The following is a 72089-nucleotide window of genomic DNA, read 5'->3' as shown; positions in this document are numbered from 1 at the left end:
TTGATCCAATTGGGTTTAGTTGATCCAATTGAAAACAGATGGCGATAATTTGGAGAAGCCAACATGAATAGAAAGAGGGCAGAGGGGTCAACATTGATCATACAGCATTTATCTTCTTTATGACTTCGTTGCGGTTGACGACGGGCCTTAACAATAATTTTCAAAAGCACCAGATCTCCACACCCAAAAAACACCCTCATATCGGACATATTTACCGACCATGGCAGTATGAATCTTAAATGATAGGACTTTGGAAATAGATCACGAAATTGACTTCCACTTTTAAGGCCTTAAACAGGACTTTTACATATTGGGGTTTAAATAAGAGTAGAAACATCTACAGGAAAATTGAAATACATTTTATGCTGAAGTTAAGCAGAAATTTCCAAATTAAGAGTTTTTCTCCAAAAAGGCATTATTGGGCGCAGTAGAGCGGGCCAGGCTCATCTAGTCTATAAATATAACAAGTAAAAGCGTGCTAAGTTCGGCCGGGCCGAATCTTATATACCCTCCACCATGGATCGCATTTGTCGAGTTCTTTTCCCGGCATCTCTTCTTAGGCAAAAAAGGATGTAAGAAAAGAGTTGCTCTGCTATTAAAATATGGTCCGGTTCGGACCACAGTTAAATTATATGTTGGAGACCTGTGTAAAATTTCAGCCAATTCGTATAAGAATTGCGCCCATTGGGGCTCACGAAGTAAAATAGAGAGAACGATTTTTATGGGATCTGTATCGGGCTATAGACCGATTCAGACCACAATAAACACGTTTGTTGATGGTCATGAGAGGATCCGTCGTACAAAATTTCAGGCATATCGGATAATAATTGCGACTTCTAGGGGTCAAGAAGTCAAGATCCCAGATCGGTTTATATAGCAGCTATATCAGGTTATGAACCGATTTGAAGCTTATTTGACACAGTTGTTGAAAGTAAAAATAAAATACGTCATGCAAAATTTCAGCCAAATCGGATAGGAATTGTGCCCTCTAGAAGCACAAGAAGTCAAATCCCCAGATCTGTTTATATAACAGCTATATCAGGTTATGAACCGACTTGAACCATACTTGGCACAGTATTTGGATATCGTAACAAAATACTACGTGCCAAAATTAATTCAAATTGGGTAAGAATTGCGCACTCTAGAGGCTCAAGAAGTCAAGACCCAAGATCGGTTTATATGGCAGCTATATCAGGTTGTGGACCGATTTAAACCATACTAGGCAAAGTTGTTGAATATCATAACAAAACATGTCGTGCAAAATTTCATTCTGATCGGATAAGAATTGCGCACTCTAGAGGCTCAAGAAGTCAAGACCCAAAATCCGTTTATATGGCAGCTATATCAGGTTATGGACCGATTTGAATCATACTTGGCACAGTTGTTGGATATCATAACAAAACACGTCGTGCAAAATTTCATTCTAATCGGATAAGAATTGCGCACTCTAGGGGCTCAAGAAGTCAAGACCCAAAATCCGTTTATATGGCAGCTATATCAGGTTATGAACCGATTTGAATCATACTTGGCACAGTTGTTGGATATCATAACAAACCACGTCGTGCAAAATTTCATTCTAATCGGATAAGAATTGCGCACGCAAGAGGCTCAAGAAGTCAAGACCCAAGATCGGTTTATATGGCAGCTATATCAGGTTATGGACCGATTTGAACTATACTTGGCACAGTTTTTGAATATCATAACAAAACACGTCGTGCAAAATTTCATTTGAATCGGATAAGAATTGCGCACTCTAGAGGCTCAAGAAGTCAAGACCCAAGATCGGTTTATATGGCAGCTATATCAAAACATGGACCGATATGGCCCATTTACAATACCAACCGACCTACACTAATAAGAAGTATTTGTGCAAAATTTCAAGCGGCTAGCTTTACTCCTTCGGAAGTTAGCGTGCTTTCGACAGACAGACGGACGGACGGACAGACGGACGGACATGGCTAGATCGACATAAAATGTCATGACGATCAAGAATATATATACTTTATGGGGTCTCAGACGAATATTTCGAGTAGTTACAAACAGAATGACGAAATTAGTATACCCCCCATCTTATGGTGGAGGGAATAAAAATGAATTTGTGTTTGCTTGTTTGTTTGTATATTTGGAAAGTAGAATATGAATATAGTATTAATAGCTGCCCCAAACAGACATTTTTGACGTACATATAAATATAGGACTCAATGAAAGGTATTCGGGAGTAGACTACGAAAATAACACAAACAAGTAAAAAGGCGTTAAGTTCGGCCGGGCCGAACTTTGGATACCCACCACCTCGGGTATATATGTAAACCACCTTCCATCATATCGAAATATTTTCCGATTTGGACCAAATACACAATTAAACAATGACTTGTACCATTGTGTATAATAAAATATTGGTCTTTTTAGTAGCTATATCTTAAAATAAACCGATCTGAAACATATACGACACAGATGTCGAAAAGCCTAACATAAGTCACTGTGTCAAATTTCAGTGAAATCGGATTATAAATGCCCCTTTTATGGGTCCAAGACTTTAAATCGAGAGATCGGTCTACATGGCAGCTATATCCAAATCTGTACCGATTTGGGCCAAGTTGCAGAAAAATCTCAAAAAGTCTAACACGACGCACTGTCCCAAATTTCGGCGACATTGGGCAATAAATGCGCCTTTCATGGGCCCAAAACCCTAAATCGGATTATCGGTATATATGGCAGCTATATCCAAATCTAGACCGATCGAGGCCAAATTAACGAAGAATGTCGAAGGGCCTAACACAACTCACTGTCCCAAATTCCAGCAAAATTGGATAATAAATGTGGCTTTTTAGGCCTAAGACCCTAAATCGGCGGATCTGTCTATATGGCAGCTATATCCAAATTTGGACCGATCAAAACCAAATTGACGGAGGATGTCGAAGGGCCTAACGCAACTCACTGTCTCAAATTTCAGCAAAATCGGAAAATAAATGTGGCTTTCATGGGCCTAAGACCCTAAATCGGAGGATCGGTCAATATGGGGGCTATATCAAGATATAGTCCGATATAGCCCATCTTCGAACTTAACCTGCTTATGGACAAAAAAAGAGTCTGTGCAAAATTCAGCTCAATATCTCTTTTTTTAAAGACTGTAGCGTGATTTCAACAGACAGACGGACAGACGGACGGACATGTCTAGATCGTCTTAGTTTTGTACGCTGATCAAAAATATATATACTTTATAGGGTCGGAAATGGATATTTTGATGAGTTGCAAACGGAATGACAAAATGAATATACCCTCATCCCTCAGTGGTGGGTATAATAAATTGGTATCAAAAAGATACAGCATCTGGGAGACCTATAAACATAAACATTTAGTTTCACCCTCTTTACTCACCAAATTGTCTTGGTCAGTAAATACGTCCTATTTGGGGGTTGTTATGGTGGTGGGACGTCCGCTAGACAGTTGGCCCCTAATCTTGATATCAGATACGTGGTCTACTCCCACATACCATAGATTTGAGCCCCATATTTCCATAGTCGGCAAACATGACCGGCTTGGTGGGTATTTTGTTTTGTTCCACTTTAAAAACCCTCTTATTTGAGCCTCATGTTGCAAAAGTCAGCAAATACTTCCTGTTTGGGTGGTGTTGTGGCGGTGTGGTGGCCCCATAGACACATTTCCCGAATATTGATATCAAATTCGTGCTTTACCTCCAAAGACCTTTTATTTGAGCCCCATATGGCTATGGTCGTAAATTTGTCCCCTTTGGGGGATGTTTTCGGTAGAGGCGGCCCCAAACACTTGGTCCCATATTTGGATATCAGATTCGTATTATACATTCAAATACCTTCTATTTGAGTCCCATACTGCCATGGTCGGTAAACATGTCCGATCTAGGGGTGTCTTGGGGCTTGGGGTGGTCCCCCTAGCAGTTCGTCCGACAATTGGATATCAGATACGTTTTCTTAACCTAAATACCTTTCTTTTGAGTCCCATATTGTCGTGATTGGTCTAAATATATGTTTGGCAGGTTTTAGGGTGGGGCAGTCCCCCTAGGTACCCCATCCGAAATTTGGATACCAAATTTTTATTTTTAGGGTACAATATGAGAGCACACTAAATTTCGCTTAAATCGCACCTCCCATCTCCCGCCCCCACTTCAGATATCAAAAAATTTAGTACCCTATTTTCAATATGCACCATCTGTGAAAATTTCAAGAAAATCGGTTCAGCCGTTTCTGAGTCTATAAGGAACACACAAACAAACAAACCCAAATTGATTTTTATATATAAGATTATAGGTCTGATAACTGCAGTATATATCCAATGAATGACATGCGGTCAAAACCCCTAACTTTTGTCAATGGCTCTCTTGCAGGTGTATAGGGCAAGCATGGTCTTTCTTGCTCTTTCCATAATGTTGGACTTGAAGTTAAATGTTCTGTCCAGCAAAACATCCAGGTATTTTGCGCTTTGTCTCCTCCACCCAAGGAGACAGGTTCCACTGTAGGCAACTTCTATTTACTGCTGAAAAGAACAACTGCTGTCTTGCACAAATTTATGCGTTGACCACTTTCGGTAGCCCACTTTGCTGTTAAAGGTAGAACTTCCTGAAATACATCTTTTGGAGTGCTGGGAAACTTTCCCCTAACCACAATTGCCGACGTCATGTACACCTCCTAGAGGTGTTCCTCTGCTGACACATCTTTTTAGATCCACAGATGCCAAGGCTGCCTTAATGCATCTTTAAGTAAGTAATTTACTAATTAACTTTCTTACGGTAGAGTTGATGCCTAGAAACTCCAACTCCTTCATGATTGACGTCGGAGTAACATTATTGAAAGCAACTTCAAAGTCAAGAAATGCTATCACTGAATATTCCTTGACAGCGAGAGAACTCTCTATGCAGCCGACTAGGTCGTGAAGTGCTCTTTCAGTTGATTTGCCTTTACTATATACATGCTGCTGCCGCTACAGGCGATCTCCAGGGTATGTTTCTATAAACCTCTTAGAGTCTTCAGCATAAAAGATGACAGACTAATAGAACGAAAATCTTTCGCCTTTGTGTGGTAGGGTTTTCCTGCTTTCGGAATGAAAATTACCTTCGTGTCCCTCCAGACACAGCTTGTAATTCAGCCGGAGCCTGGCGACTAAAAGGAGTTGAAACTTTCATCGCCCAAAGGATTTTCGGCTCAGATTACCCCGACGAATGCATACCAGTGACAACCTCTTCTGGCGCCACTTTGTCCATTGGAGAATTTTCCGGAAAATGTGAATAAACGAGTAGTTCTAGTGTTTCCTCACTAAACATTGTCCATATATTCTCTGACTTCTGAGTATACCCCACCGTAACAGGTCTCGAGGATAGAATCTTCCTCAGCCTAGAGGCCTCAAATGTATCCTCCACGGAGCTGCAGAAATCTACCCAGGATTTGTTCTGAGCCCTTTTAAGCTCGCCCTTATATTTTCGTGTGTGGACATCTTAAAGATGTCCCAATCGTGTGGTGCTCTTGTGGCTTTTGCTATGTTGAAGAGTTTCCTGCAGTCCTTCCTTAGACCAACCAGCTATGGGGTCCACCATGGCGGTCGTTGTTTGCCCCTTGGCTTGTTACTAGGGCGTGCTGACACGAGAGAGTTATTCAGAGCCTTCGTGATCCGCTTGACCACTATGTCTATATCCTCCGTAGTTTCCACTTCCTTTTCTGGTCTAGAAGGGATATACGTGCAAAATTTGTCCCGAAATTTATCCCAATCCGCCTTTCTTCTGTTTAGCCGAGGGACCACTACTGCAGTATTTTCTCCAAGGCTAAAACTAATATAACGATGATCAGAGAAGCTGTGGTCATCCAACACATCCCAGTGGCATATCCTTCCACTTATATCTTCCGATACAAAGGTAATATCTAGTACCTCCTGCCTGTTCCTGGTAATAAAAGTCGTTTTTTTACATTTATTACAAATCGCCAGATTGCAACTAATAATATGTTCAATAAGCAGCTCACTCCTTTCGTTGACATCCGAACTTCCCCATATCTGGGGATGTGCATTAGCATCACTTCCTATAATGAGGCTTTTCTTCCCTACAGAAGCGGCGACAACCAGCGACTTAAGGTTTAAAGGCGGCATCTCTGAATTGTGTGCCATATATAGGGAAGCCAGCCAGTAATGAGACTTGTTTATTTCAAGGCAGGCTACTACTAAATCTTCAGTGCTTAGCGACGGAAGAAGAAAAGCATTTAAACTATTCTTGGCAAGAATACAGACTCTGTGTCTCCCATTCCCAGTACCCTTGAGAAGTTTAAATCCCGGAATTCTTAGTCCACGGAGCATTCCTCCACACTCCCATGGTTCCTTGATAAGAACCACGTCAACCCCCTAGCCATTAAGAGGACCTTTAGTGCCGCCGAAGCGGCCTTACAAACATTTTCTGCTGTTTTCCAATTTTAAAAATTTAAAATTATATTAAAAAAAGCGTGCTAAGTTCGGCCGGGCCGAATCTTATATACCCTCCACCATGGATCGCATTTGTCGAGGTCTTTTCCCGGCATCTCTTCTTAGGCAAAAAAGGATATAAGAAAAGAGTTGCTCTGCTATTAAAATATGGTCCAGTTCGGACGACAATTAAATTATATGTTGGAGACCTGTGTAAAATTTCAGCCAATTCGTATAAGAATTGCGCCCATTGGGGCTCACGAAGTAAAATAGAGAGAACGATTTTTATGGGATCTGTATCGGGCTATAGACCGATTCAGACCATAATAAACACGTTTGTTGATGGTCATGAGAGGATCCGTCGTACAAAATTTCAGGCATATCGGATAATAATTGCGACTTCTAGGGGTCAAGAAGTCAAGATCCCAGATCGGTTTATATAGCAGCTATATCAGGTTATGAACCGATTTGAACCTTATTTGACACAGTTGTTGAAAGTAAAAATAAAATACGTCATGCAAAATTTCAGCCAAATCGGATAGGAATTGTGCCCTCTAGAAGCACAAGAAGTCAAATCCCCAGATCTGTTTATATGACAGCTATATCAGGTTATGAACCGACTTGATCCATACTTGGCACAGTATTTGGATATCGTAACAAAATACTACGTGCCAAAATAAATTCAAATTGGGTAAGAATTACGCACTCTAGAGGCTCAAGAAGTCAAGAAGTCAAGACCCAAGATCGGTTTATATGGCAGCTATATCAGGTTATGGACCGATTTAAACCATACTAGGCAAAGTTGTTGAATATCATAACAAAACATGTCGTGCGAAATTCCATTGCATTCGGATAAGAATTGCGCACTCTAGAGGCTCAAGAAGTCAAGACCCAAAATCCGTTTATATGGCAGCTATATCAGGTTATGGACCGATTTGAATCATACTTGGCACAGTTGTTGGATATCATAACAAAACACGTCGTGCAAAATTTCATTCTGATCGGATAAGAATTGCGTACTCTAGAGGCTCAAGAAGTCAAGACCCAAAATCCGTTTATATGGCAGCTATATCAGGTTATGAACCGATTTGAATCATACTTGGCACAGTTATTGGATATCATAACAAAACACGTCGTGCAAAATTTCATTCCAATCGGATAAGAATTGCGCACGCTAGAGGCTCAAGAAGTCAAGACCCAAGATCGGTTTATATGGCAGCTATATCAGGTTATGAACCGATTTGAACTATACTTGGCACAGTTGTTGGATATCATAACAAAACACGTCGTGCAAAATTTCATTCCAATCGGATAAGAATTGCGCACTCTAGAGGCTCAAGAAGTCAAGACCCAAGATCGGTTTATATGGCAGCTATATCAAAACATGGACCGATATGGCCCATTTACAATACCAACCGACCTACACTAATAAGAAGTATTTGTGCAAAATTTCAAGCGGCTAGCTTTACTCCTTCGGAAGTTAGCGTGCTTTCGACAGACAGACGGACGGACGGACGGACGGACAGACGGACGGACGGACAGACGGACGGACGGACGGACGGACAGACGGACGGACATGGCTAGATCGACATAAAATGTCATGACGACCAAGAATATATATACTTTATGGGGTCTCAGACGAATATTTCGAGTAGTTACAAACAGAATGACGAAATTAGTATACCCCCCATCTTATGGTGGAGGGTATAAAAAGTTCAAAAATGTAATAAATATTTAAAAAGCTTTTATATTCCATCTTATTTTGCAATTTTACAAGCACATAACTTAAAATGTTTTCAAATTTCTACAATTTGCTAATTTTTTATCGAATTAAAATAACAGCAGCCATGACTGTTGCTTCAGCAAAAATAGAGCTGCTGTAAACATTACTAACTGCCATTTTAACTAACAAAATCAGCTGTGATCAGCAGAAGCGTGTTAAGTTTGGCCAGGCCGAATTTTGGGTACCCACCACCATGGATTCCGCTAAAAATTTACACTTGTTAACTGAGTTTGTATTAGAATTATTTTGGTCTCCGGAAGACATATCAGGATATATGTACTAAGATTGGGTATTGGGCCAAATTTCAATCATATCAGGTGAAAGTTCCGAAGAAATCAAATGCGGGGATCGGTTTATATGGAGGCTATATCTGTTTATCGACCGATCCGGATCATACCTGGTATAAATGTTGGAGGTCATAACTCAAGTCTTTTTTCCAAATATCAGCCAAATTGGATGAAAATTTAGGCTTCCGGTGATCGGTAAATGGGGGCTACGTCTATTTATAGACCGAAGAGGCTAGCTTAACGCGTTCGGCCGCAATCGTGATTCCGATAGACGGACGGACGAATGGACATGGCTAGATAGACTTAGAATGTCGAGACGATCCAGAATATATTTATATACTTTGTGGGGTCGAGTATCAATATTTCGAGATGTTGCAAACGGAATGACTAGATTAGTATACCCCCATTCTATGGTGGTGGGTGTAAAAAGTGTAATTTGCAGGCCTTCGAAACTTATTTTAGGTATCATCGATATGTGCCGATGAAGACCTATCACGATTTATATGAACTCAAGTGAGAGCTATTTTTAAATATAGGGTGAGCGCTCCAACCCATACAAGCTATTGGTCGATGAAGAAAGAACACCTCACCATAGGATGGAGGGTATACTTATTTCTTCATTCCGTTTGTAACATCTCGAAATGTACGTCTAAGACCCCATAAAGTATATATATTCTTGATCGTCATGATCTAGCCATGTCCATCCGTCTGTCGAAAGCACTCTAACTTTCGAAGCAGTAGAGCTAGGAGTTTGCTATTTTGCACAAATACTTGTTATTAGTGTAGGTCGGTTGGGATTGTACATAGGCCAAATCTTTCCATGTTTTGGTATAGCTGCCATATAAACCGATCTTGGGTCTTGACTTCTTGAGTTGCTAGAGGGCGCAATACTTATCCGATTCGGCCGAAAATTTGCATGAAGTGTTTAATTTTGACTTCCAACAACTGTGTTAAGTATGATCTAAATCAGTCTATATCTTGATATAGCCGCCATATAATCCGATCTGGCGATTATACTTCTTGGGATTCTAGAGGGCGAAATTCTTATCTAATATGGTTAAAATTTTGCATATGTCGTTTTGGTATGACTTTTAACAACTGTTCTAAGTATGTTCTAAATCGGTATATAACCGGCTATAGCTGCCATTAAAACCGATCTTGGCTCTTGACTTCTTGAGCCTCTAGAGAGCGCAATTCTTATCCGAATGGAATGAAATTTTGCATGACGTGCTTCGTTATGACTTCCTACAACTGTGCCAAATTAGATTTAAATCGGTCAATAACCTGATATAGCTGCCGTATAAACCGATCTTTAATCTTGACATTTTGAGACATTAGAGGGCGCAATCCTTATGAATGAAATTTTGCACGAAGTATTTTGTTATGATATGCAACAACTGTGTCAAGTATGGTTTAAATCGGTCCATAACATGATATAGCAGCTATATAAATCGATTTTGGGTTTTGACTTCTTGAGCCTCTAGAGGGCGCAATTCTTATCCGATTGGAATGAAATTTTGCATGACGTGCTTCGTTATGACTTCCTACACCTGTGTCAAGTTAGATTTAAATCGGTCAATAACCTGATATAACTGCCGTAAAAACCGATCTTGAATCTTGACTTTTTGGGACACTAGAGGGCGCAATCCTTATCCGATTGGAATGAAATTTTGCACGAAGTATTTTGTTATGATATCTAACAACTGTGCCAAGTATGGTTCAAATTGGCTCATAACCTGATATAGCTGTCATATAAACCGATCTGGGATTTTGACTTATTGAGCTTCTAGAGGGCGCAATTGCTATCCGATTTGGCTGAAATTGCACGACCTATTCATTTCAGCAAACAACAGCCGTAATCTTGTTACTCTGAAATTGCAGTTCTACTGCTGTAATAGCAGCAAATCTAACTAATAATATTCAGCAGACAGTGTTTACAATTTTCAGTTAACTTTTTTCTATAAGTGTACTAAGTTCGGCAGGGCCGAATGTTATATGCCCTCCAGCATTGATCGCATTTGTCAAGTTTTTTTGTCCGATATCTGTTTGTATCAAGAAGTAAAATCGGGAGATCTGTTTATATGGGAGCTATATTAGGTCCGATTCAGACAATATTTGGCACGTATGTGGAAGGTCATAGGAGAAGTCGTTGAAAAATATGTTCGACAAATTGGATAAGAATCGCGCCCTTCAGAGGCTCAAAAATTCAAATCAGGAGATCGGTTTATGTGGGAGCTACATCAAGTTTTGAACCTATTTGGACCATACTTGGCGCAGTTGTTGCTAGTCGAAACAAAAACTTCATGCTAAATTTCAGCCAAATCGGATAATAATTGCGCATTCTAGACACTCAAGAAGTTTTTTGTCCGATATCTGTTTGTAGGCAAACAAAGGATAATGAATAAAATTGCCTTGCTATTGGAGCTATTTGAGGTTATCGATTCGGACCATACTTGGATTGGATAGTAGTCATCGTGCAAAATTTCAGCCAAATTGAATTAGGATTGAACCCTTTAGGGGCTCAAGAAGTAAAATCGGGAGATCTGTTTATATGGGAGCTACATCAGGTTATGGACCGGTCATAAGAGAAGTCGTTGAAAAAAAGGTTCGTCAAATTGGATAAGAATCGCGCCCTTCAGAGGCTCAAAAATTCAAATCAGAAGATCGGTTTATGTGGGAGTTATATCAAGTTTTGAACCTGTTTGGACCATACTTGGCGCAGTTGTTGCTAGTCGAAATAAAAACTTCATGCAAAATTTCAGCCAAATCGAATAATAATTGCGCATTCTAGACACTCAAGATGTATCCATTTATATGGCAGCTATATCAAGTTTTAAAACGATTTGGACTATATTTGTTGTCAGTTGTCGGAAGTCATAACAAAACGCTTGATTCAAAATTTCAGCCAAATCGGATAAGACTTGCGCCCTCTGGAGGCTCAAGAAATGGAAATTCGATTCGGTTTATATGGCAGCCATATCAAAATATGGACCTATTTAACCCATTCATAATCCCAACCGACCTACACTAATAGGCAGCATTTGTGCAAAATTTCAAGCGCCTAGGATTATTCCTTCGAATGTTACCGTGCTTTCGACAGACGGACGGACATGGCTAAATCGACTTAGAATGTAAAGACGATCAAGAATACATATACAATACTTTGTTGTTTCTCAGATGAATATCTTTATATTTTACGAACGGAAAGGCGAAATTAAAATAACCTTGCATCCTATGATGGAGGGTATAAAAACACCAAAAATTCATTAAACAGTCACATATGTCCCATATATTTTATTGGGTACTTCAGAAAGAATTTATAAATTTATAAAACGGTAGACGCATCCCTTGACAAACTTGTAGAAGTTACGAGGTATTCCGTTTGGAAGCTCAATTTTAAAAGCCATATGGCCCATCTATTAGAGTGTTTTGAAGCGCTGTTATCAGGCTTGATTTGAGCACGCCTTATTAGTTTTCCCTCTTGGGAGTAATTATACCCTGTACCTTAATGGTGGTGTAGGGTAAAATAATATAAATGAATCCTTGGTATTTCATACAGGTTACAAAACATAATATTTTTTTTATGTATTGGTGAAATTAGACATTTTGTCACTAAATCAAAACGTATGGAAATTGCCCGTATGATGCTACCTTCTATTTAAGTACTTAGGAGTGTATTCGAATTTCTGATTTGCGTCATTATTAAGTTCATGAATTAAGAACAATTTTTTGCAACAAATCTAATCTTAAACTTAAAGCAGGGGTGCACAAAACTAAAATTGTCAATTCACACATGTTCTTATTGTCTTGGCTTAAGTTGATGTTGAGACTTTTTATACCCTCCACCATATGCTGGGGTTATGCTAATTTCGCCATTTCGTTTGTGACACCCCTTAGAACCCTTAACATTTGCCGCGTTGGCGGCAAATGTAAGTGTTCATATATAAAAGTCTGCTGAGTAATATCACTCTTATTACACACTAGCTGACCCGGGCCCGCTCCGCTGCGCCTTCTTTTACTTTATATGGGCCAAAAATTTCCTTGGAATATTTATTTTCGACAATTAAAGATCTTTTAGTGAAATACCATGCTACGAAAATAGTAAAGGGTGATTTTTTTGAGGTTAGGATTTTCATGCATTAGTATTTGACAGATCACGTGGGATTTCAGACATGGTGTCAAAGAGAAAGATGCTCAGTATGCTTTGACATTTCATCATGAATAGACTTACTAACGAGCAACGCTTGCAAATCATTGAATTTTATTACCAAAATCAGTGTTCGGTTCGAAATGTGTTCATTCACCGTAACGTTGCGTCCAACAGCATCTTTGAAAAAATACGGTCCAATGATTCCACCAGCGTACAAACCACACCAAACAGTGCATTTTTCGGGATGCATGGGCAGTTTTTGAACGGCTTCTGGTTGCTCTTCACTCCAAATGCGGCAATTTTGCTTATTTACGTAGCCATTCAACCAGAAATGAGCCTCATCGCTGAACAAAATTTGTCGATAAAAAAGCGGACTTTCTGCCAACTTTTCTAGGGCCCATTCACTGAAAATGATTTGCAAGCGTTGCTCGTTAGTAAGTCTATTCATGATGAAATGTCAAAGCATACTGAGCATCTTTCTCTTTGACACCATGTCTGAAATCCCACGTGATCTGTCAAATACTAATGCATGAAAATCCTAACCTCAAAAAAATCACCCTTTATATCGCTTGACTAACAGTTTAACAATATAAGTGCCTTTATCTGAACCCAAATGATTTTTATTGGTCTACGAATTTAAGTTTGTTTGTAAGGTGTAATCCATTCTTAAAATACTTAATTTCAGCCCGATATTCTCATGTTTTCTATGATTTAGGGGTGTTTTCGGGGGAGAGGTTGTTCCCCAGATACTTGGCCCCGGAAAAATTTCAGCATCGTGCTCTTCTCTCAAATACAATTTATTTAAACCCCATATTGCCATTGGGTTAAGAGGAGTTTACAGGATGAGGCGTCCCCCAAACACATGGCCCCAAAAAGGTTATCAAATTCGTTGTCTAATCTCAAATACCATTCATTTGAGCGACATATTGGCATGGTCGAAATTTTTTTCCTTTGGGCGTGTTTTGGGAAAGAGGTGATGCCCTAAATACATGGTCCTACATTTGGAAATCAAATTCATATTCTACTCCCAAATACCTTTATTTGAGCCCCATATTGCGATGATCACTAAAAAAATTGCTGTTTGTGGGGAATTTTGGGAAAGGGGTAGACCCCCAGAAAATTGGTTCCGAAAATGGGTATCAATTCTTGCTCTACACCCCAATACCTTTCATTTAAGCTCCACATTGACATGGTCGGTAAATATGCCCGATTAAGGGTTGTTTTGGGCATTGGGGTGGTCCCCCAAACACTACGCCCGGAAAATATATCAACAACGTATTCTATTCCCATATATCTATATATCATTTATTTGAACCCCATATTGCCATTGGCCTCAAAATTGGATATCAAATTCGTTTCATAATCTCATTTAAACACCTTTTTGCAAAAGTCAGCAAATATGTCAGGTTCGGCGTATTGGCCCTAAAAACTATGAATATTTAGTTCCAATCTCTTTAAGACCCAATTTGTCTTGGTGAGCAAATACGTCCTATTTGGGGGTTGTTATGGTGGTGGGACGTCCGCTAGACAGTTGGCCCCTAATTTTGATATCAGATACGTGGTCAACTCCCACATACCTTTAATTTGAGCCCCATATTTCCTTAGTCGGCAAACATGACCGGCTTGGGGGTGTTTTGTTTAAGTCGGCCACTCAGTGAGTTGGCCTTGAATATATTGTATATATCGGATTCGTGTTCCACTTTAAAAACCCTCTTATTTGAGCCTCATATTGCAATAGTCAGCAAATACTTCCTTTTTGGGTGGTGTTGTGGCGGTGTGGTGGCCCTATAGACGCTTTTCCCGAATATTGATATCACATTCGTGCTTTACTCCCAGAGACCTTTCATTTGAGCCCCATATGGCTATGGTCGTAAATTTGTCCCCTTTGGGGGATGTTTTTGGTGAGAGCCGGCCTCCCAAACACTTCGTCCCATATTTGGATATCAGATTCGTATTTTACATTCAAATACCTTTTATTTAAACCCCATATTCCCATGATCAGCACATAAGTCCTGCTTGGGGGGTGTTTTGGGAAAGGGGTGGACCCCCAGAAACGTGGTCCCACATTTGGATATCAGATTCGTATTCTACTAGCAAATACCTTTCATTTGAGTCCCATATTGCCATGGTCGGTAAATATGTCCGATTTAGTGGTGTTTTGGGGCTTGGGGTGGTCCCCCTAGCACTTGGTCCGACAATTGGATATCAGATACGTTTTCTTATGCTGAATACCTTTCATTTGAGTCCCATGTTGTCGTGATTGGTCTTAATATATATTTTTGGTAGGTTTAAGGGTGGGGCAACCCCCCTAGGTACCCCATCCAAAATTTGAATACAAAATTTTTATTTTTAGGGTACTATATGAGAGCACACACAATTTCGCTTAAATCGCAGCACCATCTCCGACATCTGGCGTTTCTGAAAATTAGGGTAAGGGGAAGGGTCCTCCGCCACTTTAGATATCAAAATATGTAGTAGTCTATTTTCACCAGGGGGTCATTATTCACGATCTGTGAAAATTTCAAGAAAATCGGTTCAGCCGTTTCTGAGTCTATAAGGAAGACACAAACATACAAACAGACCTATAAACAAACACAAAATGATTTTTAAACCCTCCACCATAAGAGGGGGGTATACTAATTTCGTCATTCTGATTGTAACTACTCGAAATATTCGTCTGAGACCCCATAAAGTATATATATTCTTGATCGTCGTGAAATTTTATGTCGACCTAGCCATGTCCGTCCGTCTGTCTGTCGAAAGCACGCTAACTTCCGAAGGAGTAAAGCTAGCCGCTTGAAATTTTGCACAAATACTTCTTATTAGTGTAGGTCGGTTGGTATTGTAAATGGACCATATCGGTCTATGTTTTGATATAGCTGCCATATAAACCGATCTTGTGTCTTGACTTCTTGAGCCTCTAGAGTGCGCAATTCTTATCCGATTGGAATGAAATTTTGCACAACATGTTTTGCTATGATATCCAACAATTGTGCCAAGTATGGTTCAAATCGGTTCATAACCTGATATAGCTTAAATATAAACCGATCTGGGGTCTTGACTTCTTGAGCCTCTAGAGTGCGCAATTCTTACCCGATTGGAATGACATTTTGCACGACGTGTTTTGTTATGATATCCAACAACTGTGCCAAGTATGGTTCAAATCGGTCCATAACCTTATATAGCTGTCATATAAACCGATCTTGGGTCTTGACTTCTTGAGCCTCCAGAGGGCGCAATTCTTATCCAATTTGAATGAATTTTGGCACGTAGTATTTTGTTATGATATCCAACAACTGTGCTAAATATGGTTCAAATCGGTTCATAACCTGATATAGCTGTCATATAAACAAATCTGGGGACTTGTCTTCTTGAGCTTCTAAAGGTCGCAATTCCTATCCGATTTGGCTGAAATTTCGCAAGACGTTTTTTTATTGTTACTTTCAACAACTATGTCAAATAAAGTTCAAGTCGGTTCATAACCTGATATAGCTGCCATATAAACCGATCTGGGCTCTTGACTTCTTGAGCCTCTAGAGGTCACAATTATTATCCGATTTGCCTGAAATTTTGTACGACGGATTCTCTCATGACCATTAACATACGTGTTTATTATGGTCTGAATCGGTCTATAGCCTGATACAGCTCCCATATGAATCGATCTCTCTATTTTACTTCTTGAGGCCACAAGGAGCGCAATTCCTATTCGAATTGGCTGACATTTTACACAGGTCTCCAACATAAATATAATTTAATTGTGGTCCAAATTAGAGCCATATCTTAATATCGCTCTAATAGCAGAGCAAATCTTTTCTTATAGCCTTTTTTTTTTTGTCTAAGAAGAGATGCCGGGAAAAGAACTCGACAAATGCGATCCATGGTGGAGGGTATATAAGATTCGGCCCGGCCGAACTTACCACACTTTTACTTGTTATATATAAGATGTTATAATTGGTGTTAGTATGTTAGCGTTATTTTCAGGTTTATTGATCTGACATTGTCCATTCCCGCACTTTTTCTTGAGTTGATAGATTTTAATATATTATTATTCTCTTGTTCCGTGGTGTACTCCATAAACATCGAGTTTTGCAAAATTCTTTCAGCACTTGTGCTAACAGTGACAATTGAGCCTCGGTGAACTATTTGTAAGATACTTTGGTTAAAGTTAATGGCAAAGTTTTCAGTGATATTTTTAGTGTTTAATTTTTTAAATTTCTTTTTATGTTCTCATCTAAATTTTCTGTCTTTTTGCCAGTGATTTTATTGATAAGCTTCTAAATGTCTTTTTTATTGCTTCGGTTTCAAATAAATTTATTTGTTTTGCTTTTATTATAAGTTTATATAATTTATTGTTAAAAGTTTTGTTAATTATACCCTCCACCATAAGATGGGGGGTATACTAATTTCGTCATTCTGTTTGTAACTACTCGAAATATTCGTCTGAGACCCCATAAAGTATATATATTCTTGATCGTCGTGACATTTTATGTCGATCTAGCCATGTCCGTCCGTCTGTCCGTCCGTCCGTCCGTCCGTCCGTCTGTCTGTCGAAAGCACGCTAACTTCCGAAGGAGTAAAGCTAGCCGCTTGAAATTTTGCACAAATACTTCTTATTAGTGTAGGTCGGTTGGTATTGTAAATGGGCCATATCGGTCCATGTTTTGATATAGCTGCCATATAAACCGATCTTGGGTCTTGACTTCTTGAGCCTGTAGAGTGCGCAATTCTTATCCGATTGGAATGAAATTTTGCATGACGTGTTTTGCTATGATATCCAACAACTGTGCAAAGTATGGTTCAAATCGGTCCATAACCTGATATAGCTGCCATATAAACCGATCTTGGGTCTTGACTTCTTGAGCCTCTAGCGTGCGCAATTCTTATCCGATCAGAATGAAATTTTGCACAACGTGTTTTCTTATTATATCCAACAACAGTGCCAAGTATGGTTCAAATCGGTCCATAACCTGATATAGCTACCATATAAACCGATCTTGGGTCTTGACTTCTTGACCCTCTAGAGTGCACAATTCTTATCCGATTGAAATGAAATTTTGCACGACGTGTTTTGTTATTATATCCAACAACTGTGCCAAGTATGGTTCAAATCGGTTCATAACCTGATATAGCTGCCATATAAAGCGATCTTGGGTCTTGACTTCTTGAGCCTCTAAAGTGCGCAATTCTTATCCGATTGAAATGGAATTTCGCACGACGTGTTTTGTTATGATACCCAACAATTGTGCCAAGTATGGTTTAAATCGGTCCATAACCTGATATAGCTGTCATATAAACCGATCTTGGGTCTTGACTTCTTGAGCCTCTAGAGTGCGCAATTCTTATCCGATTGGAATGAATTTTTGGCACCAAGTATTTCGTTATGATATCCAACAACTGTGCCAAATATAGTTGAAATCGGTCAATAACCTGATATAGCTGTCATATAAACAGATCTGGGGATTTGACTTCTTGAGCTTCTAGAGGACGCAATTCCTATCCGATTTGGCTGAAATTTTGCATGACGTATTTTATTTTTACTTTCAACAACTGTGTCAAATAAGGTTCAAATCGGTTTATAACCTGATATAGCTGCCATATAAACCGATCTGGGATCTTGACTTCTTGACCCCTAGAAGTCGCAATTATTATCCGATATGCCTGAAATTTTGTACGACGGATCCTCTCATGACCATCAACAAACGTGTTTATTATGGTCTGAATCGGTCTATAGCCCGATACAGATCCCATATAAATCGTTCTCTCTTTTACTCTTTTACTTCGTGAGCCCCAATGGGCGCAATTCTTATACGAATTGGCTGAAATTTTACACAGGTCTCCAATATATAATTTAATTGTGGTCCGAACCGGACCATATCTTGATATCGTTTTAATAGCAGAGCAACTCTTTTCTTATATCCTTTTTTGCCTAAGAAGAGATGCCGGGAAAAGAACTCGACAAATGCGATCCATGGTGGAGGGTATATAAGATTCGGCCCGGCCGAACTTAGCACGCATTTACTTGTTTTTCCATTATAATTGTTTTTTTGTCTCTGGTCCAAACTTTGTAAAGGTGATCATTCAGTTTGCAACATTTTAGACTATGCTCATGGAGCCATGGATATGCGTTTCTCTTTTTAAGCTTCGGTTGATGCATTGTTGAATTGTTGTATACTTCATTAAAAGTATTAAATATTTCATTAAACAATTCATTAGTGTTACCAGATCTAGCTATTATGTCCTCCCAGTTTTCCATATTTATTTTATTATTGACTTTTCGAATGTTTATTTTAGGTGTTCCGCAACACTATGAACCGTGGTTTGCGTTCGCGATCGAGTTAGTTTCAGAAATGCTCCCGCGTATTGCATAGTGATCTGAGATTTATGTTGATTACGAAAATGACATTAAACTTTTTGTCCAAGAATCTAGGTAGCGCTTTACCTACAAAAATTGCCCCCAATAGATTATTTGACCAATTAAATTAATAAGAACTCAAATGATAGATATTTTTGAGTAGAGTGCGTCATTCAAACATGTGCCCAAGTGGCAGATGGAGTGTGGCGCACAACCCTCATATAGATACCCTCCACCAAACGGCTGTATACCAAAAATATACCCCATGTATACCTCCATACCCCAAAAATTAAGACGTTCAGCGCGACAGGAGGAGTTGCAAACCTTAACGTTAAGATTGCAAAAATTTTTACCTCATCGACAGACAAGACCAAACAATGTTCCGCTGGCCACCGCACCAAACATAAAGACTGGCAAATTAGTTCTTTACCACAGAAAATCGTCTAGTATGGCAATTTGATTTGAGTTAAACAAAGACTAAATGATGACTACTTAATAGTTAGTCATATAGTCATTTATAGCCTACCACATCATGATCAATATTATGGACGTAAAGCCACTCCAAGCGAGTAGTTGGCGCCATCTACTGGCTGTTTTCCAATGGATTTAGTTCATCCAATTGAAAACAGCCAGTAAATGGCGCTAATTTGGAGATGCCAACATAAACAGAAAGAGCGCAGAGTGGTCAACATTGATCATACAGCATTTATCTTCTTTATGACTTCGTTGCGGTTGTTTGCGGTACTATTTTTTAACTTTCCCACTCTAAGACGGGCCTTAAAATAATTTTCAAAAACTCCTGATCGCGGAGATGGGTAGGGCGATTTAAGCGAAATTTTGTTGACACACTTACATTAACCTAAAATCAAAAATTTGATATCAGAATCTGAGGTGGGGTGCCGAGGAGGGCCGCCCACCCCCGAAACCCACCAAACGAATTTATAGACTAATCACTACAATATGGGTATCAAATTAAAGGTATTTGAGAGTAGAAAGCGATTCTGATATCCAATTGTGGGACTTAGTGTTTCGTGGTCACCTCACTCAAATCGGACACATTTATTGCCCATTGCAATGTGGGGTTTAAATAAGAGGTATTTGAGAGTAGAATAAAACAAGTAAGAGCGTGCTAAGTTCGGCCGGGCCGAATCTTATATACCCTGTACCATGTATCACATTTGTCTAGTTCTATGCGCGGTATCTCTTTTTAGGCAAACAAAGAATATTGAATAAAAACTGTTATGCTATTAGAGCTATATCAAGTTATAGTCCGATTCGGACCATAAATGAATTCAGAACATTATAGAATTCATTGTGTAATATTTCAGTTCATTCGAATAAGAATTGCGCCTTGTAGAGGCTCATGAAGCGAAATCGGGAGATTGGTTTATATGGGAGCTGTATCAAGCTATTGATCGATTCGGACCATATTAGACAAGTATGTTGAAAGTCATGAGATAAGCCGTTGTACAAAATTTCTGCCAAATCGGATGAGAATTGCGCCCTCTGGAAGCTCTAGAAGCTCAAGAAGTCAAGATCCCAGATCGATTTATATGGCAGCTATATCAGGTTATATACTAATTTGAGCCATACTTAGTGCAGTTATTTGAAGTCATAACAAAACACTTCATGCAAAATTTTAGCCAAATAGTATGAAAATTGCGCGCTCTATTGGCTCAAGAAGTCAAGATCCAAGATCGGTTTATATGGCAGCTATATCAAAACAAAGACCGATTTGGCCTATTTACAATCCCAACTGTCCTACACTAATAAAACGTATTTGTGCAAAATTTCAAGCGGCTAGCACCAGAGCGGGCCGGGCTAAGCTATTTATATATATGCAAATGAATTTGTGTTTGTTTGTTTGTGGGTTTGTAAATTTGTTTGCTTCGTATAGACTCAACAACGGCTGAACCGATTTATTTGAACTTTTCTCAGGCTGTGGGGAATGGTCCGGAAGGAACAATGGGCTATATAATTTGTTTACCCTACACCACCACTGTGGTACAGGGTATTATAAGTTTGTGCATTTGTTTGCAACGCTAAGAAGGAGAAAAGCTAGACCCATTGATAAGTATTCCGATCGGCTTAGAATCACTTCCTGATTCGATTTAGCCATGTCCGTCTGTCCATCCGTCCATATTCTTGTAATCAAAGTGCAGGTAGTTGTTGTTCAATCATCACGAATTTTTGCACATATCACTTTTTTTGGTTTAAGGATGAACGCTATTTATTTTGGTAAAAATCAGTTAAGATCTGCAAAAAATTTGGCACGAACTGTTTTGTTACCGATTTTAACATGTCTGCAATATTTCATCAAAATCGGTTGAGATTTAGATATAGCTCCCATATATATGTATCGCCCGATTTTCATTTAAATGGCCATAGCAGCTACAATTTTCAACCGTTTTACACAAAAGCTGGCATGAATTGTTTTGTTACTGGTTTAAAAATTTTTGCATGATTTCATGAAAATTGCTTCAGATTTAGATATAGCTCCCATGTATATGTGTCGCCCGATTAGCACGATTAGCACTGTAATAAACACAATTTGTAACCGATCTGTCTTTTTTTAAATCAAATAAAATTGTCAAATTAAACGATTTTCTGTGGTAAAGAACTAATTTGCCAGTGTGGTGGCGATAGTTCTTACTATTAAACCATGAAAAACTTTTGACCAAAAGTGTTGCCCCGCAACACCTCGTTTGGTCCTGTCTATCGATGAGCTAAAAATGGTTGCAACCTTAACGTTAAGGTTTGCAACTCCTGCTATCACGCTGAACGTCATAATTTCGGGGCTATGGCGTCCTACATTTATTTGTGTCCCCACACAATAATTAAATCACACAGAGTCCTGTTAGCTTATTATAATTGATCGAATATTTTGTGGAGAGGTGGTCCGTTAGATATATGAGCAGAATAAAGATATCAGATTCGCAGTTCACAACCTTTTACCTTTAATTTAATCCACTTGTTTCCCCATTGTTTTATTAGGTCAAATAACCTATTCGAGGCGATTTTGGGAGGTAAATCACCACCTAGATTCTTGGACAATAAGGTTAATGTCATATTCGTAATTTGGTCTCAAATGCCTTACATTTAAGTTTCATCAAGCTATGATCGAGTAATATTCAATAGGGGGGCCAATCGGGGATGGGGCTACCATTAATTACTTGAACCTCATTTTTTATGTCGTATTCGTAGTCTACTTCCGAATACCTTTCAACATCAACAAATTACATAGCCTATACCTTTTTTCTGGCCATATTCGTAATCTACTCCCCAATATCTTTCTTTCGAGCCCCAAAATGTCATTATCGTCCAATAAACCTATTTGGGGGGTTTTGGGGTTTGGGCGGCCCTTATTACTTGGACCAAATCTTTAATATGAGATTTGTACTTCACTCTTGAACACCTTTTATTTAATTCACATATTGTCCCGATCGGACCATTTTTATTTTAGGGTGGTAATTTTGGGGTAAAGAGAAGGGTGCGCCTCTGGGATATCAAAAAATTATATAGCCTCTTGCGGTTCTGATTTAGATACAGATTCCATGTATAGAAATTCCATGTGTAGAAATATTGCAATGATGTGCTAATTCTCCGATTCTCCCGAAATTTGGCAGAAAGAATTTTCTTCGGACTCCTAAAATTACTGGTGAATTTCATAGAAATCGGTTCAAATTTAGATATAGCTGCCACATATGTATTTATATAGCCCGATTTTCATACCTAGAACCACTGCAAGCGCATTTATTGACCAATCTTCCCAACATTTTGCACAATGCTTTGATCGACGCCTTCCACAATATCCATAAAGTTTGGTCGAAGTCGGTTCAGATTTAGATACAGCTCGCAAGTATATGTTCGTCCAATTTTGAGAAATATTGCAATAATGTGCTTTGTTAACTGATTCTCTCGAGATTCGCCCGATTTTCACTTCTAAAGCCACTGCAAGCGCATTTATTGACCAATCTTGCCAAAATTGTGCACAACGCTTTCCTCGATGACTACCACACTATCTAAGAAGTTTAGTCAAAATCGATTTAGATTTAGATGTAGCTCCCATATATATGGTCGTCTGATTTGGGTAATTTGTTGTCGTAGTCGGATGTTGGACCAAATCTTCGAGGTTTTGGTAAGGCCGCTGATTTCAGCGGTGAACTTCTCCATCGATTCCTTTTTCGACTACTTCAGCTCTCCTTTAAAGATGGCATTCATTCTCCTGTATCTGACCAAGTTGTCATCCGCAAAGTCTCTTCTAAAAATATTAAGGCGACGGTTCCGTTCCCTTTTTAAAACATTCAACTTCTCATTCCAACATGGTACAAAACGATTCTCTTTGAGCCTTGGGTACAGAGGGATAGACTCATTGGAACTCTGTAAAATAATTATCTGTAATTGGCCGCCTCCTGGTTTATATTATCACTATATACTGTCTCCGAGCATAAGGCATCTGAATTAGTTCCAAAGAGAGACCAATTAGATTTTTTTTTACATTAAACAGCGGTTTCATACAGAAAGAGGTACCTGATTTTGGTTCGGGAAACATAGTCCTTATGATAGGGAAGTGGTCACTTCCGTAAAGATCACTCTCAATACTCCAATCCGAGTGTATCGACAACTCGGATGATATCAAGATAAGTTCTATATAGGTAACTAGCTGACCCGAGCCCGCTTGGAATATTTATTTTCGACAATTAAAGATCTTTTAGTGAAATACCATGCAAACTTGACTAACAGTTTAACAATATACAATAAGTGCCTTTATCTGAATCCCACATGATCTTTATTGGTCTACGAATTTATGTTTGGATGTAAGGTGTACTTCATTCTTAAAATACTTCATTTCAGCCCGATATTCTCATTATTTCTGATTTAGAGGTGTTTTTGGGGGAGAGGTGGTCCCCCAGATACTTGGCCCTGAAAAAATATCAGAATCGTGCGGCCCCCCAAACACTTGGTATATATAAGATATTTATATATAATACCCTTACAGACTAATAACAATATATTTACCAATGTATTAACTTTCTCGATTCTCAGATAGATCTATTATATCTTTCAGTTGATTACGTTTATAACATAGGTGCCGAAAAGGATAATTTTTAGCATAGTTGGTTTTATAATAAGAAATTTTCAAAAGATCAAAATATCTGGTAGGTCTGATAGGAACGTTAAAGAAAATTCGACTCATGACCATGAATTAATTTAATTTAATGTAGGAAGCTTTATAAGATTTAATCGGTACTCATACGAAGGTAATGAACTTCTGTCCCACCCATATCGACGGAGACAAAATAGTAGAAATTGTTTTTGAACCGATTGTATCAAATCAAAATGAATATTGTAGTACGGATCCCATACCACTGAACCGTACTCTAGATTACTTCTAACTAGCGACGTATATAAGTTTTTCTTCACAGAGAAATCATTAAGTTCTTTAATCCAGCGTTTCATGAAGCTAAGAGCACTACGTGCTTGGTTTACAACCATTGAGATGTGTTGACGGTTGTTTAAGCGTTGATCTAGAAGAAATCCAAGGTCTTTAATGCTATAGACTACTTCAAGTTGATTGGAACCCAAAAAGTAGCTAGTTTTAAGAGAGGTTATTCTTGAAAATGATATGTGTTTGCATTTGGAAATATTAAGTTCCATAAAGTTCTGGTTGCACCATTCGTAAAGAGTATCAAGGTCATACTGAAGATAACACTGTTCATCAGAGTCTCTCGTTGATCTGAAGATCTTTACATCATCCTCATACATCAAAATATTCGAGTGCTTTAGAGTAAAAGGGAGATCGTTTGTGAACAAACAAAACAGCACAGGGCCAAGGTGACTACCCTGTGGTACACCTGAAGAGACAATAATTGATTTGGAAACTGCAGTACCAAAATTTAACTCTTTGAGTACGTCCAGTCAGATATGATCTGGTCCACCTTAGTAAAGATTGAAACCAATAAGATCTAATTTTCTTAACAGAAGGTTGTGGTTGACTTTATCAAATGCTTTACTAAAATCGGTATACATAGTATCCGTTTGGTAGCGTTCCCTAAAGCCATCGTTGACCAAACAAGTAAATTCTAACATATTTGTTATCGTCGATTTCGATTTCCGGAACCCATGTTGGTAGGAAGACAATATAGAAGAGACTTGATGTGAAATAGTGTCAGTCAGAATTTTCTCTAATAGCTTCGGAATAGTATTCAAAATCGAAATTCCCCTGTAATTATATACCTCATTGCGATTTCCGGCTTTATATAACGGTCTTATATAAGATTGCTTCCACAATTCCGGCAAATATCCATGCTTTAATGAACTGTTGAAAAGTGTACAAAGGGGATACGAAAGTTCGAGAACGCAATGCTTTAAAATGTTCGATGGAATTCCATCTGGACCGGGATTAAAAGTTATCTTCATTGACCTTAAATTTTCAAGTACTACGTTTTCGCCAATCTCAGACACGTCTATAAAAGCTTAACTGTTGATTGTGTATAGATATGATTCACATAAATCATAATAATTATCTGAGTAGGTAGTGCTAAAAAAGTCAGCAAAGATGTCGGCAATGCCTGAATCGTTATCAGTTACTTTAGCTTTATATCTAAGAAAATTCGGCAACGGCGCTTTGAATTCACAAATTTGTAGAAGGATTTAGGATTTGATTTCTAATATTATTCAAATAACTACCATACGCCAATTTATTTTCTTTATTACGTTGACCCTGAGCGTTTAAACCTTTTATATAATTTATTCTTCTTGTTCTTCAGCCTAGAAAGATTGGTTGTATTCCATGGAGGACCAGATGCGTTGCAAAAAGTAGTTTTAAGGACAGATTGAGAAATAAAGTCAATAAGCACAGTATAAAAAGTTGGAATCATTTCATTGATATCTTTAGATCTCAAAATTTCATTCCAATGAACAAATGAGAGTAGTGAGTTCAGTTTGATGTAATCAGTTTTAGCTAAACAGTACACTTTTTTAATTGCTAAATCTCTTTTAACTTTAAGGGTATAAGTAATCTGAGTGTTGGATGATATCTATCCTCAGGACTTACAACCGGATCATTAGAACATAAACATAGCTCAGATGGTTGATTAACGAAAACAAGATCGAGTAATTTAGAAAATGCATTGTTTATGTAATTAATTTGAAAAAAAAAACAAAATTTAACAATATGCCGATGCATTCATTAGAAATGCCATTTGGTATCACGGGTGTTCATTTGACTCGGACGAATGAATCTAGTTAATTTGAAGAAGATTAAAATCACCATGGGCAATCAATGTGTCTCTTGGTTGAGATGACTGAAATGCTGATTGGATTGCAGATACGTGTTTTAAATAAATATCCTCACATGAAGAGGGTGGGACGTAAGAACATGAAATATATATTGAAACATTTTTCAAAAATACTTTTACGGCTACAAATTCAATATCCAAGGAAGATTCCACTATTATTTCTTCAGAAGGAAATTCAGTGGAGTCCGCTATTAGCACACCACCGCCAGATTTTTTCATTTTATCGTTCCGATCACGCCTATATATTTGATATTTGGAATGTAATATTTCAGCATTGTATACCTTATTCTGAAGCCAAGTTTCAGTAAAAGCGATGCTATGATAATCGAAAATAAAGCTACCTGAGTAAAGAGACGATAGTTTTGTATTTAACCCTTTAACATTTTTATATACTAGAGATATGTGATCAGCAGCAAATGATAAATTCAGTTTATTGGCATAGTTTCAGAGTAAGAGTTAGTTGGGAGGTAAACAACATCAGATCGAGGCGTATCTTTAAAGATATATTCTCGCATAAATGCCTTAGCGGGCCAAAAATCAGGTTTTATAACGACTTCAAAAATGTCTTCTGGAACAATGATTCGGAAAGAAGCTTTGCCACGTCTTTCGTGGTACTTAAATTTATAACCACTCAATTCGACATCAATGTCAATCTTTGATTTCATATAAAAAAACATGTCATCAGTGGAAGTTTCAGCAGCGAATTTGGCTGCAAAAATCGCTTTCTTATTCGGGGCAACTTTTAGTGGTTTATGAGTCGTAGTTGGTAGTTTGGGTGTAGCTTGTGGAGTGTAAAATGTTGTTGTTCCAAACGGTAAGGCAGAGGCACTAGGACCACTTGATGAAGCAGCTGTGATTGATGGTGTCACTAGGCCAGAAGGCGGCAGAGTATTAAGTATCGAGTAATCGGCGACTAAACTGGTAGATAGTTGCTGATCCATTGGAATTTCAATATTTCATGGAACTGCGTTTATATTAGGATTCAATGGTTATTTTCTTTTACGCATTGAATCTATGGGTGATTGCAGAAAATTCTCCAGGCATGATGCATTTTCAAAAACTGTTTTGCATCTTGCAAATTTTTCCATTTAATTTAAATTTTTTAAAGCGACGAGTTCATTATTAATTGTTTCGAATTCGCTGCGAGTATTCTTAATAATATCTTCTTTAGTAATTTTTTATAGAAAAGAATATATTGAAAGTGATTATAAGATTAATCGATTTATTATTTGTTAGTTCTATAATATTATTAAATATTAGACCAAATTTATTAAAATTTTATTAGGATGAGAAGGGTTAGCATTAGTATCTTATTGTTTAGTAATTTATTTTCAAAATGTAAAATCTTATAATGCTGGAATATTAACTGCTTTATCTAATCAAATTGGTGATGTAGTATCGAATAGCGATTGCATGAATATTAAATTATGGAAGTTTAAATTATATTTTTTACTTAGAACTAGCAGACCCGGGCCCGCTCCGCTGCGCCTTCTTTTACTTATATGGAACAAAAGTTTCCTTGGAATATTTATTTTCCATAATTAAAGAGCTTTTAGTGAAATACCATGCTACGAATATAGTATATCGAATGACTAACAGTTTAACAATATAAGTGCCTTTATCTGAATCCCATATGATCTTTATTGGTCTACGAATTTAAGTTTGGATGTAATGTGTACTCCATTCTTAAAACACTTCATTTTAGCCCGATATTCTCATGATGTCTGATTTAGTGGTTTTTTCGGGGAAAGGTGGTCCCCCAGATACTTGGCACTGAAAAAATTTCAGCATCAAGCTCTTCTCTCAAATACAATTTATTTAAACCCCATATTGTCTATAGGGCCACCCCACCCTCGCAGTACGACCCAAATAGTAATTATTTCCTGACTATTGCAATATGAGGCTCAAATAAGAGGGTTTTTAAAATGGAGCACGAATCCGATATATATTTTCAAAGCCAACTCACTGAGTGGCCGCCCATCCCACAAAACACCACCCAAGCCGGTCATGTTTGCCGACTATGGAAATTTGGGGCTCAAATTAAAGGTATATGGAATTAGAGCATGTATCTGATATCAACATTAGGGGCCAACTGTCTAGTGGACGTCCCACCACCATAACAACCCCCAAATAGGACATATTTGCTCACCAAGACAAATTGGGTCTTAAAGAGAATGGGACTAAATATTCATAGTTTTTAGGACCTTGTATTTAGGGCATCACCCCTTTCCCAAAACACCCCCAAAGTGAAAAAATTTTCGACCATGCCAATATGTGCCTCAAATGAAAGGTATTTGTGATTAGAAAAAGATTGGCCCGAATGGCAATATGGGGTTTAAATAAATGGCATTTGAGAGAAGAGCACGATGCTGATATTTTTTCAGGGCCAAGTATCTGGGGGAACACCTCTCCCCCGAAAACACCCCTAATTCAGAAATCATGAGAATATCGGGCTGAAATGAAGTATTTTTAAGAATGGAGTTCACCTTACATCCAAACTTAAATTCGTAGACCAATAAAGATCATATGGGATTCAGATAAAGGCACTTATATTGTTAAACTCTTGTTAAGTTAGCATGGTATTTCACCAAAAAATCTTCGAAAATAAATATTCCAAGGAAACTTTTGTTCCATATAAAGTAAAAGAAGGTGCAGCGGAGCGGGCCCGGGTCAGCTAGTAGGGTATATTAATAACTTTTTTCTATTATTGCCAACAATTGGTTATTCTTTAGCTTCATCGCAGGTTGTGTGTAATGTCAACGCTGTCTACCGCAGTATCACAATGGACTTGCAAATTTTCTAATTGAGTCTGTAAGCGACTTCCAGTTTTTCGTAACGCAGATGGTATTCGTTATATTTTAGCAGCAAGTATATCTAAGGATAATGAGTTATAAATTATTTTATTGTACATGCCAAAACTAATGACATCTTGCCAAATTTTTGCTGGGTCTTACTGATGTAGGTCGTTGGGGATTGCAAATGGGCTACATCGGTTCAGATTTGGATATAGCTCCCATGCAAACCGATTCCCGAGTTGACATGTGAGCCCCTAGAAGCCGCTATTGTTTTCCGATTTTGCTGAAATTTTGCATAGAGTGTTTTGTAAATTTTGCATAGAGTGTTTGACTCCCAACGACCGTACCAAGTACGATCTTAATCGGTTTAAAACCTGATATAGCTCCCATATAAACTGATCTCCCGACTAATCTTCTGCAAACCCCAGAAGCTTCAGTTTGCGCTTTATGACAGATTATTACTTTAAATGCACAACTCGAAATATTCGTCTAAGACCCCATAAAGTATATACATATATTCTTTATCATTGACATTTTAAGTCGATTTAGCAATGTCCGTCCTTCGGTCTGTCGAAAGCACGCTAAAGCTAGCCGAGTAAAGCTAGCCGCTGGAAATTTTGCACAAACACTTCTTATCAGTGAAGGTCGGTTGGGATTATAAAAGAACCATATCGGTCCATGTTTTGATATTGCTGCCATATAAACCGATTTTGGATCTTGACTTCTTGCACCACTGGAGGGCGCAATTCTTATTCGATTTGGCTGAAATTTGGCACAAGGCGACTTCCAATAACTATGCTAAGTAACGTTTAAATCGGCTCTAACCTGATATAGCTGTCATATAAACCGATCTGGGATCTTGACTTCTTGAGACATTAGAGGGCGTAATTGTTATCGGATTTGGCTGAAATTTGTAAAACGGTTTCTTCTATGACCTTCAACATACGTGTCCAATGTAGTCCGAAGCGATCTATAGTCTGATACAGCTCCCATATAAACCGATATCCCGTTTATGCTTCTTGGCACCTACAAGGCTCAATTCTTATCCAAATGGACTGAAATATTACACAATGACTTTACTATGGTCTTTAACATTCTATTCATTTATGGTCCGAATCGGACTATAACTTGATATAACTCCAAAAGAATAAAAATCCTTATCCAATATTCTTTGTTTGCCTAAAAAGAGATACCGCGCAAGGACATCGACAAATGCAATCCATGGTGGAGGGTATATAAGATTCGGCCCGGCCGACATTAGCACGCTGTTACTTGTTTTTTTCCAATTTATAAAGAGAAATTAGTAACACAAGTGGACTTAACTTTGGATTATTATTTTTTTCGAGTTTCTTTTTTGTTAGTGGCAAATCTCTGAATTATAGAATTTTGATTTGACGGTGCTTAAGCCGAAGTCAAACATTTGTTGTTGTGATAAGAATGTTGCTTTTGTTGTTCTTATTTATCATAAGGGCAGTATGGGGGTGGCGGTGACACCACAAGGGAGATAGAATACAAGAAGTTTGTAATTGTGTCAAGGGTGAGGATTCTAATTTAAAATTTTCATAATTTTTACGACAGCGACAATGAGAACGTTAGCGAAAACAACGATTCCAGCCTACCATCCACCCTCTAGAAATGTATGTAACGCCAACTTAGGCGTATGGCAGTAATGATTATGATGATGAAAAATATGATTCCATGCCCCTGGGAAAGATTTTCGTTTGCTTCTTGCTTGTTTTTTCTTCCTTTGCGGAAAAGCTATTTGTACTGAAGAATTCATAAATTAAAAATCATGCCACAAAAAAAAAAAAAAAAAAAAAAAAATAAGAAAAAATGAATAATTTGTAGAAAACGGTTAGATGCCAGCGATTTAATAGCATTGAATTCATCTTTAAACATTATGATAAACAAAAGTAGAGCAAACATTTTATCAAGTTCTTATTAGGGACAGTAGTTAAAACTGTAGTTATCATGGTTGAGTACACCTTTGATAAAAAAATGTTATGAAAATTCAAATAAATTATGGATAAATGATAATAAACAATTTATATTATATGGAATTGAAAGAGAAGAGTAGGTTACGCTTGAGCTCTAAACCAAAGACTCCAATAAAATTAAGAAAAAATATTTAAATTAAATGTGTGATATAGAGTCAAAATTAATACAGTTTATGCTTCGTTATCTTATATATAACAAGTAAAAGCGTGCTAAGTTCGGCCGGGCGGAATCTTATATACCCTCCACCATGGATCGCATTTGTCGAGTTTTTTTTCCCGGCATCTCTTCTTAGGCAAAACGGGATATAAGAAAAGATTTGCTCTGCTATTAGAGCGATATCAAGATATGGTCCGGTTTGGACCACAATTAAATTATATTTATGTTGGAGACCTGTGTAAAATGTCAGCCAATTCGAATAAGAATTGCGCCCTTTGGGTGCTCAAGAAGTAAAATAGAGAGATCGATTTATATGGGAGCTGTATCGGGCTATAGACCGATTCAGATCATAACAAAACATACGTGATGGTCATGAGAGAATCCGTCGTACAAAATTTCAGGCAAATCGGATAATAATTGCGACCTCTAGAGGCTCAAGAAGTCAAGATCCCATATCGGTTTATATGACAGCTATATCAGGTTATGAACCGACTTGAACTTTATTTGACATAGTTGTTGAAAGTAACAATAAAAAACGTCTTGCGAAATTTCAGCCAAATCGGATAGGAATTGCGCCCTTTAGAAGCTCAAGAAGACAAGTCCCCAGATCTGTTTATATGACAGCTATATCAGGTTATGAACCGATTTGAACCATATTTGGCACAGTTGTTGGATATCATAACAAAATACTGCGTGCCAAAATTCATTCAAATTGGATAAGAATTGCGCCCTCTAGAGGCTCAAGAAGTCAAGACCCAAGATCGGTTTATATGACAGCTATATAAGGTTATGGACCGATTTGAACCATACTTGGCACAGTTGTTGGATATCATAACAAAACACGTCGTGCTAAATGTCATTCCAATCGGATAAGAATTGCGCACTCTAGAGGCTCAAGAAGTCAAGACCCAAGATCGGTTTATATGGCAGCTATATCAGGTTATGGACCGATTTGAACCATACTTGGCACAGTTGTTGGATATCATAACAAAACACGTTGTGCAAAATTTCATCCCAATCGGATAAGAATTGCGCACTCTAGAGGCTCAAGAAGTCAAGACCCAAGATCGGTTTATATGGCAGCTATATCAAAACATGGACCGATATGGTGCATTTACAATACCAACCGACCTACACTTATAAGAAGTATTTGTGCAAAATTTCAAGCGGCTAGCTTTACTCCTTCGGAAGTTAGCGTGCTTTCGACAGACAGACGGACGGACGGACGGACAGACTGACAGACTGACGGACATGGCTAGGTCGACATAAAATTTCACGACGATCAAGAATATATATACTTTATGGGGTCTCAGACGAATATTTCGAGTAGTTACAATCAGAATGACGAAATTAGTATACCCCCCATCTTATGGTGGAGGGTATAAAAACCAATTTGTGTTTGTTTGTAGGTTTGTTTGTTTGTTTGTGTTGTGTGTTCCTTATAGACTCAGAAACGGCTGAACCGATTTTCTTGAAATTTTCACAGATGGTGCATAATGACCCCATGGTGAAAATAGGGTACTACATTTTTTTGATATCTGAGGATAAGGGGAGGGCCCCTTATCCTAATTTTCAGAAACGCCAGATCTCGGAGATGGGTGATGTGATTTAAGCGAAATTTTGTGTCCTCTCATATAGTACCCTAAAAATAAAAATTTGGTAGAATACTAATCTGATATGTGGGACCACGTTTCTGGGAGTCCACCCTTTTCGAAAAACACCCCCCAAACAGGACTTATTAACTGACCATGGGAATATTGGGCTTAAATAAAAGGTATTTGAGTGTAGAATTAGAATCTGATATCCAAATATGGGACCAAGTGTTTGGGGCCGCCTCTCACCAAAAACATCCCCCAAAGGGGACAAATTTACGACCATAGCCATATGGGGCTCAAATGAATGGTCTTTGGGAGTAAAGCACGAATCTGATATCAATATTCGGGAAAAGTGACTATAGGGCCACCCCCCGCAACAACTCCACCCAAATAGTAAGTATTTTCTGACGATTGCAATATGGGGCTCAAATAAGAGGGTTTTTAAAGTGGAACACGAATCCGATATATATTTTCAAGGCCAACTCACTGAGTGGCCGCCCATCCCCCAAAACACCCCCAAGCCGGTCATGTTTGCCGACTATGGAAATATGGGGCTCAAGTTAAAGCTATGTGGGAGTAGACCAAGTATCTCATATCAACATTAGGGGCCAACAGTCTAGCGGACGTCCTACCACCATAACAACCCCCAAATAGGACATATTTGCTCACCAAGACAATTTGGGTCTTAAAGAGAGTGGAACTAAATAGTCATAGTTTTTAGGGCCAATACCCCAAACCGGACATATTTGCTGACTTTTGCAATAAGGAGTTTAAATGACGTTAAGAAACGAATTTTATATCAAATTTTGAGGGCAATAGCAATATGGGGTTCAAATAAATGATATATGGATATATGAGAATAGAGCACGTTGCTGATATATTTTCCGGGCTTAGTGTTTGGGGGACCACCCCAATCCCCAAAACAGCCCTAAATCGGGCATATTTACCGACGATGTCAATGTGGAGCTTAAATGAAAGGTATTGGGGTGCAAAGCAATAATTGATACCCATTTTCGGGACCAATTTTCTGGGGGTCTACCCCTTTCCCAACATACCCCACAAACAGCAATTTTTTTAGTGATCATCGCAATATGGGGCTCAAATAAAGGTATTTGGGAGTACAATACGAATTTGATATCCAAATGTAGGACTATGTATTTAGGGCATCAACCCTTTCCCAAAACACCCCCAAAGGGAAAAAATCTTTCGACCATGCCAATATGTGGCTCAAACGAAAGCTATTTGAGATTAGAAAACGAATTTGATAACCTATTTTGGGGTCAAGTGTTTGGGGGATGCCTCATCCTGTAAACTCCTCTTAAGCCAATGGCCAATATGGGGTTTAAATAAATGGTATTTGAGAGAAGAGCACGATGCTGATATTTTTCAGGGCCAAGTATCTGGGGGACCACCTCTCCCCCGAAAACACCACCAAATCAGACATCATGAGAATATCGGGCTGAAATGAAGTATTTTAAGAATGAAGTACACCTTACATCCAAACTTAAATTCGTAGACCAATAAAGATCATGTGGTTTTCAGATAAAGACATTTATATTGTTAAACTGTTAGTCAAGTTTGCATGGTATTTCGATAAAAGATCTTTAATTGTCGAAAATAAATATTCCACGGAAACTTTTGTTCCATATAAAGTAAAAGAAGGCGCAACGGAGCGGGCACGGGTCAGCTAGTTACCTATATAGAACTTACCTTGATATCATCCGAGTTGTCGATACACTCGGATTGGAGTATTGAGAGTGATCTTTACGGAAGTGACCACTTCCCTATCATAACGACTATGTTTCCCGAACCAAAATCAGGTACCTCTTTCTGTACGAAACCGCTGTTTAATGTAAAAAAAATCTAATTGGTCTCTCTTTGGAACTAATTCAGATGCCTTATGCTCGGAGACAGTATATAGTGATAATATAAACCAGGAGGCGGCCAATTACAGAGAATTATTTTACAGAGTTCCAATGAGTCTATCCCTCTGTACCCAAGGCTCAAAGAGAATCGTTTGGTACTATGGTGGAATGAGAAGTTGAATGTTTTAAAAAGGGAACAGAACCGTCGCCTTAATATTTTTAGAAGAGACTTTGCGGATGACAACTTGGTCAGATACAGGAGAATGAATGCCATCTTTAAAGGAACGCTGAAGTAGTCCAAAAAGGAATCGATGGAGAAGTTCACCGCTGAAATCAGCGGCCTTACCAAAACCTCGAAGATTTGGTCCAGCATCCGACTACGACAACAAATTACCCAAATCAGACGACCATATATATGGGAGCTACATCTAAATCTAAATCGATTTTGACTAAACTTCTTAGATAGTGTGGTAGTCATCGAGGAAAGCGTTGTGCACAATTTTGGCAAGATTGGTCAATAAATGCGCTTGCAGTGGCTTTAGAAGTGAAAATCGGGCGATATACATAAATGGCAGCTACATCTAAATCTGGACCGATTTCCATGAAATTCTCCAGTAACAGAAAGAAATTTCTTTTTGCCGAATCTCGAGAGAATCAGTTAACAAAGCACATTATTGCAATATTTCTCAAAATTGGACAAACATATACATGCGAGCTGTATCTAAATCTGAACCAATTTCGACCAAACTTTATGGATATTGTGGAAGTCGTCGAGCAAAGCATTGAGCAAAATGTTTGGAAGATTGGTCAATAAATGCGCTTGCAGTGGTTCTAGGAATGGAAATCGGGCGATATACATATGTGGTAGCTATATATAAATTTGAACCGATTTCTATGAAATTCACCAGTAATTTTAGGAGTCCGAAGAAAATTCTTTCTGCCAAATTTCGGGAGAATCGGATGCACATCATTGCAATATTTCTACACATGGAATCTGTATCTAAATCAGAACCGCAAGAGGCTATATAATTTTTTGATATCCCAGAGGCGCACCCTTCTCTTTACCCCAAAATTACCACCCTAAAATAAAAATGGTCCGATCGGGACAATATGTGAATTAAATAAAAGGTGTTCAAGAGTGAAGTACAAATCTCATATTAAAGATTTGGTCCAAGTAATAAGGGCCGCCCAAACCCCAAAACCCCCCAAATAGGTTTATTGGACGATAATGACATTTTGGGGCTCGAAAGAAAGATATTGGGGAGTAGATTACGAATATGGCCAGAAAAAAGGTATAGGCTATGTAATTTGTTGATGTTGAAAGGTATTCGGAAGTAGACTACGAATACGACATAAAAAATGAGGTTCAAGTAATTAATGGTAGCCCCATCCCCGATTGGCCCCCCTATTGAATATTACTCGATCATAGCTTGATGAAACTTAAATGTAAGGCATTTGAGACCAAATTACGAATATGACATTAACCTTATTGTCCAAGAATCTAGGTGGTGATTTACCTCCCAAAATCGCCTCGAATAGGTTATTTGACCTAATAAAACAATGGGGAAACAAGTGGATTAAATTAAAGGTAAAAGGTTGTGAACTGCGAATCTGATATCTTTATTCTGCTCATATATCTAACGGACCACCTCTCCACAAAATATTCGATCAATTATAATAAGCTAACAGGACTCTGTGTGATTTAATTATTGTGTGGGGACACAAATAAATGTAGGACGCCATAGCCCCGAAATTATGACGTTCAGCGTGATAGCAGGAGTTGCAAACCTTAACGTTAAGGTTGCAACCATTTTTAGCTCATCGATAGACAGGACCAAACGAGGTGTTGCGGGGCAACACTTTTGGTCAAAAGTTTTTCATGGTTTAATAGTAAGAACTATCGCCACCACACTGGCAAATTAGTTCTTTACCACAGAAAATCGTTTAATTTGACAATTTTATTTGATTTAAAAAAAGACAGATCGGTTACAAATTGTGTTTATTACAGCCTTATAAGTGCTAATCGGGCGACACATATACATGGGAGCTATATCTAAATCTGAAGCAATTTTCATGAAATCATGCAAAAATGTTTAAACCAGTAACAAAACAATTCATGCCAGCTTTTGTGTAAAACGGTTGAAAATTGTAGCTGCTATGGCCATTTAAATGAAAATCGGGCGATACATATATATGGGAGCTATATCTAAATCTCAACCGATTTTGATGAAATATTGCAGACATGTTAAAATCGGTAACAAAACAGTTCGTGCCAAATTTTTTGCAGATCGGTTGAAAATTGTAGCTTCTACGGCCATTTAAGTGCAAATCGGGCGATACATATATATGGAAGCTATATCTAAATCTTAACTGATTTTTACCAAAATAAATAGCGTTCATCCTTAAACCAAAAAAAGTGATGTGTGCAAAAATTCGTGATGATTGAACAACAACTACGACCTGCACTTTGATTACAAGAACATGGACGGATGGACAGACGGACATGGCTAAATCGAATCAGGAAGTGATTCTAAGCCGATCGGAATACTTATCAATGGGTCTAGCTTTTCTCCTTCTTAGCGTTGCAAACAAATGCACAAACTTATAATACCCTGTACCACAGTGGTGGTGTAGGGTAAACAAATTATATAGCCCATTGTTCCTTCCGGACCATTCCCCACAGCCTGAGAAAAGTTCAAATAAATCGGTTCAGCCGTTGTTGAGTCTATACGAAGCAAACAAATTTACAAACCCACAAACAAACAAACACAAATTCATTTGCATATATATAAATAGCTTAGCCCGGCCCGATCTGGTGCTAGCCGCTTGAAATTTTGCACAAATACGTTTTATTAGTGTAGGACAGTTGGGATTGTAAATAGGCCAAATCGGTCTTTGTTTTGATATAGCTGCCATATAAACCGATCTTGGATCTTGACTTCTTGAGCCAATAGAGCGCGCAATTTTCATACTATTTGGCTAAAATTTTGCATGAAGTGTTTTGTTATGACTTCAAATAACTGCACTAAGTATGGCTCAAATTAGTATATAACCTGATATAGCTGCCATATAAATCGATCTGGGATCTTGACTTCTTGAGCTTCTAGAGCTTCCAGAGGGCGCAATTCTCATCCGATTTGGCAGAAATTTTGTACAACGGCTTATCTCATGACTTTCAACATACTTGTCTAATATGGTCCGAATCGATCAATAGCTTGATACAGCTCCCATATAAACCAATCTCCCGATTTCGCTTCATGAGCCTCTACAAGGCGCAATTCTTATTCGAATGAACTGAAATATTACACAATGAATTCTATAATGTTCTGAATTCATTTATGGTCCGAATCGGACTATAACTTGATATAGCTCTAATAGCATAACAGTTTTTATTCAATATTCTTTGTTTGCCTAAAAAGAGATACCGCGCATAGAACTAGACAAATGTGATACATGGTACAGGGTATATAAGATTCGGCCCGGCCGAACTTAGCACGCTCTTACTTGTTTTATTCTACTCTCAAATACCTCTTATTTAAACCCCACATTGCAATGGGCAATAAATGTGTCCGATTTGAGTGAGGTGACCACGAAACACTAAGTCCCACAATTGGATATCAGAATCGCTTTCTACTCTCAAATACCTTTAATTTGATACCCATATTGTAGTGATTAGTCTATAAATTCGTTTGGTGGGTTTCGGGGGTGGGCGGCCCTCCTCGGCACCCCACCTCAGATTCTGATATCAAATTTTTGATTTTAGGTTAATGTAAGTGTGTCAACAAAATTTTGCTTAAATCGCCCTACCCATCTCCGCGATCAGGAGTTTTTGAAAATTATTTTAAGGCCCGTCTTAGAGTGGGAAAGTTAAAAAATAGTACCGCAAACAACCGCAACGAAGTCATAAAGAAGATAAATGCTGTATGATCAATGTTGACCACTCTGCGCTCTTTCTGTTTATGTTGGCATCTCCAAATTAGCGCCATTTACTGGCTGTTTTCAATTGGATGAACTAAATCCATTGGAAAACAGCCAGTAGATGGCGCCAACTACTCGCTTGGAGTGGCTTTACGTCCATAATATTGATCATGATGTGGTAGGCTATAAATGACTATATGACTAACTATTAAGTAGTCATCATTTAGTCTTTGTTTAACTCAAATCAAATTGCCATACTAGACGATTTTCTGTGGTAAAGAACTAATTTGCCAGTCTTTATGTTTGGTGCGGTGGCCAGCGGAACATTGTTTGGTCTTGTCTGTCGATGAGGTAAAAATTTTTGCAATCTTAACGTTAAGGTTTGCAACTCCTCCTGTCGCGCTGAACGTCTTAATTTTTGGGGTATGGAGGTATACATGGGGTATATTTTTGGTATACAGCCGTTTGGTGGAGGGTATCTATATGAGGGTTGTGCGCCACACTCCATCTGCCACTTGGGCACATGTTTGAATGACGCACTCTACTCAAAAATATCTATCATTTGAGTTCTTATTAATTTAATTGGTCAAATAATCTATTGGGGGCAATTTTTGTAGGTAAAGCGCTACCTAGATTCTTGGACAAAAAGTTTAATGTCATTTTCGTAATCAACATAAATCTCAGATCACTATGCAATACGCGGGAGCATTTCTGAAACTAACTCGATCGCGAACGCAAACCACGGTTCATAGTGTTGCGGAACACCTAAAATAAACATTCGAAAAGTCAATAATAAAATAAATATGGAAAACTGGGAGGACATAATAGCTAGATCTGGTAACACTAATGAATTGTTTAATGAAATATTTAATACTTTTAATGAAGTATACAACAATTCAACAATGCATCAACCGAAGCTTAAAAAGAGAAACGCATATCCATGGCTCCATGAGCATAGTCTAAAATGTTGCAAACTGAATGATCACCTTTACAAAGTTTGGACCAGAGACAAAAAAACAATTATAATGGAAAAACAAGTAAAAGTGTGCTAAGTTCGGCCGGGCCGAATCTTATATACCCTCCACCATGGATCGCATTTGTCGAGTTCTTTTCCCGGCATCTCTTCTTAGGCAAAAAAGGATATAAGAAAAGAGTTGCTCTGCTATTAAAACGATATCAAGATATGGTCCGGTTCGGACCACAATTAAATTATATGTTGGAGACCTGTGTAAAATTTCAGCCAATTCGTATAAGAATTGCGCCCATTGGGGCTCACGAAATAAAATAGAGAGAACGATTTATATGGGATCTGTGTAGGGCTATAGACCGATTCAGACCATAATAAACACGTTTGTTGATGGTCATGAGAGGATCCGTCGTACAAAATTTCAGGCATATCGGATAATAATTGCGACTTCTAGGGGTCAAGAAGTCAAGATCCCAGATCGGTTTATATGGCAGCTATATCAGGTTATGAACCGATTTCAACCTTATTTGACACAGTTGTTGAAAGTAAAAATAAAATACGTCATGCAAAATTTCAGCCAAATCGGATAGGAATTGCGCCCTCTAGAAGCTCAAGAAGTCAAATCACCAGATCTGTTTATATGACAGCTATATCAGGTTATGGACCGATTTGAACCATACTTGGCACAGTTGTTGGATATCATAACAAAACACGTCGTGCAAAATTCCATTCTGATCGGATAAGAATTGCGCACGCTAGAGTCTCAAGAAGTCAAGACCCAAGATCGGTTTATATGGCAGCTATGTCAGGTTATAGACCGATTTGAACCATACTTGGCACAGCTGTTGGATATCATAACGAAATACGTCGTGCAAAATTTCATTCCAATCGGATAAGAATTGCGCACTCTAGAGGCTCAAGAAGTCAAGACCCAAGATCGGTTTATATGGCAGCTATATCAAAACATGGACCGATATGGCCCATTTACAATACCAACAGACCTACACTAATAAGAAGTATTTGTGCAAAATTTCAAGCGGCTAGCTTTACTCCTTCGGAAGTTAGCGTGCTTTCGACAGACAGACGGACGAACGGACGGACGGACAGACGGACGGACATGGCTAGATCGACATAAAATGTCGCGACGATCAAGAATATATATACTTTATGGGGTCTAAGACGAATATTTCGAGTAGTTACAAACAGAATGACGAAATTAGTATACCCCCCATCTTATGGTGGAGGGTATAACAAGTAAATGCGTGCTAAGTTCGGCCGGGCCGAATCTTATATACCCTCCACCATGGATCGCATTTGTCGAGTTCTTTTCCCGGCATCTCTTCTTAGGCAAAAAAGGATATAAGAAAAGAGTTGCTCTGCTATTAAAACGATATCAAGATATGGTCCGGTTCGGACCACAATTAAATTATATATTGGAGACCTGTGTAAAATTTCAGCCAATTCGTATAAGAATTGCGCCCATTGGGGCTCACGAAGTAAAAGAGTAAAAGAGAGAACGATTTATATGGGATCTGTATCGGGCTATAGACCGATTCAGACCATAATAAACACGTTTGTTGATGGTCATGAGAGGATCCGTCGTACAAAATTTCAGGCATATCGGATAATAATTGCGACTTCTAGGGGTCAAGAAGTCAAGATCCCAGATCGGTTTATATGGCAGCTATATCAGGTTATAAACCGATTTGAACCATACTTGGCGCAGTTGTTGGATATCATAACAAAATACTTCGTGCAAATATTCATTCAAATCGGATAAAAATTGCGCCCTCTAGAAGCTCAAGAAGTCAAGACCCAAGATCGGTTTATATGGCAGCTATATCAGGTTATGGACCGATTTAAACCATACTTGGCACAATTGTTGGGTATCATAACAAAACACGTCGTGCGAAATTCCATTTCAATCGGATAAGAATTGCGCACTCTAGAGGCTCAAGAAGTCAAGACCCAAGATCGCTTTATATGGCAGCTATATCAGGTTATGAACCGATTTGAACCATACTTGGCACAGTTGTTGGATATAATAACAAAACACGTCGTGCAAAATTTCATTTCAATCGGATAAGAATTGTGCACTCTAGAGGGTCAAGAAGTCAAGACCCAAGATCGGTTTATATGGTAGCTATATCAGGTTATTGACCGATTTCAACTAAATTTGGCACAGTTGTTGGATATCATAACGAAATACTTGGTGCCAAAAATTCATTCCAATGGGATAAGAATTGCGCACTCTAGAGGCTCAAGAAGTCAAGACCCAAGATCGGTTTATATGGCAGCTATATCAGGTTATGGACCGATTTAAACCATACTTGGCACAATTGTTGGGTATCATAACAAAACACGTCGTGCGAAATTCCATTTCAATCGGATAAGAATTGCGCACTCTAGAGGCTCAAGAAGTCAAGACCCAAGATCGCTTTATATGGCAGCTATATCAGGTTATGAACCGATTTGAACCATACTTGGCACAGTTGTTGGATATAATAACAAAACACGTCGTGCAAAATTTCATTTCAATCGGATAAGAATTGTGCACTCTAGAGGGTCAAGAAGTCAAGACCCAAGATCGGTTTATATGGTAGCTATATCAGGTTATGGACCGATTTGAACCATACTTGGCACTGTTGTTGGATATAATAAGAAAACACGTTGTGCAAAATTTCATTCTGATCGGATAAGAATTGCGCACGCTAGAGGCTCAAGAAGTCAAGACCCAAGATCGGTTTATATGGCAGCTATATCAGGTTATGGACCGATTTGAACCATACTTTGCACAGTTGTTGGATATCATAGCAAAACACGTCATGCAAAATTTCATTCCAATCGGATAAGAATTGCGCACTCTACAGGCTCAAGAAGTCAAGACCCAAGATCGGTTTATATGGCAGCTATATCAAAACATGGACCGATATGGCCCATTTACAATACCAACCGACCTACACTAATAAGAAGTATTTGTGCAAAATTTCAAGCGGCTAGCTTTACTCCTTCGGAAGTTAGCGTGCTTTCGACAGACAGACGGACGGACGGACGGACGGACGGACGGACGGACAGACGGACGGACATGGCTAGATCGACATAAAATGTCACGACGATCAAGAATATATATACTTTATGGGGTCTCAGACGAATATTTCGAGTAGTTACAAACAGAATGACGAAATTAGTATACCCCCCATCTTATGGTGGAGGGTATAATTAACAAAACTTTTAACAATAAATTATATAAACTTATAATAAAAGCAAAACAAATAAATTTATTTGAAACCGAAGCAATAAAAAAGGCATTTAGAAGCTTATCAATAAAATCACTGGCAAAAAGACAGAAAATTTAGATGAGAACATAAAAAGAAATTTAAAAAATTAAACACTAAAAATATCACTGAAAACTTTGCCATTAACTTTAACCAAAGTATCTTACAAATAGTTCACCGAGGCTCAATTGTCACTGTTAGCACAAGTGCTGAAAGAATTTTACAAAACTCGATGTTTATGGAGTACACCACGGAACAAGAGAATAATAATATATTAAAATCTATCAACTCAAGAAAAAGTGCGGGAATGGACAATGTCAGATCAATAAACCTGAAAAATAACGCTAACATACTAACACCAATTATAACATCTTATATATAACAAGTAAAAGCGTGGTAAGTTCGGCCGGGCCGAATCTTATATACCCTCCACCATGGATCGCATTTGTCGAGTTCTTTTCCCGGCATCTCTTCTTAGGCAAAAAAAAGGCTATAAGAAAAGATTTGCTCTGCTATTAGAGCGATATTAAGATATGGCTCTAATTTGGACCACAATTAAATTATATTTATGTTGGAGACCTGTGTAAAATGTCAGCCAATTCGAATAAGAATTGCGATCTTTGTGGCCTCAAGAAGTAAAATAGAGATATCGATTTATATGGGAGCTGTATCAGGCTATAGACCGATTCAGACCATAATAAACACGTATGTTAATGGTCATGAGAGAATCCGTCGTACAAAATTTCAGGCAAATCGGATAATAATTGTGACCTCTAGAGGCTCAAGAAGTCAAGAGCCCAGATCGGTTTATATGGCAGCTATATCAGGTTATGAACCGACTTGAACTTTATTTGACATAGTTGTTGAAAGTAACAATAAAAAAACGTCTTGCGAAATTTCAGCCAAATCGAACCATATTTAGCACAGTTGTTGGATATCATAACAAAATACTACGTGCCAAAATTCATTCAAATTGGATAAGAATTGCGCCCTCTAGAGGCTCAAGAAGTCAAGACCCAAGATCGGTTTATATGACAGCTATATAAGGTTATAGACCGATTTGAACCATACTTGGCGCAGTTGTTGGATATCATAACAAAATACTTCGTGCAAATATTCATTCAAATCGGATAAAAATTGCGCCCTCTAGAAGCTCAAGAAGTCAAGACCCAAGATCGGTTTATATGGCAGCTATATTAGGTTATAGACCGATTTGAACCATACTTGGCACAGTTGTTGGATGTCATAACAAAACTCGTCGTGCAAAATTTCATCCCAATCGGATAAGAATTGCGCACTCTAGAGGCTCAAGAAGTCAAGACCCAAGATCGGTTTATATGGCAGCTATATCAAAACATGGACCGATATGGCCCATTTACAATACCAACCGACCTACACTAATAAGAAGTATTTGTGCAAAATTTCAAGCGGCTGGCTTTACTCCTTCGGAAGTTATCGTGCTTTCGACAGACAAACGGACGGACGGACCTTTTTTTGCCTAAGAAGAGATGCCGGGAAAAGAACTCGACAAATGCGATCCATGGTGGAGGGTATATAAGATTCGGCCCGGCCGAACTTAGCACGCTTTTACTTGTTTTTATACCCTCCACCATAAGATGGGGGGTATACTAATTTCGTCATTCTGTTTGTAACTACTCGAAATATTCGTCTGAGACCCCATAAAGTATATATATTCTTGATCGTCGTGACATTTTATGTCGATCTAGCCATGTCCGTCCGTCCGTCTGTCTGTCAAAAGCACGCTAACTTCCGAAGGAGTCGCTAGCCGCTTGAAATTTTGCGCAAATACTTCTTTTTAGTGTAGGTCGGTTGGTATTGTAAATGGGCCATATCGGTCCATGTTTTGATATAGCTGCCATATAAACCGATCTTGGATCTTGACTTCTTGGGCCTCTAGAGTGCGCAATTATTATCCAATTGGGATGAAATTTTGCACGACGTGTTTTGCTATGATATCCAACAACTGTGTTAAGTAAGGTTCAAATCGGTCCATAACCTGATATAGCTGCCTTATAAACCGATCTTGGGTCTTGACTTCTTGAGCCTCTAGAGAGCGCAATTCTTATCCGATAGGGATGAAATTTTGCACGACGTGTTTTGCTATGATATCCAACAACTGTGCCAAGTATAGTTCACATCGGTCCATAACCTGATATAGCTGCCATATAAACCGATCTTGGGTCTTGACTTCTTGAGCCTCTAGCGTGCGCAATTCTTACCCGATCAGAATGAAATTTTGCTCGACGTGTTTTGTTATGATATCCAACAACTGTGCCAAGTATGGTTCTAATCGGTCCATAACCTGATATAGCTGCCATATAAACCGATCTTGGGTCTTGACATCTTGAGCCTCTAGAGTGCGCAATTCTTATCCGATTGGAATGGAATTTCGCACGACATGTTTTGTTATGATACCCAACAAGTGTGCCTAGTATGGTTCGAATCCGCCCATAACCTGATATAGCTGCCATATAAACCGATCTTGGGTCTTGACTTCTTGAGCCTCTAGAGGGCACAATTCTTATCCGATTTGAATGAAATTTTGCATGACGTATTTTATTTTTACTTTCAACAACTGTGTCAAATAAGGTTCAAATCGGTTAATAACCTGATATAGCGGCCATATAAACCGATCTGGGATCCTGACTTCTTGACGCCTAGAGGTCGCAATTATTATCCGATATGCCTGAAATTTTGTACGACGGATCCTCTCATGACCAACAAACGTGTTTATTATGGTCTGAATCGGTCTATAGCCCGATACAGCTCCCATATAAATCGATCTCTCTATTTTACTTCGTGAGCCCCAATGGGCGCAATTCTTATACGAATTGGCTGAAATTTTACACAGGTCTCCAACATATAATTTAATTGTGATCCGAACCGGACCATATCTTGATATCGTTTTAATAGCAGAGCAACTCTTTTCTTATATCCTTTTTTTGCCTAAGAAGAGATGCCGGGAAAAGGACTCGACAAATGCGATCCATGGTGGAGGGTATATAAAATTCGGCCCGGCCGAACTTAGCACGCTTTTACTTGTTATATATAAGATAAGCTTCGGTAAAAAATTACTAAACATTTTTCCTTCCACAAGCATTTTGGAACGAGAATTTAAGATTTTTAAACTGGTTAAACAGAAAATTTTTAGGAAATTTCCATACCCATTTTAATTTAAGTATATGAACTTTTACAAATTCTTTGAAAATAGGATATGTTACTATAGTATAGCTAAATTTCATTACATATCCATACACACACATTCAAAGAAATACACTAATTTTTTGGCAAGAAATTGTCGTCTACTTTGCTGAAATCTTGTTAACAAATATTAAATAAGGATTATTGTGATCAACATTTGCTACCATTTATAAAAAATTTGATGTTAATCATAAACAATTGACCACACACGAATGAATTTTGTTTTTAACGTGTGTTAGATTTTCTTAAAAAACTAAATTAGTTTTATTAATGAAAATTTATGAGAAAAAGTCATAACAAAACATGCGGTTTGTTTTGTAAAGGAGTAAATCTTCTACAAGAAGTTAATGAAAATATTTTAAAAGTGCATTTGCATATTTTTAGGAACATACTTACCATATTTCATTCGACACTAACTAAAAAGTTGTATACTAAACTTACTTTTATAATTGGTGAACTTCATACTGACATGTCCTCAAATTTAAAAGATAATCTAATATTTTTCAACTGGTTATAAAGAAACGTTTTTAAGAAAATTCCATACCCATTTTAAGTTTATGAATTGTTTGCAATTTCTTTGAAAATAGCATATGTTACCGTATTGTAGCAAAATTTCATTACAAAAGAGAAAATTATCATAAATTTTAACTACATAATACGATACCCGTTTTTTTCAGCGTAGTTACTTATTTTTACCAATTTATGCAGAACAATTCATAATTATTGGAAATTGATAGCTGAAATGAATACAATTCTCTTTTTGATTGAATTACCAAATGACATGGGTAATTTATCAACTGACATCCCACGCAAGGCACAGTGCTCAATCATGTTGAGCTGATGTTGTGTATTAAAAGGAATATCTCAATTTGGGAATTTATCTTTAGAACCGTTCAAACAATATCAAATATCAATTTTTCTTTCAAAGAAAAAAATGATTCTCAACTTTACCACAGATCATTTGTTTATGTGGCTTCAAATTCGGCAACTTTCGTCTGTTGTTCATGTTATTGGGGGTTTTCATAAATGAAATCATAATATATTCCTGGAGGTGCTATCAACATCATAAATGCAACTAATAACATCCTGCACACCACAACTGAGGAGAATGAGACAATCTACCAAAATAGATAAATAAGTTCACCTTCAGGAGACATTACGACGCGTCACAATCTTTATGGCAACCTTTCATTTCATTCACTCTTATTGCAGCGTTGGTACTTTCCCTGGATGTACGGATGAATACCTAAATGAAGGTGGTAGCGAGCCCGACCACAAAGAGCAGGGTTGGGTTTGGCAGCAGTTGTTCCTGCTAGCTTTTTTAGTCTTTGTGGTTTTCATCGACAAGATTTCACCTTCCGTGTCAGAAGCAATTTAATACATTTAAAAAATAATGATAATGATGATTTTCTTCGACAATTATCGTTAGCTTTAATTGTGACCACAAATGTGACGGAGATGTCGTACTTCGTCTACATCGCAGCCTTATTCCTTGGCTGATGGTTTTCTTGCTGGTTGCTCCTTATGTGTTGTGCTGTTGGTTTTAGTCGAGTCAATGAAAATAGTTGTGGTTGCTGGTTTCTGATGGTTGGTTTGTAGAAGCATTTATATAGATTCTGAATATTCAATTATGCCCAAATTACTTTTAATATCCATCATTAGGTATTAGCCCTGAAGCCTGTTGTTTATTGTCTCGGTTGTCCTTCGAATTCATTTGCCAAATATAATTATCAAATTAATCTTCATTACGGCACGAGGATTAATATTAAATGCTTTCAAATAAGGTTCTGAGTGTGTTTAATGTTCGATAAGATATTATACACGGTGTGTTTGTGAGAGATTTTGAAATAGTAATAAATGTATTCTCTTAAATCGATACTACGTAGTGTTGTGTAAGTTTTGATGTCGGATTTGTTCCGATAAATGTGTTTATAAAGGGTGATTTTTAAGGAAAAGATAAAGAAACACACAGGCGTAAAGCTAGCCGATTGAAATTTTGCACAAATACTTTTTATTAGTGTAGGTCGGTTGGTATTGCAAATGGGCTATATCGGTCCATGTTTTGATATAGCTGTCATATAAACCGATCTTGGGTCTTGACTTCTTGAGCCTCTAGAGGGCGCAATTCTCAACCGGTTTGACTGAAATTTTGCACATAGTGTTTTAGTATCACTTCTAACTACTGTGCTAAGTATGGTTTAAATCAGACCATAACCTGGTATAGTTGTCATATAAACCGATATTGGGTCTAGACTTCTTGAGCCTCTAGAGTGCGCAATTCATATCCGATTAGAATGAAATTTTGCACCACGTGTTTTTTTTATGATATCCAACAACTGTGTCAAGTACGTTTCAAATCGGTCCATAACCTGATATAGCTGCCATATAAACCGATCTTGGGTCTTGACTTCTTGAGCCTCCAGAGAACGCAATTCTTATCCGTTTTGCCAGAAATTTTGTATAACGGATCCTCTCATGGCTAACATACGTGTTTATTATGGTCTGAATCTGTCTATAGCCCGATACAGCTCCCATATAAATCGATCTCTCTATTTTACTTCTTGAGCCCCCAAAGGACGCAATTCTTATTCGAATTGGCTGACATTTTACACAGGTCTCCAACATATAATTTAGTTGTGGTCTAAACCGGATTATATCTTGATATCGCTTTAATAGCAGAGCAAATCTTTTCTTATATCATTTTTATAACCTCCACTATAAGATGGGGGGTATACTAATTTCGTCATTCTGATTGTAACTACTCGAAATATTCGTCTGAGACCCCATAAAGTATATATATTCTTGATCGTCGTGAAATTTTATGTCGACCTAGCCATGTCCGTCCGTCAGTCCGTCCGTCCGTCCGCCCTCCGTCCGTCCGTCCGTCTGTCTGTCGAAAGCACGCTAACTTCCGAAGGAGTAAAGCTAGCCGCTTGAAATTTTGCACAAATACTTCTTATAAGTGTAGGTCGGTTGGTATTGTAAATGGACCATATCAGTCCATGTTTTGATATAGCTGCCATATAAACCGATCTTGGGTCTTGACTTCTTGAGCCTCTAGAGTGCGCAATTCTTATCCGATTGGGATGAAATTTTGCACAACGTGTTTTGTTATAATATCCAACAACTGTGCCAAGTATGGTTCAAATCGGTCCATAACCTGATATAGCTGCCATATAAACCGATCTTGGGTCTTGACTTCCTGAGCCTCTAGAGTGCGCAATTCTTATCCGATTGGAATGAAATTTTGCACGGCGTGTTTCGTTATTATATCCAACAACTGTGCCAAGTATGGTTCAAATCGGTCCATAACCTGATATAGCTCCCATATAAACCGATCTGGGGTCTTGACTTCTTGAGCCTCTAGAGTGCGCAATTCTTACCCGATTGGAATGACATTTTTCACGACGTGTTTTGTTATGATATCCAACAACTGTGCCAAGTATGGTTCAAATCGGTCCATCACCTTATATAGCTGTCATATAAACCGATCTTGGGTCTTGACTTCTTGAGCCTCTAGAGGGAGCAATTCTTATCCAATTTGAATGAATTTTGGCACGTAGTATTTTGTTATGATATCCAACAACTGTGCCAAATATGGTTCAAATCGGTTCATAACCTCATATAGCTGTCATATAAACAGATCTGGGGACTTGTCTTCTTGAGCTTCTAAAGGGCGCAATTCCTATCCGATTTGGCTGAAATTTCGCAAGACGTTTTTTATTGTTACTTTCAACAACTATGTCAAATAAAGTTCAAGTCGGTTCATAACCTGATATAGCTGCCATATAAACCGATCTGAGCTCTTGACTTCTTGAGCCTCTAGAGGTCACAATTATTATCCGATTTGCCTAAAATTTTGTACGACGGATTCTATCATGACCATTAGCATACGTGTTTATTATGGTCTGAATCGGTCTATAGCCTGATACAGCTCCCATATAAATCGATCTCTCTATTTTACTTCTTGAGGCCACAAAGAGCGCAATTCTTATTCGAATTGGCTGACATTTTACACAGGTCTCCAACATAAATATAATTTAATTGTGGTCCAAACCGGACCATATCTTAATATCGCTCTAATAGCAGAGCAAATCTTTTCTTATAGCCTTTGTTTTTTTGCCTAAGAAGAGATGCCGGGAAAAGAACTCGACAAATGCGATCCATGGTGGAGGGTATATAAGATTCGGCCCGGCCGAACTTAGCACGCTTTTACTTGTTGATCGTCATGTCATTTTAAGTCGATCTAGCCATGTCCGTCCGTCTGTCTGTCGAAAGCACGCTAACTTTCGAAGGAGTAAAGCTAGCCGCTTGAAATTTTGCTCAAATACTTTTTATTAGTGTAGGTCGGTTGGTATTGTAAATGGGCCAAATCGGTCCATGTTTTGATATAGCTGCCATATAATCCGATCTTGGGCCTTGACTTCTTGAGCCTCTAGGGAGCGCAATTCTTATCCGATTTTATTGAAATTTAGCACGTAGTGTTTTGATATCACTTCCAACAAGTAAGTAAGGTTTTTATCGGTTCATATGCTAAGTATGATTCAAACCGGTTCATAATCTGGTATAGCTGTCTTATAAACCGATCTTGGATCGTGACTTCTTGAGCCAATAGAGCGCGCAAGTCTCATCCGATGTGGCTGAAATTTTGCATGATGTGTTTAGTTATGACTTCAAATAGCTGTGATAAGTATGGCGTAAATCGGTATAGAATCTGATATAGCTGTCGTATAAACCAATCTGGGATTTTGACTTCTTGGACCTCTAGAGGGCGCAATCCTCATCCGATTTGGCTGACATTTTGTACAACGGTCTGTCTGAATCGATCAATAGCTTGATATAGCTCCCATATAAACCTATCTCCAGATTTTGCTTCTTGTGCCCCTACAAGGCGCAATTCTTATCCGAATGAACTGAAATATTATACAATGACCTCTACAATGTTCAGCATTCATTTATGGTCCGAATTGGACTTATAGTTGATATAGCTCTAATAGCTTAACAATTCCTTTTCAATATTCTATGTTTGCTAAAAAGCGCATAGAAATCGACAAATGCGATCAATGGTGGAGGGTATATCAGATTCGGCCCGGCCGAGCCTAGCACGCTTTTACTTGTTTTGTGTTGTTGATGTTAGAAGTCTTTTTGAAGAGATGATGGCTGTTAGAATTTAACTTTCTCTTATTGCGCTATAAGAAAACGTTGAATAACAAGACCAAATATGGAAGCATGGAAGCATGTGATCTTTTGGTGGCATAACAGTCTGACGACTACCCGACGACATTTAACACACCACAAATGTTGAGACTCTTTAAATTGTTGTTGTTGTTTTGTTTTGAAATAGAAGCAAGTTATAATAAGTAAAAAGGCGTTAAGTTCGGCCGGGCCGAACTTTGGATACCCACCACCTCGGGTATATATGTAAACAAAATTTCATCAAAATTCGGTGAAAATTTCATACTTTTTACTCATATACCTCATACCGATCTGAACTATATACGACATGGATGTCGAAAAGCCGAACATAAGTCACTGTGTCAAATTTCAGTGAAATGGGATTATAAATGCTTAAATCCCGAGATCGGACTATATGGCAGCTATATTCAAATCTGGACCGATCTGGGCAAAATTAAAGAAGGACGTCGAAGAGCATAACCAAACTCACTGTCTCAAATTTCAGCGATATCATACAATAAATGCGTATTTTATGGCCTCAAAACCTAAAACCTAGATATCGGTCTATATGGCAGCTATATCAAAATCTAGACCGATCTGAGTGACATTGCAGAAGTATATCAAGGGGCCTAACTTAACTCACTGTTCCAAATTTCAGCGACATCGGACAATAAATGATCATTTTATGGGCCCAAAACCATAAATCAAGAAATCGGTCTATATGGCAGCTATATCCAAATCTAAATCGATCTGGACCAAATTGAAGAAATATGTCAAAGAGCATAACACAACTCACTGTCCCAAATTTCAGCAAAATCGGATAATGAATGTGGCTTTTATGGGCCTAAGAACCTAAACCGGAGGATCGGTCTATATGGCAGCTATAACCAAATCTGAACCGATCTGGGCCAATTTAACGAAGGATGTCGATGGGCCTTACACAATTCACTGTCCCGAATTTCAGCGAAATCGGATAATAAATGTGGCTTTTATGGGCCTTAGACCCTAAATCAGAGGATCGGTCTATATGGCAGCTATATCCAAATCTGGACCGATCTGAGCCAAATTGACGAAGGATGTCGAAGGACCTAACACAACTCACTGTCTTAAATTTCAACAAAATTGGATAATAAATGTGGCTTTTATGGGCCTAAGACCCTAAATCGGCGTATCGGTCTATATGGGGGCTATATCAAGATATAGTCCGATATAGCCCATCTTCGAACTTAACCTGCTTATGGACAAAAAAAGAATCTGTGCAAAATTTCAGCTCAATATCTCTATTTTTAGAGACTGTAGCGTGATTTTAACAGACAGACGGACAGACGGACGGACATGTCTAGATCGTCTTAGATTTTTACGCTGATCAAGAATATATATACTTTATAGGGTCGGAAATGGATATTTCGATGTGTTGCAAACGGAATGACTAAATGAATATACCCCCATCCTGCGGTGGTGGTTATAAAAACACATTGGTCAAAGCTGGTTAAACCAACAACAAAAGGAAATTTTGTGACCAAACTAAACAAGCGCAAAGAGATGAATAAAATTCAATAATTTGCAAGCGTTGTTCGTTTGTAAGATGATTCATTGTTAAATTATAGATCAAACTGAAGATGTTTGACAGCAAAACAAGTAAAAAGGCATTAAATTCGGCCTGGCCGATCTTTGGATACCCACCACCTCGGGTATATATGTAAATCACTTTTCCTCATAATCCGGTGAAAAATTAATAATTTAATCCCCCATAGCAGCTTTACCGAAAAATGAACCGATTTGGACCAAATTCGACACGGACATTGAGTGGTCTAATAAGAATAAGTCATTGTTCAATTTTGTAGAACAATATATTGGCCTTTTTGTTAGCCATATCCAAATATAGACTGATCTGAACCATATCCGACAAAGATGTGTAAAATTTCACCGAAACTGGATTATAAATGTGCCTTTTATGGGTCCAAAACTTTCAATCGAGAGATCGGTCTATATGGCAGCTATATCTAAATCTGAACCGATCTGGGCCAAATTGCAGAAAGTTGTCGAAGAGCCTAACGCTACTCACTGTGCCAAATTTCGGCGAAATCGGGCAATAAATGGGCCTTTTATATGTTCAAGACCTTAAATCGAGAGTTCGATCTATATGGCAACTATATACAAATCTGGACCGATCTGTATCTCAAATTTTGCCAAAATCGGACAATAAATTCGCCTTCCACGGGCACAAGACTTTAAATCGAGAGATCGGTCTACATGGCAGCTATATCCAAATCTGAACCGATCTGGGCCATATTGAAGAAAGGTGTCGAAGAACCTAACACAACACACTGTCCCAAATTTCAGCAAAATCGGATAACAAATGTGGCTTTTACGGGCCAAAGACACTAATTCGGCGGATCGGTCTATATGGGGGCTGTATGAAGATGTAGTCCGATATAGCCCATCTTCCAACTTAACCTAATTATGGATAAAAAAAGACTGTGTGCAAAATTTCTACTCAATATCTCTATTTTTAAAGACTGTAGCGTGATTTCAACAGGCAGACGGACAGACGGACGGACATGGCTAGATCGTCTTAGATTTTTACGCTGATCAAGAATATATATATCTTACTATCTGGCCCGTGCCCGATCCGCTGCGCCTTCTTTTACTTTATATGGAACAAAATTTTCCGTGGAATATTTATTTTCGACAATGAAAGAGCTTTTAGTGAAATACCATGCTACGAAAATAGTATATCGCTTGAATAACAGTTTAACAAAATAAGTACCTTTATCTGAATCCCATATGATCTTTATTGGTCTACGAACTCAAGTTTGAGTGTTAGGTGTGCTCCATTCTTAAAATACTTTATATCAGCCCGATATTCTCATTATATCTGATTTATGGGTGTTTTCGGGGTTGAGGAGGTCCCCAGACACTTGGCCCTGAAAAATTTCAGCATCGTGCTCATCTTTCAAACATTATTTATTTAAACCCCATATTGCTATTGGTTTAGGGGAGATTACACGATGAGGCGTCCACTAAACACCTGGCCCCAAAATAGGTTATTAAATTCGGTTTCTAATCTGAAATACCTTTCATTTGAGCCACATATTGGCATGGTCGAAAAATTTTTACACTTTGGTGGGTGTTTTGGTGAAGGGGTGATGCCCTAAATACGTGGTCATTTGGATATCAAATTCGCACTCTACTCCCAAACACCTTTATTTGAGCCCCATATTGCGATGATCAGTAAAAAATTGCTGTTTGTCTGGTCCCGAAAGTGGGAATCAATTCTTGCTCTACCCCCCAATACCTTTCATTCAAGCTCCACATTGACATCGTCGGTAAATATGTCCGAATTAGGGGTGTTTTGGGGATTGAGTTGGTCCCCCAAACTCTAAGCCCAGAAAATATATCAGCAACGTGTTCTATTCTCATATAACTATTTTTATTTGAACCCCATTTTGCCATTGGTCTCAAAATTGACTACTAAATTAGTTTTCTAATCTCATTTAAACTCCTTTTTGCCCTAAAAACTATAAATATTTAGTTCCACTCTCTTTAGGACCCAAATTGTCTTGGTGAGCAAATTCGATTTATTGTTATGGTTGTTATGGTGGTGGGACGTCACCTAGACAGTTGATCCCTAATGTTGATATCAGATAGTGATTTACACCCAAATTTCCATTGTCGGCAAACATGGTCGGCTTGGGGGGGTGTTTTGGGGGATGGCCGGCCACACAGTGAGTTGGCTTTGAAAGTGTATATCGGATTCGTGTTCTACTTATTATACCCTCCACCATAAGATGGGGGGTATACTAATTTCGTCATTCTGATTGTAACTACTCGAAATATTCGTCTGAGACCCCATAAAGTATATATATTCTTGATCGTCGTGAAATTTTATGTCGACCTAGCCATGTCCAACCGTCTGTCCGTCCGTCCGTCCGTCGAAAGCACGCTAACTTCCGAAGGAGTAAAGCTAGCCGCTTGAAATTTTGCACAAATACTTCCTATAAGTGTAGGTCGGTTGGTATTGTAAATGGACCATATCGGTCCATGTTTTGATATAGCTGCCATATAAACCGATCTTGGGTCTTGACTTCTTGAGCCTCTAGAGTGCGCAATTCTTATCTTATTGGGATGAAATTTTGCACAACGTGTTTCGTTATTATATCCAACAACTGTGCCAAGTATGGTTCAAATCGGTCCATGTTTTGATATAGCTGCCATATAAACCGATCTTGGGCCTTGACTTCTTGAGCCTCGAGAGTGCGCAATTCTTATCCGATTGGAATGAAATTTTGCACGGCGTGTTTCGTTATTATATCCAACAACTGTGCCAATTATGGTTCAAATCGGTCCATAACCTGATATAGCTCCCATATAAACCGATCTGGGGTCTTGACTTCTTGAGCTTCTAGAGGGCGCAATTCCTATCCGATTTGGCTGAAATTTTGCAGTATTTTATTTTATTTTTACTTTCAACAACTGTGTCAAATAAGGTTCAAATCGGTTAATAACCTGATATAGCTGCCATATAAACCGATCTGGGATCTTGACTTCTTGACCCCTAGAGGTCGCAATTATTATCCGATATGCCTGAAATTTTGTACGATGGATCCTCTCATGACCATCAACAAACGTGTTTATTATGGTCCGAATCGGTCTATAGTCCGATACAGATCCCATATAAATCGTTCTCTCTATTTTACTTCGTGAGCCCCAATGGGCGCAATTCTTATACGAATTGGCTGAAATTTTACACAGGTCTCCAACATATAATTTTATTGTGGTCCGAACCGGACCATATCTTGATATCGTTTTAATAGCAGAGCAACTATTTTCTTATATCCTTTTTTGCCGAGGAAGAGATGCCGGGAAAAGAACTCGACAAATGCGATCCATGGTGGAGGGTATATAAGATTCGGTCCGGCCGAACTTAGCACGCTTTTACTTGTTTGGTCATTTGATGGTTACCGTAAATAGACATAAGGAGAAACGATATGGATGCTTATTTACATGCCTGACAATAAGAGCCGTCCACCTCGAACCTGTGCATTCTCCAACTACCAATTCTTGCATACTGGCCATTCGCAATTTCACTGCACGAAGAGGCATTCCGAAAGGGCAGCTTCGGGAGGCACTGGTGGACATTGACCGAAATGGGTTTATTAGAGGATTTACAAGTACATCCACAAAATGGAATTTTAATCCACCCGCTTCCCCCCACATGGGAGCGGTTGGTACGATCAGTAAAAACGATCCTATATAGAACAATGCCATCTACAAACGTTACCGATGAAGTCCTCTATTATGCTTGTCGAGGCAGAAAATATTATAAACTCTAGGCCTCTTGCTTGTGTCCCTGTAGGCTATGAGAATGAGGAAGCTGTAACACCAAACCATTTTTTGTTAGGCAGCTCCAACGGGATGAAGCCTTTATCGACATGTGACGACAGTGGAGTAGTCTTAAGGCAAAGTTGGTTAACGTCTCAGCAATTTGCGAATTTTTTCTGGAAAAAATGGGTGGCAGAGTACTTACCTTCATTAACATGCAGGTCAAAATGGTTTCAAAGGCAAAATCCCCTTTGGCAAGGGGATATTGTGGTTATTGTTGACCCTTCACTTCCCCGAAATGTTTGGCCCCGGGGAATTTTGGAAAGGCCTGTGGCGAAGCTTGCAGTTCGGTACGTGACTTCCCAAAAAGAGTGTGTCGATGAAGAATTGCCTAGCCACACTGGGGGAGGATGTTGCCGTCACTGTCAAAACGATGTAGCTGGGATATGTTTAGTTAGAATAACCTGTGTACATTTAACGAAATCATATCTTAAACGTCATATTATTTTCGTAGTTAGGCGTCATTTTATTGAGTTGTAAAGTGGCACTTAGCTTGTTTAAACGCTTTGATAAATGCTTTGTCTGTTAAGTAATATTTAAAGTCGATTGACAAGATAATACATAATTTCACGTATGCAAAACCAGCGGTTTCCAAACCAAAAAGTTAGTTTTCAATCTTTCCTGAATTGTGTTTAAATTTATCTAATTTGATGTACCTCTTTTTTAAGAATTTTAATATAGACATTTTGGTTTAAATAAATTGAATTTTGTTTATTTGAATCGAACTCTTCTTTATTCAAAATCCATTGGAAATCACAAGCGAGGCAATCTCCTTCGCTAACAGGATTATAAAAGCTCCTTTTCTGGGTCAAGACTTTAAATCGAGATATGGGTCCATATGGCAGCTTTATGCAAATCTTATCGCCAAATATCGGCGACATCGGACAATAAATGCGCCTTTTATGGGCCCAAGAGATCGGTCTATATGGCAGCATTGTACAAATCTAGAACGATCTGAGTGATCTGTCCCAAATTTTGATATTTGAAGGGGGTGGCGGACCCTCCCCTTTACCCTAATTTTCATAAACACCAGATCTCGGAGATGGGTGGTGCGATTTTGTGTGCACTCAAATAGTACCCTAAAAATAAAAATTTGGTATCCAAATTTCGGGTGGGGTACCTAGGGAGGCCGCCCCACCCTAAAACCTACCAAACATTTATTTAGACCAATCGCGACAATATGGGACTCAAATGAAAGGTATTTAGGATAAAAAAAACGCACCTTATATCCAAATGTAGCACCAAGTGTTAGGGAGACCACCCTAAACACCAAAACACCCCTAAATCGGACATATTTACCGACAATGGCAATATGGGACTCAAATGAAAGGTATTTGCGAGTAGAATACGAACCTAATAGCCAAATGTTGAATCACGTTTCTGGGGGTCTTCCCCAAAACACCCCCAAACAGGACTTATTTACTGGCCATGGCAATATGGGGCTTAAATAAAAGAGATTTAAGTATAGAATTCGAATCTGATATACAAATATGGGACCAAGTGTTTAGGGGGCCGCCTCTCCCCAAAAACATCCCCCAAGGGGACACATTTACGACCATAGCAATATGGGGTTCAAATAAAAGATATTTGGGAGTAGAGCACGAATCTGATATCAATGTTCGGGAAAATTGTCTATGGGGCCACCCCTCCCCACAACACCACTCAAATAGGAAGTATTTGCTAACTATTGCAATATGAGGCTCAAATAAGAGCCCCTAAACCAATGGCAATATGAGGTTTAAATAAATGGTATTTCAAAGAAGAGCTAGATGCTGATATTTTTTCAGGGCCAAGTGCCCCACCCCCGAAAACTCCCATAAATCAAATATCATCAGAATATCGGGCTGAAATAAAGTATTTTAAGAATAGAGTTCACCTTACATCCAAACTTAAATTCGTTTAACAATAAAGATCATATGGGATTCAGATAAAGGCACTTATATTGTTAAACTGTGAGTCAAGCGATATACAATTTCCGTAGCATGGTATTTCACTAAAAGCTCTTTAATTGTCGAAAATAAATATTCCAAGGAAAATTATGTTCCATATAAAGTAAAAGAAGGCGCAGCGGAGCGGGCCCTGGTTAGCTAGTATTATAAAAAATATGATGTCTAAGTATTTGCGGGACGTCCCACCCCCAAAGGCCCCACAAATGGGAATTTTACTCGATCATAGCTGTGTAAGAATCAAATGAAAGGTATTTGGGAGTTGATTACGAATACGATATTACATATTGGGTCCAAGAATCTAGGTGATGCTTTACATCCAAAAACGACTCCAATCGATTATTTGATCAATTAAAACAATGGTGGATCAAATGATAGATATTTCTGAGTAGTATGCGTCATTAAAATTTGTACTCAAGTGGCATGTGGAGTGCGGCGCACAACCCTAATATATATACCCTCCACCGAACGGCTGTATATACCAATCACGACAATATGAGGTTAAACAAGTAAAAGCGTGCTAAGTTCGGCCGGGCCGAATCTTATATACCCTCCACCATGGATCGCATTTGTCGAGTTCTTTTCCCGGCATTTCTTCTTAGGCAAAAAAAGGATATAAGAAAAAGATTTGCTCTGCTATTAGAGCGATATTAAGATATTTATGTTGGAGACCTGTGTAAAATGTCAGCCAATTCGAATAAGAATTGCGCTCTTTGTGGCCTCAAGAAGTAAAATAGAGAGATCGATTTATATGGGAGCTGTATCGGGCTATAGATCGATTCAGACCATAATAAACACGTATGTTAATGGTCATGAGAGAAGACAAGAAGTAAAATAGAGAGATCGATTTATATGGGAGCTGTATCGGGCTATAGATCGATTCAGACCATAATAAACACGTATGTTAATGGTCATGAGAGAATCCGTCGTACAAAATTTCAGGCAAATCGGATAATAATTGCGACTTCTAGAGGCTCAAGAAGTCAAGATCCCAGATCGGTTTATATGGCAGCTAAATCAGGTTATGAACCGACTTGTACTTTATTTGACATTGTTGTTGAAAGTAACAACAAGAACGTCTTGCGAAATTTCAGCCAAATCGGAAAGGAATTGCGCCCTTTAGAAGCTCAAGAAGTCAAGTCCCCAGATCTGTTTATATGACAGCTATATCAGGTTATGAACCGATTTGAACCATATTTTGCACAGTTGGATATCATAACAAAATACTACGTGCCAAAATTCATTCAAATTGGATATGAATTGCGCCCTCTAGAGGCTCAAGAAGTCAAGACCCAAGATCGGTTTATATGACAGCTTTATAAGGTTATGAACCGATTTGAACCATACTTGACACAGTTATTGGATATCATAACAAAACACGTCGTGCAAAATTTCATTCCAATCGGATAAGAATTGCGCACTCTAGAGGCTCAAGAAGTCAAGACCCCAGATCGGTTTATATGGCAGCTATATCAAAACATGGACCGGTATGGCCCATTTACAATACCAACCGACCTACACTAAAAATAAGTATTTGTGCAAAATTTCAAGCGGCTAGCTTTACTCCTTCGGAAGTTAGCGTGCTTTCGAAAGACAGACGGACGGACGGACGGACGGACGGACAGACGGTCGGACATGGCTAGATCGACATAAAATTTCACGACGATCAAGAATATATATACTTTATAGGGTCTCAGACGAATATTTCGAGTAGTTACAGTCAGAGTGACGAAAGTAGTATACCCCCCATCTTATGGTGGAGGGTATAATTAGAGATGTAAGTTTGTGGACTACGAATCTGCTATCTTAATTTTGCTCATATATCTAGCGGACCACCTCATTCCAAAATAGTTGATTAAACATAATTACCTAGCAGGACACTGTGTTATTTAGTTTATGTGTGGGGACACAAATAAATGTGGGCCGCCATACCCCAAAAATTATGACGTTGAGCATGATAGGAGTTGTTGCAAACATCAATGTTAAGATTGAAACAATTTTTAGCTCAGCGATAGATAAGACCAAACGACATGCTGCTGGGCGACACTTTTTTGTTCAAAAGTTTAAATGCCACCGCACCAAACATATGGACTGCCAAATTAGTTCTTTACCACAGAAAATCGTTTAAAATGGCAATTTGATTTAAAAAAAACCTAAACGATGACTATTTAATAGGTAGTCATTATAGTTGTCTATATATACAACTACCAAATTATTATCAATGTTATAGGCGTTTAGCCACTCCAAGCAAGTAGTAACATTAACATTTATGCAAGCGCCACCTTCTGGCTGTTTTCACCACCTACTGGCTGACAAAAGTTATTTTTATATATATACTAGCTGGACTAGGCCAGCACCGCTGCGCCGTCTTTCATTCTCTTATTTTGTCTGAGCCCTTTACGGTCACTTCGGGAAATAAGTCTTGTTTGGGGTGCTGATACGGCCTTTCAGATATTTCGCGCCAATGTTGATATTATATTGGTGCTTTTCTGAATCTGAAAGGCCGTACCAGCACCACCAAGCAGGACTGTCTTCCTGACGCGACCGTATAGGGCTCAGATAAAATATGAGAGTGAAAGAAGGCGCAGCGGATCGGGCCCTGTCCAGCTAGTCTATTATATAACAAGAAAGAGCGTGCTAAGTTCGGCCGGGCCGAATCTTATATACCCTCCACCATGGATCGCATCTGTCGAGTTCTTTGGGCAGTATCTCTTTTAGGCAAACAAAGAATAATGAATATGGACGGAGGAGGAGGAGGAGATATATCTAGTTTTAGTCCGATTCGGGGCTCAAGAAGCAAAATCGGGAGATCGGTGTCAAGCTATAGATCGATTCAGACCATATCCGATACAAGATCCCAGATCGGTTTATATGGCAGCTATATCAGGGTTTAGACCATACTTCGCATAAATCTTGTTTGTGCAAAATTTCGAGCGGCTAGCTCTACTCCTTCAAAAGTTAGCGTGCTTTTGACAGACAGACGCACGGACATGGCTAGTTTGACTTAAAATGTCACGACGATCAAGAATATATGTACATCATGAGGTCTTAGTCGCATATTTCGAGGTGTTACAAACAGAATGACGAAATTAGTATACACCCATCCTATGGTGGAGGGTATAGAAAACAAATAAAAATTTAAAAATGTGTAGAAATCAGTTAAAACCAGTAAAAGCGTGCTAAGTTCGGCCGGGCCGAATCTTATATACCCTCCACCATGGATCGCATTTGTCGAGTTCTTTTCCCGGCATCTCTTCTTAGGCAAAAAAGGATATAAGAAAAGATTTGCTCTGCTATTAGAGCGATATTAAGATATGGTCCGGTTTGGACCACAATTAAATTATATTTACGTTGGAGACCTGTGTAAAATGTCAGCCAATTCGAATAAGAATTGCGCCATTTGGGGGCCCAAGAAGTAAAATAGAGAGATCGATTTATATGGGAGCTGTATCGGGCTATAGACCGATTCAGACCATAATAAACACGTATGTTAATGGTCATGAGAGAATCCGTCGTACAAAATTTCAGGCAAATCGGATAATAATTGCGACTTCTAGAGGCTCAAGAAGTCAAGATCCCAGATCGGTTTATATGGCAGCTAAATCAGGTTATGAACCGACTTGTACTTTACTTGACATTGTTGTTGAAAGTACAACAAAAACGTCTTGCGAAATTTCAGCCAAATAGGATATGAATTGCGCCCTCTAGAGGCTCAAGAAGTCAAGACCCAAGATCGGTTTATATGACAGCTTTATAAGGTTATGAACCGATTTGAACCATACTTGACACAGTTATTGGATATCATAACAAAACACGTCGTGCAAAATTTCATTCCAATCGGATAAGAATTCCGCACTGTAGAGGCTCAAGAAGTCAAGACCCCAGATCGGTTTATATGGCAGCCATATCAGGTTATGGACCGATTTGAACCATACTTGACACAGTTGTTGGATATAATAACGAAACACGTCGTGCAAAATTTCATTCCAATCGGATAAGAATTGCGCACTCTAGAGGCTCAAGAAGTCAAGAACCCAGATCGGTTTATATGGCAGCTATATCAGGTTATGGACCGATTTGAACCATACTTGGCACAGCTGTTGGATATCATAACAAAACACGTCGTGCAAAATTTCATCCTAATCGGATAATAATTGCGCACTCTAGAGGCTCAAGAAGTCAAGACCCAAGATCGGTTTATATGGCAGCTATATCAAAACATGGACCGATATGGCCCATTTACAATACCAACCGACCTACACTAAAAAGAAGTATTTGTGCAAAATTTCAAGCGGCTAGCTTTACTCCTTCGGAAGTTAGCGTGCTTTCGACAGACAGACGGACGGACGGACGGACGGACAGACGGACGGACATGGCTAGATCGATATAAAATTTCACGACGATCAAGAATATATATACTTTATAGGGTCTCAGACGAATATTTCGAGTAGTTACAATCAGAATGACGAAATTAGTATACCCCCCATCTTATGGTGGAGGGTATAAAAATTAAATTGTTGCGCTTTGTTTGTTAGTTTGTTTGTCTATTTCGTATAGACTCAAAAACGGCTGAACCGATTTTCATGAAATTGTCACAGATGGTAGAGTTTGGGCCTCCGGTGAAATAAGGTATACTATTTTTTGATACGTCCACACCGGACATATTTACCAACATTAGCAATACCTTTCTATTAAGTCCTATATTATCATTATTTGTTTATATTTCAATTGACTGGTGGCTTTAGAGGTGAGGCGGCCCCCTAGGTATCCCACCCATCTTTGCCACAGCTGAAAATCACATTGGAGCTACATATTACTATAGTCGGAATATATGTGTGGTTTAGGGGGAATTTATGAGGTGAGACGTCCCTGAAATACTTAGCCATGAAATAAATACAGATTTGAGACCCTTTTTGTCAAAATCCACAAATATGTCCAGTTTTGAGGGGTACATACGGCGGCCACCCATGTACTTACAAACAAACAATAAATTTCGTGAATGAACATTCCACTAAGGAAAAGGGGCAAACTTCTCACATATCAAGGAGTGCAGCGGGTTCAAGTTTTAAGCTCAATGATAAGGGGCCACCTTTTTATAGCCGAGTCCGAACGGCGTGCCGCAGTGTGACACCTCTTTGGAGAGAAGTTTTACATGGCATAGTATCTCAAAAATGTTATCAGCATTAGCCCGTACTTAGCCCTGAAGAAATATCAGCATCGTGCTCTACTCTCAAATTTCTTTAATTTGAGCCCCAATTGCCATTGGTTTAGGGGAAATTAATGGGTTGGCACGACCCCCAAACATTTGGCCTCAAACTTGGATATCAAAATTCGTTTTCTACTACCAAATACATATTATCTATCGCCACAGTAGGCAATCATGACTGGTTTGAAGGTTTGAAGGGAGTTTAGAGGCGGACTCTGAAGTAATATCACACTAATAAATATTTTTGTATTGGTTATCTACATTTAAAATCGTACTTCAAAGCGACCACTTGAGACACTACATTCTTAAAGATCCGCAGGTCCTCCTGTGTCCCCAATCCCAATTTGAGGGCAAAATGTGTACTTTACTACCAAAGACCTTTTATTTCTGTCCTATTCTATCCTGATCTGCCTTCATATTATTCATATATTATTTTTAATTTTTTTTTTTGAGTAGAATAGGGGGAGGGGGATTTCCCTCCGACATGTCCTTTCATTTGAGTACAATATATTTGGGTAGGATAGGTGGAGGGGGATTGCCCCCTGATTTATCGGTCATCCTACATGACAGTTTGGCATCCTACATGACAGTTTATTGGAAGAAGAGGGTCGGCCCGGCCAGTTGTTATGCCCGTTTTGGGGGTTTTTTGGATTGGGAAGGCCCCCTAGACACCTTGGACAAAATTCTCATAACAGATGTGTACTCAGCTTCCAAATATCTTTCGTTTGATACGCATATTGTCTCAATCGGTAAATTTGTCCTCAGATACCAAAAAATAATTTTTTGTCTCAGATTTGTATTCTACTTTTGAATACCTTTTATTTGATACCCATATTACTCAAAACGGTTAAAGTGTCCTGTTTGGGTGGTGTTTTTGGGGGTGGGGCCCCCCAACTCTTAGGGCAACATTTTAACGCCAACTTCGTACTCTATTCTCAAATACCTTTCTTTTGATACCCATGTTGCCCAAAGCGGTGAAAGTGTCCTCTTGGGGCTTTTTTGGGGGTGGAGGACCCTCACGACACTAAATGTGACATTTGTATACCAAATTCGTACTCTACTGCTAATTACCTTTCATATAATACCCATATTGACCCAATCAGTGCACATGTCCGTTCGGGTGGGTTTTGGGTCGTCCCCCCAGATTATTTGACCCCAGCATGTTTTTGGAGAGAGGCGGCCCTCCAAACACTTGGTCTCATATTTGGATATCAGATTAGAATTCTACACTCAAATACCTTTTATTTAAGTCCCATATTGCCATGGTCGGTAAATAAGTGCTGTTTGGGGGATGTTGTGGGGAAGTGGTGGACCCCCAGAAACGTGGGCCCACATTTTGATATTAGATCAGACACGTTTTCTTATCCTAAATACCTTTCATTTGAGTCCCATTTTGTAGTGATTGGTCTAAATATATGTTTGGTAGGTTAAAGGGTGGGTCGGCCCCCTTAGGTACCCCATCCGAAATTTGGATACCAAATTTTTATTTTTAGGATACTATATGAGAGCACACAATTCGCTTAAATCGCACCACCCTTCTCCGAGATCTGGCTTTTCTGAAAATTAGGGTAAGGGGGAGGATCCGCCCCCCTTCAGATATCAAAAAATGAAGTAAACTATTTTCACGGGGTCATTATGCACCATCTGTGAAAATTGCAAGAAAATCGGTTCAGCCGTTTCTGAGTCTATAAGGAAGACACAAACATACAAACAAACAAACAAACAAACACAAATTGATTTTTATATATAAGATTTCTAACAGGTATCTACGTTCGTAATTGTTTCTTGTATCAAAATTTCTAAGTCCTTATGGTTTGGAATGTGTCCTGTCAAGCTGCAATGAGCGGCGAGTGCCTTCTTTTGCTCTATGGGTTTGCGAGACAGTTTTTGGTCCGATTTGTGGGCCGAAATTCTAGTGTTTAGTTTTGTGTCGTGGTGTCTACATATCCCATTGAATGGTGACTATTTAATAGGCAGTCATTTATAGACAACTACCACATGATGATCAATGTTATAGTCGCAAAGCCACTCCAAGCGAGTAGTATCACTAACACTTAAGTTAGCGCCATCAACTGGCTGTTTTCAAAGGCTGTTTTCACTGGATTTAGTTGATCCAATTGAAAACAGTCGGTAAATGGAGCCAATTTGGAGAAGACAACATGAACAGGAAGAGGTCAGTGTGGTCAAAATTGATCATAGAGCTTTTACCTTATTTATGACTTCGTTGCGGTTGTTTGCGGTATTATTTTTTAACTTTCCCACTCTAAGACGAGCCTTAACGTAATTATCAAAAACGCCAGTAGTAGTATCAAAGTAGGGCGATTTAAGCGAAATTTTGTGGGCACACTTACATAAAGCTAAAATGTTGTTATCAGAATCTGAGGTGGTGTGCCTAGGAGGGTCGCCCACCCCAAAAACCCGCCAAACGTATTTATGGACCAATCACAACAATATGGGTATAACATTAAAATTGTTTGTTTGTTTGTGGGTTTGTAAATTTGTTTGTTCCGTATAGACTCAAAAACGGCTGAACCGATTTCTTCGAAATTCTCACAGATTGTGGGGAGTGGTACAGAGGGAGCAATAGGCTATATAATTTTTGATACCTCAAGGGGGGCGGACCCTCCCCTTAACCACAAAAGTACTGCCCAAAAATAAAAGTGGACCGGTCGGGGCAATATGGTACTCAAATGAAAGGTATTCGGGAGTAGAATACAAATTAAATATTACAATTTGGGTCCCAGGACCAAGGGGCTTGACCCGAACTCAAAACCGCTTCAAATAGGCATATTGGACAATAATGACAATATGGGACTCGAATGAAAGGTATTTGGGAGTAAATTACGAATGTGGCCAGGAGGCAGGAATAGGCTATATAATTTGTTGAGATTGGAAGTGCACGGACCCTCCCGCGTTACCCAAATAACACCACCCAAAATGAAGGTTGACCGATCGGGACAGTATGGGTATCAAATGAAAGGTATTGGAGAGTTGAATACGAATATTCTGTTAAAGTTGATTCCAAGGAATCCAGGGATCACCCCAACCTCAAAAGTTCCCCACACAAACATATTGGACGTACATAACAATATTGGACTCAAATGAAAGGTATTCGGGAGAAGATAACGAATATGACATAAAACAAGTAAAAGCGTGCCAAGTTCGGCCGGACCGAATATTATATATCCTCCATCATAGAGCGCCTTTGTCGAGTTCCTTTCTCGGCATCTCTTCTTAGGCAAAAAAGGATATAACAAAAGATTTGTTCTGCTATTGGAGCGATATCAAGATATGATCCGGTTTGGACAACAATTAAATTATATGTTGGAGACCTGTGTAAAATGTCAGCCAATTTGAATAAGAATTGCCCTTTGGGAGCTCAAGAAGTAAAATAGAGAGATCGATTTATATGGGAGCTGTATCGGGCTATAGACCGATTCAGACCATTATAAACACGTATGTTAATGGTCATGAGAGAATCCGTCGTACAAAATTTCAGGCAAATCGTATAATAATTGCGACCTCCAGAGGCTCAAGAAATCAAGATCCCAGATCGGTTTATATGAGAGCTATATCAGTTTATGAACCGATTTGAACCTTATTTGACACAGTAGTTGAAAGTAAGAATAAAATACGTCATGCAAAATTTCAGCCAAATTGGATAAGAATGGCGCCCTCTAGAAGCTGTGCCATACTTGGCACAGTTTTTGGATATCATAACAAAATACTACGTGCCGAAATTCATTCAAATCGGATACGTATTGCGCCCTCTAGAGGCTCAAGAAGTCAAGACCCAAAATCGGTTTATATGACAGCTATATCAGGTTATGTACCGATTGGCACAGTTGTTGGGTATCATAACAAAACAGGTCGTGCAAAATTTCATTCCAATCGGATAAGAATTGCGCACTCTAGAGGCTCAAGAAGTCAAGACCCAAGATCGGTTTACATGGCAGCTATATCAGGTTATGAACCGATTTGAACCATACCTGGCACAGTTATTGTATATCATAACAAAACACGTCGGGCAAAATTTCAATCCAAGCGGATAAGAATTGCGTACTCTAGAGGCTCAAGAAGTCAAGACCCAAGATCGGTTTATATGGCAGCTATATCAGGTTATGAACCGATTTGAACCATACTTGGCACAGTTGTTGGATATCATAACAAAACACGTCGTGCAAAATTTCATCCCAATCGGATAAGAATTGCGCACTCTAGAGGCTCAAGAATTCAAGACCCAAGATCGGTTTATATGGCAGCTATATCAAAACATGGACCGATATGGCCCATTTAAAATACCAACCGACCTACTCTAATAAGAAGTATTTGTGCAAAATTTCAAGCTGCTAGCTTTACTCCTTCGGAAGTTAGCGTACTTTCGACAGACAGACAGACGGACGCACGGACGGACGGACATGGCTAGTTCGACATAAAATTTCACGACGATCAAGAATATATATACTTTATGGGGTCTCAGACGAATATTTCGAGTAGTTTCAAACAGAATGACGAAATTAGTAAACCCCCATTATATGGTGGAGGGTATAAAAATTATGTATAACTATTTACGGGTGTTTTACTCGATCATAGCTATATATGATTCAAATGAAAAGTATTTGGGAGTTAATCACGAATATGACATTAAACTTTGTGTCCAAGAATCTAGGTGGTGCCTCCAATAAATTATATAACCTATAGAAACAATGGGGGATCAAATGATGGATATTTTTGAGTAGAGTGCGTCATTCAAATATGTGGTCAAGTGGCAGATGGATTGCAGCGCACAACCCTCATATAGACATCATCCACCAAACGCCTATATACACCAATCAAGCCAATATGGGGTTCTGCTCATATATCTAGCGGACCTCTTCAAAACAGTCGATCAATCATAATGACCCAACAAGACACTGTGATTTTATTAATGTGTGGAGACACAAATAAAAGTAGGTCTTGTGGTATGGGGATCAGCGTGATAGGAGGTGTTGCAAACCTTAACGTTAACATTGCAACCATTTTTAGCTCATCGATAGACAAGACCAAATGACGTGCAACAAATTTTTGTTCCAAAGTTGTGCATGGTTAAATAGTAAGAACTATCGCCACCGCACCAAGAAAATCGTTTTATATGGCAATTTGATATGATTTAAAAAATACAAAACGATGCCTATTTAATAGGTAGTCTAATAGTAATTTGTAGACAACTAATACATAATGAACAATGTTATAGGCGTTAATCCACTCCAAGCGAGTAGTAGCATTACATTTATGTTAGCGCTATCTACTGGCTGTTTTCAAATGGATTAAGTTGATCCAATTGAAAACAGCCAGTAAATGGCGTTAATTTGGAGAAGCCAACATGAACAGAAAGAGGGGAGAGCGGTCAACATTGATCTTACAGCATTTATCTTCGTTATGACTTTGTTGTGGTTGTTTGCGGTATTATTTTTATACCCATTCATTTTGTTATTCCATTTGCAACACATCGAAATATCCATTTCCGACCCTATAAAGTACATATACTCTTGATCAGCGTAAAAATCTAAGACGATCTAGCCATGTCCGTCCGTCTGTCTGTTGAAATCACGCTACAGTCTTTAAAAATAGAGATATTGAGTTGAAATTTTGCACAGAGCCTTTCTTTGTCCATAAGCAGGTTAAGTTCGAAGATGGGCTATATCGGACTATATCTTCATATAGCCCCAATATAGACCGATCCGCCGATTTAGGGTCTTAGGCCCATAAAAGCCACATTTATTATCCGATTTTGCTGAAATGTTAGACAGTGAGTTGTGTTAGGTTCTTCGACACCTTTCTTCAATATGGTTCAGATTTGGATATAGCTGTCATATAGACCGATTTCTTGATTTAGGGTCTTGCTCCCATAAAAGGCGCATTTATTGTCCGATTTTGCCAAAATTTGACACAGTGACTTATGCTTTTCGACATCTGTGTCGTATATGGTTCAGATCGGTTTATTTTTAGATATAGCTACTCAAACCAATATTTTGTTATACACAATTGAGCACTTATTAGTATTTGGGCCAAATCGGAGCATATTTCGGTATAACTGCTATGGGACATAAGGTAGCAATTTTCACCGGATTTTGATGGAAGGTGGTTTACATTTTTATCCGAGGTGATGGGTATCCCAAGTTCGGCCCTGCCGAACATAACACCTTTTTACTTGTTGATATGTAAAAGGGGGCGACCCTCCTCCTTACCCTAGTTTTCAAAAACACTAGATCTCAGAGATGGGTAGGACGACTTAAGCGAAATTTTGTTGGCACACTTCCATTAACCTAAAATAAAAAAATTGATATCAGAATCTGAGGCGGGGTGTCTAGGAGTTCCGCCTTCACCACCAAGACCCACCAAACGGATTTATAGACCAATCACTACATCATACGAATCAAATAAAAGGTTTCTGAGATTAGAAAACGAATCTGTTTATTTTCAACTGAAATAAGGCGAAAATTTCCAAATCTAGAGTACTCCTCTCTAACATAGCATTAACGGGCGCAGCAGAGCTGACCGGGATCATCTAGTCTGAATATACAAAAATGAATTTTTGTTTGTCTGTTTGTTTGTGGGTTTGTACATTTTTTTGTTCCGTATAGAATCAACAAGTAAAAAGGCGTTAAGTTCGGCTGGGCCGAACTTTGGATACCCACCACCTCGGATATATGTGTAAATCACCTTTTGTCAAAATCCGGTGCAAAACTGACACCTTACGCCCCATAGCAGCTATATCAACATATGTTCCGATTTGGACTATAAGTAAAAGTCATTGTTCAATTGTATATAACAAAATATTGGTCCTTTTAGTAGTTATATCTAAAAATAAACCGATCTCAACTATATACCACACGGATGTTCAAAAGCATAACATAAGTCAGTGTGTCAAATTTCAGTGCAATCGGATTAAAAATGCGCCTTTTATTGGGCCAAGACTTTAAATCGAGAGAATGGTCTATATGACAGATATATGCAAATCTTGATCGATCTAGACCAAATTGCAGAAATATGTGGAGGGGCTTAACTTAACTCTTTGTCCCAAGTTCTGGCAACATCGGACAGTAAATGCGCTTTTTATGGCCCCAAAACCTAAAACCGAGATATCGGTCTATAGTGCAGCTATATCGAAATCTGGACCGATCGGTGCGATAATGCATAAGTATGTCAAGGGGCTTTAACTTAACTCACAGTCCCAAATTTCTGCGACATCGGACAATAAATGCGCCTTTTATGGGCCTAAGACCCTTATTCGGAGGATCGGTCTATAGGCAGCTATATCCAAATCTGGACCGATCTGAACGAAATTGACGAAGGAAGTCGGTGGGCCTAAGACAACACACTGTCGCAAATTTCAGCAAAATCAGATAATAAATGTGGTTTTTATAGGCCAAAAACCCTAAATCGGCCGATCGGTCTATATGGCAGCTATATCCAAATGAAGACCGATCTGAGCCAAATTGACGGAGGATGTCGAAGGGCCTAACACAACTCACTGTCCCAAATTTCAGCAAAATCGGATAATAAATGTGGCTTTTATGGGCCAAAGACCCTAAATCGGCCGATCGGTCTATATGGGGGCTATATCAAGATATAGTCCGATATAGCCCAACTTCGAACTTAACCTGGTTATGGAAAAGGAAAGATTCTGTGCAAAGTTTCAGCTCAATATCTCTATTTTTGAAGACTGTAGCGTGATTTCAACAGACAGACGGACAGACGGACGGACATTTTTACGCTGATCAAGAATATATATACCTTATAGGGTCGGAAATGAATATTTCGATGTGTTGCAAACGGAATGACAAAATGAATATACCCCCATCCGTCGGTGGTATGTATAAAAACGGCTATTCCGATTTCTGTGGAATTTCCACAGATTGTGGGGAGTGGTCCAGAATGAGCATTAGGCTCACTGCCCCTTATCCCAAAGCACCACCCAAAAATAAAAGTAGAGCGATCGGGATAATATGGGACTTAAATGAAAGATATTCAATAGTAGAATACAAATTTCATATTAAAAATTTGGTCCATGTTAGTAGGAGGCCGCCGCGACCCCAAAAAATTTTAGTGGACGATATTGACAAAAAGTGGCTCGAATGATAGGTATTCGGTAGTAAATTACCTATATGGTCAGAAAGGAGATAAAGGCTATATAATTTGTTGATATTGGAAGGGGGGGGCCCTCTCCCATTTTCCCAAAAACGGCACCCAAAATCAAAAGTCGGCCGAAAGAGATATTGGAAAGTTGAATACGAACATGGTATAAAAACTTCGG

This window comes from Stomoxys calcitrans, chromosome 1, assembly GCF_963082655.1.
Source record: "Stomoxys calcitrans chromosome 1, idStoCalc2.1, whole genome shotgun sequence".
Taxonomy (NCBI): Eukaryota; Metazoa; Arthropoda; class Insecta; order Diptera; family Muscidae; genus Stomoxys; species Stomoxys calcitrans.
The sequence above is the reverse complement of the archived record's forward strand: the minus strand, read 5'-3'. Positions refer to the sequence as shown.